This window comes from Trifolium pratense, linkage group LG1 (assembly GCF_020283565.1).
Source record: "Trifolium pratense cultivar HEN17-A07 linkage group LG1, ARS_RC_1.1, whole genome shotgun sequence".
NCBI classification, from domain to species: Eukaryota; Viridiplantae; Streptophyta; class Magnoliopsida; order Fabales; family Fabaceae; genus Trifolium; species Trifolium pratense.
In genome coordinates, this window is record NC_060059.1 from 46371246 (window position 1) to 46432193 (window position 60948).

Here is a 60948-nt window from a genome sequence, read left to right on the forward strand (position 1 = left end):
TTATTCATTTACATTTGTTTGTTCATTTTATTATTTTTTGTATTTTATTGTTTTTTTTCAAAAAGGTTAATGTTTTTGCTAATAATCTTTTGTCCAATCTTTGTAAATATAAGGAGTTGGTCAATTGTCAGGACTACTTTCTAATGTTAGTAAAAAAAATAGATAAAATAAAGTTTACTAATGGTTGTTATGTCCTGTATGATTTTTATCATATTCGATATTTGAGTATGAGTTAAGTTGGTTTATTTTTGCTCCAATAAATTTCAAATTAATATAAATGTCAAATTCGATAATACAGTAGTTTTTTTGTAAGAGATAATAAAGTAGTTTATCCAACTCAGAATCCTCCAATGAGATTTATAATATAAATAAAAACTTATGTTTCAACATCGATTGTTTTCCATGGTCAATTATATGTTGTCATTTCCATAGTTATTTTGAAGAATGAGTTAAAGATATTGCTAATCAATGTTAATGAAGAAGATACCAAAGTAACTTCAAATCTGATGTATAAATAAGTTTTTTAAATGTATAAGCATCGATATATATATAATTCCTAGATAGTTGTGCAACCACTAATCTAACCACAGTGTATGAGTATGACCATAAACCGTTTTCATAGTGACATGACAATTTATGGATTACCAACTTATTTTGGTAGATGCAATAGGATCCATTGTAATCTTTTCGAAATGTATAAACACATCTTTAATATCTATCTTATATTTACATCACTTTATTATATTTTTTTTTAAGGAACATCTCACTTTATTATTATTATTATTATTATTATTATTATTATTATTATTATTATTATTATTATTATTATTATTATTATTATTATTATTTTGTTTTTATTGATGTTATTATTATAATTTTCATAATACTTATTGTTTCAATTTATACGAATGATTTTTCAACATTATAATATAAAATACCGCATAACACCCGTGCATCGCACGGGTGTGGGAAACACCAGTTAGTTCTCTTACCATCAGGAGCTCGGCCAATGCATAATAAAATGAACAAAAAAAATTAAAATGAATAATAACCCAAAACAATAATAATAATAATAATAATAATAATAATAATAATTAGATTTAGTACCCCACATTAAATGGATGTAAGTGGATGATGTGGCTAAATGAAAAGTTTTCATTGGTTTGTGGATTAGGGTTTAGATAGGCATTTCCACAACTATCTAGGATTTATATACATTTCCCAACAAAAGTCATGGGTTGGATGCAATTTAACTGAGTGGTATACATTTTTCAACACCACTTCATTTGGATCGAAGGCAGCATCCTGCTCACCACAAGGAGCAATAGAAGCCAGGTTTTTATCGAAGTTCTGCAAAGTCATGGTGCCTGTCTCTGAAACATATGCACTCTGATCTGCCTCCACATTTTTGACCAAACCATCTTCTCTCCAGATGATTAATCTCTGGTGCATGGTTGAGGGGACAGCCCCAACACCATGAATCCATTCTCTGCCCAATAGCAGATTGTAATTGGGTTTGGCAGCTATGACCATGAACAAGGTCTTTCGAACAGTGCTACCAACACACACTTCTAATTGCACTGCCCCCAGAGAATGGCCAGTTTTTCCTTCATAGTTGGCCAATACAACATTGTGGGAATGACGGTCTGTATCATAAAGACCTAATTTTTTCAACATGAAATGGGGCATGATATTCACCACAGCTCCACCATCAACTAACACTTTATTGATTCCCACGTTATTGACTTTCGCTCTAATAAACAAAGCCTTCAAGTGGTTCTGCATTCCCAAGTCTGGCTTCTCGAAGACAGCTTTTTGTTCTTCGACACAACCATTCTGCATAACATAGTAACACATTGGCTTGTGATCAGCCAAATCAAGGGCCTCGAAGTCCTCTTCCAACTCGTTGACTTCTGTAGGCACATCATACTCCAACGGCAAGATGGACACCACATTAACCATAACGTCGAAATCAGATCCCTCATCTAGGAGATCATCATCCTCCATGTCATATTCACCTTCTGCCACTTCTTGGGCATTTTCAGCTGTTGGCTCCTCCAAGACTATGGAAAGCCTCTCTTTCGCTGACCTTTTGGCCACTTCAACTTTCTCAGCTTTCTGGGTTGCAACAACCTTGCCCCCAGCCTCAGCATCCTTTGCTGTCAACTTTTGTTTCCTCTGAAACCTTCGCCACTAAGTGCGGGTCATAGGGTTTTTTCCCTTATAGTTGTTTCTATAAGAGTATTTGTTGACCTCTGTGGCAGCATTCACTGTTTCTTTTCCAGGTACCACTTTTGAACCTTTGGGTTCAGACACAATGTTCACATTGACATTGCTAGAGCTTCCATTTTCCATCATTCTTCGATTGAAAGTCACATACTGCCCACTTACCCATTGGTTAATGGGTGCTTTCCAAGATGGTTCTATATATATAATTCCTAAATAGTTCTCCTAACCCTAATCCACTTAGACCAATCAAATTATTTCATTTAGCCACATCATCCATTTAAATCCAAATAAATCACTCTACAATGCCACATCATTTCTACTTATATTATTATTATTATTATTATTATTATTATTATTATTATTATTATTATTATTATTATTATTATTATTATTATTATTATTATTATTATTATTATTATTATTATTATTATTTATTATTTTATTATTTCATCTCTATACTTTTCATATTCTACATTTATAAACTTATGACTTTTTAATATACACTCAATCTATATATATAAATCCTAGATAGTTGTGGAATTGTCTATCTAAACCCTAATCCACAAACCAATGAAAACTTTTCATTTAGCCATATCATCCACTTACATTCATTTAATGTGGGGTACTAATTGTAATTATTATTATTATTATTATTATTTTGGGTTATTATTCATTTACATTTGTTTGTTCATTTTATTATTTTTTGTATTTTATTGTTTTTTTTTCAAAAAGGTTAATGTTTTTGCTAATAATCTTTTGTCCAATCTTTGTAAATATAAGGAGTTGGTCAATTGTCAGGACTACTTTCTAATGTTAGTAAAAAAAATAGATAAAATAAAGTTTACTAATGGTTGTTATGTCCTGTATGATTTTTATCATATTCGATATTTGAGTATGAGTTAAGTTGGTTTATTTTTGCTCCAATAAATTTCAAATTAATATAAATGTCAAATTCGATAATACAGTAGTTTTTTTGTAAGAGATAATAAAGTAGTTTATCCAACTCAGAATCCTCCAATGAGATTTATAATATAAATAAAAACTTATGTTTCAACATCGATTGTTTTCCATGGTCAATTATATGTTGTCATTTCCATAGTTATTTTGAAGAATGAGTTAAAGATATTGCTAATCAATGTTAATGAAGAAGATACCAAAGTAACTTCAAATCTGATGTATAAATAAGTTTTTTAAATGTATAAGCATCGATATATATATAATTCCTAGATAGTTGTGCAACCACTAATCTAACCACAGTGTATGAGTATGACCATAAACCGTTTTCATAGTGACATGACAATTTATGGATTACCAACTTATTTTGGTAGATGCAATAGGATCCATTGTAATCTTTTCGAAATGTATAAACACATCTTTAATATCTATCTTATATTTACATCACTTTATTATATTTTTTTTTAAGGAACATCTCACTTTATTATTATTATTATTATTATTATTATTATTATTATTTTGTTTTTATTGATGTTATTATTATAATTTTCATAATACTTATTGTTTCAATTTATACGAATGATTTTTCAACATTATAATATAAAATACCGCATAACACCCGTGCATCGCACGAGTGTGGGAAACACCAGTTAGTTCTCTTACCATCAGGAGCTCGGCCAATGCATAATAAAATGAACAAAAAAAATTAAAATGAATAATAACCCAAAACAATAATAATAATAATAATAATAATAATAATAATAATAATAATAATAATAATAATTAGATTTAGTACCCCACATTAAATGGATGTAAGTGGATGATGTGGCTAAATGAAAAGTTTTCATTGGTTTGTGGATTAGGGTTTAGATAGGCATTTCCACAACTATCTAGGATTTATATACATTTCCCAACAAAAGTCATGGGTTGGATGCAATTTAACTGAGTGGTATACATTTTTCAACACCACTTCATTTGGATCGAAGGCAGCATCCTGCTCACCACAAGGAGCAATAGAAGCCAGGTTTTTATCGAAGTTCTGCAAAGTCATGGTGCCTGTCTCTGAAACATATGCACTCTGATCTGCCTCCACATTTTTGACCAAACCATCTTCTCTCCAGATGATTAATCTCTGGTGCATGGTTGAGGGGACAACCCCAACACCATGAATCCATTCTCTGCCCAATAGCAGATTGTAATTGGGTTTGGCAGCTATGACCATGAACAAGGTCTTTCGAACAGTGCTACCAACACACACTTCTAATTGCACTGCCCCCAGAGAATGGCCAGTTTTTCCTTCATAGTTGGCCAATACAACATTGTGGGAATGAAGGTCTGTATCATAAAGACCTAATTTTTTCAACATGAAATGGGGCATGATATTCACCACAGCTCCACCATCAACTAACACTTTATTGATTCCCACGTTATTGACTTTCGCTCTAATAAACAAAGCCTTCAAGTGGTTCTGCATTCCCAAGTCTGGCTTCTCGAAGACAGCTTTTTGTTCTTCGACACAACCATTCTGCATAACATAGTAACACATTGGCTTGTGATCAGCCAAATCAAGGGCCTCGAAGTCCTCTTCCAACTCGTTGACTTCTGTAGGCACATCATACTCCAACGGCAAGATGGACACCACATTAACCATAACGTCGAAATCAGATCCCTCATCTAGGAGATCATCATCCTCCATGTCATATTCACCTTCTGCCACTTCTTGGGCATTTTCAGCTGTTGGCTCCTCCAAGACTATGGAAAGCCTCTCTTTCGCTGACCTTTTGGCCACTTCAACTTTCTCAGCTTTCTGGGTTGCAACAACCTTGCCCCCAGCCTCAGCATCCTTTGCTGTCAACTTTTGTTTCCTCTGAAACCTTCGCCACTGAGTGCGGGTCATAGGGTTTTTTCCCTTATAGTTGTTTCTATAAGAGTATTTGTTGACCTCTGTGGCAGCATTCACTGTTTCTTTTCCAGGTACCACTTTTGAACCTTTGGGTTCAGACACAATGTTCACATTGACATTGCTAGAGCTTCCATTTTCCATCATTCTTCGATTGAAAGTCACATACTGCCCACTTACCCATTGGTTAATGGGTGCTTTCCAAGATGGTTCTATATATATAATTCCTAAATAGTTCTCCTAACCCTAATCCACTTAGACCAATCAAATTATTTCATTTAGCCACATCATCCATTTAAATCCAAATAAATCACTCTACAATGCCACATCATTTCTACTTATATTATTATTATTATTATTATTATTATTATTATTATTATTATTATTATTATTATTATTATTATTATTTATTATTTTATTATTTCATCTCTATACTTTTCATATTCTACATTTATAAACTTATGACTTTTTAATATACACTCAATCTATATATATAAATCCTAGATAGTTGTGGAATTGTCTATCTAAACCCTAATCCACAAACCAATGAAAACTTTTCATTTAGCCATATCATCCACTTACATTCATTTAATGTGGGGTACTAATTGTAATTATTATTATTATTATTATTATTATTATTTTGGGTTATTATTCATTTACATTTGTTTGTTCATTTTATTATTTTTTGTATTTTATTGTTTTTTTTTCAAAAAGGTTAATGTTTTTGCTAATAATCTTTTGTCCAATCTTTGTAAATATAAGGAGTTGGTCAATTGTCAGGACTACTTTCTAATGTTAGTAAAAAAAATAGATAAAATAAAGTTTACTAATGGTTGTTATGTCCTGTATGATTTTTATCATATTCGATATTTGAGTATGAGTTAAGTTGGTTTATTTTTGCTCCAATAAATTTCAAATTAATATAAATGTCAAATTCAATAATACAATAGTTTTTTTGTAAGAGATAATAAAGTAGTTTATCCAACTCAGAATCCTCCAATGAGATTTATAATATAAATAAAAACTTATGTTTCAACATCGATTGTTTTCCATGGTCAATTATATGTTGTCATTTCCATAGTTATTTTGAAGAATGAGTTAAAGATATTGCTAATCAATGTTAATGAAGAAGATACCAAAGTAACTTCAAATCTGATGTATAAATAAGTTTTTTAAATGTATAAGCATCGATATATATATAATTCCTAGATAGTTGTGCAACCACTAATCTAACCACAGTGTATGAGTATGACCATAAACCGTTTTCATAGTGACATGACAATTTATGGATTACCAACTTATTTTGGTAGATGCAATAGGATCCATTGTAATCTTTTCGAAATGTATAAACACATCTTTAATATCTATCTTATATTTACATCACTTTATTATATTTTTTTTTAAGGAACATCACTTTATTATTATTATTATTATTATTATTATTATTATTATTATTATTATTATTATTATTATTATTATTATTTTGTTTTTATTGATGTTATTATTATAATTTTCATAATACTTATTGTTTCAATTTATACGAATGATTTTTCAACATTATAATATAAAATACCGCATAACACCCGTGCATCGCACGGGTGTGGGAAACACCAGTTAGTTCTCTTACCATCAGGAGCTCGGCCAATGCATAATAAAATGAACAAAAAAAATTAAAATGAATAATAACCCAAAACAATAATAATAATAATAATAATAATAATAATAATAATAATAATAATAATAATAATAATAATAATAATAATAATAATAATAATAATAATTAGATTTAGTACCCCACATTAAATGGATGTAAGTGGATGATGTGGCTAAATGAAAAGTTTTCATTGGTTTGTGGATTAGGGTTTAGATAGGCATTTCCACAACTATCTAGGATTTATATATATATATATATATATATATATAGATAACCTAACCTAGCCTTCCAAAACAACATGATAGGCATTTCCCGCTCAAACACTCGCCGGAATGATGACCACCGCCGATGATCCAGAATACTGGACGCAACTGATGGCCACTTACCTCCTCCGCCCCGAATCCGACCATTCCGATCAACTCCGCTCCATTTCATCTTCTCCCGATTTCAATCTTCATTTTCCTCTCTACATCGAGTAAACTACCTCTTCCATTTTTTCTTTTCTTTTCATATCCTTTATTACTAATTCTATATTATTATTAACCCTAACTCTCTTTTTTTGTATCTACTGTGTATAGCTTCGCAGAATTGTTGGATTATGATCCTCGCATTGCCCATCTCATCTTTTCCCAATCCAATACCTATCTTCAACTATTCGATGAAGCTGCTCTTAGGACTCATGTATCATTCCATTTCCTCTTTTCTTCTTCTTTTATTAGTTTAAAAATAAAAACTTGAAAAATGAACTATCAATTTAGTCTTTTTAAACTTTCATTCTTTCACGGATTTAGTTCTTAAACTATATAAATGTAATAAATAGTCTTTGAAGTATATGAAATCCGTCAATTTAATCACCAAAGGTCCGTTTGATTTAAAAAAGGTAAATACCGGACAAAACACGACAAACTTTTATGGTATCCGACAATTGTTTGTCTTATTTTGGTATTTTAGACGTGTATTTGAGACAAAAATTTGTCTTATGGTTTATTGAGAGACAATAATTTCAATTTTTGTCTGGTTTCTTGCCCCCAAATTTGTCTAGTCTCGAAGCAGTTTTAAAATTAAACACAATACAATTTAAGTTGTTCTGCCGAGTCTCTTATTTTTTAGCGGATAAAAAGTATATGAAAATTTGTGAATTTAGTCCCAAACATCTTAGTAGTAGGGACTAAATTGGCAGATTTTAAATATTTTAGGACTACTTAATATATTTATATAGTGTAAGGACTAAATATTGAAGAGAGTGTGATAGTTTAAGGACTTAATTGATGGTTTATTCAAAATTGAACTAGAACAAAAGAGTAGAAGATTGACTTATGTTGGGGTTTGGTTGATGGTAGAGAATTGTGTTAGGAGAAATGGCTGGTGATGAAAAGAATACTGTGGTTGAGAAAAAGTACATTCACGTTCGGATTAACATCAGTGGTTCTCCCCTTGAATGCCCTGGTTTGTTTCTGCTCACCGCTTGTTTGTCGCAATTCCCCATTAAGGACCCTCATGCCAAATTCTCACTGATAATGATGTTATTCTATTAGAGACTTTTCCGAGCATAGGACGTGTACGGGTGCAGCACCGAGGGATTCTTCTCACTCTCAAAGGGATAGTAATCAGGTCCGGAGCTATCAAGATGCATGAAGGAGAGAGGAAGTACATGTGCCACAAATGCAAAAACAGGTGCATTGTGTTCTCTTCCCCTTTTGCTCACATTATTATTTATACGGAAAGTATATCGTTTGTTAATCACTCTTGGCGAGGGTTTAAGGTAAGGATACTACTGGTCTTTTGCAAATAATGAATATTTAAATCTTTTGTTGTACTATCAGTAACTGTTACACTTAACTCGATATATGTAATGGGACAGACATACTACACACAATTCTGATTCATTTACGCACACTTGTTAATTTTCACAATAACCTGGTTCTTGGTCTTTTTCATTAAAAGTTATCACAAGCAAGATTTTAAATTGTAGCCGTGGTTATGGTTTAGTTGCAATCTTTCGTGTTGTGGAAAGAGATGGTCAATGCGATTGCGGTCATAGAAGTTAAAAAACATTGACATCGCGGCCTCAATTGCAGTCAAATATCTCTATTTAAAACCGTGATGATATGGGCTGGGTGGAAATTCTAGCTACTTGCCCTTTTGGTTGGTCATCACTCCAGTCCTTTTTCTAGACGCTTACCCGTGCGATGCACGGGTCTTATGCTCTATTTTATATATATAATTCCTAGATAGTTCTCCTACTATCCATCTTAACCCTAATCCACATCATCCACTTACATCCAATTAAATCACACAATAATGCCACATCACTTCCTTATATTATATCATTTTCATCTCTATTTTTTTTTTATATTATATCAATCTCATAATAAATAATAAAGAATTATGCTTCTCCAATTATCCAAAAATTGATGTCACAAGATGTTACAATTTTCTACATTATTATTGAATTATACCTCTCCAATTATCCAAAAATTGATGTCCCAAGATGTTACACTTTTCTATATTACTATAACATTCCTTAGTGACAATGAAGATGAACATATTTGGATTCTCTTTCAACATTTATCCCATTTAAATGTCAACCGTTTTCATAGAAACAACAAAGAGTTTATAATTTAGTCACACAAAAAAATACGAAGAGTGTATACATTATTGACTTAATTACATTTCTATTGAGTTTAGTTTTTAGTTAAAACAAATTACTCTTTCAAACTATAGCTCCTATCTACCCTCACGTGTCTGTTATAGTAGCTGGAAAAGCAAATCTAAAGTTGAAAGTTCGAATTGTTAATGTGTAGAATGTAACAGACAAATACAAATCAAACTGAGGTTACGTCTATGAATATGTTGTTTGTTGATGAAAAGGTGATGTACTATCTTGATATACTTCTCACATTTTCACAAAATCTCTATTGATGTTTTTTTTATTGACTTTTTCCCTTTTTTTTTACTTTGATCATTCAATGTGATAAGATTCTTGCTACTTTGGGAAATAGTTTGGTTTCAAAGATAAAAAAATTGGTTGACGAAGGATCAACATATAAGGTTGAAAATATATTGGTTGGAGGAAGTGATAAGTACATCACTTTATTATTATTATTATTATTATTATTATTATTATTATTATTATTATTATTATTATTATTATTATTATTATTATTATTTTCACAACACTTATTGTTACAATTTATATGAATAATTTTTCAACAATATATATATATATAAGTGCTATATACAGCGAAGCGCCTTTCACGAAATCATCACGAAGCGCCTTTTTTTTTTTTTTGGAAATTGAAAAATTGCTTTTAACACTTCATTGTGTTTTGAGAAATGAACTGTGCTCCAAAATCCATCGCTTCGCCCTCAAAATCAACTTTGCAGTTTCAATTTTGCAATTCTGAAAATGAGTTTTTTGAAACTCTGAATCTCTTGGAGCATTGGATGTCGGATTTTCCGGCTTATATATTCAACGAGATAGATTATCTCTTCCATAGCAAACAATTCCTCAATGAGAAATTTGCTGGTCTTGAGAGGTATTAGGAAGAGACCTCAACTGGTTACAAAAGCTTGACAAAGAAATTATGGAAGAGAGAGAAACGATCGGGCAAGAAAATTTTGGAAGAGGAAGTTGCATAGAAAAAACAGGGTGTTGTGTTGTTGGGTGGAAGATGAGATGAGAGACAATAAAAAAAACAGGTTTAATAATTAAATGATGCAAATCGGTGCACCAGTAAGTAATTGCCACGTGTTTCGGGATAAATTCGTGAACCGCGTTTTCACTACAAGTAGCATTTCTCATATATATATATATATATATATATATATATATATATATATAGGGGATACTTCAAGTGAGAGGAGTAGTTATTGTGAGAGATGAGAGGATATAATATTAACCGTCAGATGAAAATCAACGATCGAGATTAAATTAAATCTTTAAACCAAGCAAGCATGTGATCACTGTTCACACAATTACTCTAAAAAAACCAGATCTCTTCTTCTTCTTCTTCTTCTTCAGTTTCTCTTCTCAGTTCTCCTAATTATCTCTGGTCTAAAACTACCATGACTTCAATTTGCTTCAAATCAAAATTGGACTGAAAATAATTCTAAATCAATAGCACATCAAATAATCCCAATTGGTCAAATCTCCATATATATTTTAGTTTTTTCCAAATTAAAAGTAGAAGAATCTATGTTTTTCTATCAAATAATTACGAGAATATGGCAAAAGTACAACACTGTTTGCAGAAGCAGTGTTTGAAACTAAAATAGGAAACTGAATGTTTTTTTTTTCTTCTGTCTATCGCATACAAAAAAAAAGGAATTAGAACAAAAAGGGAACGGGTGACCTAAGAAAATAGAACCAAATTAAAGATCAATATTTCATTATTTGGTTAATTCATGAATAAAGAAAAAGAAATTTAATGTTGATTGAAACACATGGTTGCAGAATTGGGTTTATGCAAATGGAGATGTGTATTGTCGATTTGCGATGTACAATCATCAAAGAAGACAAGGATGAAAGGGAGAAGAATCAACTGCACGCGTTGATCTTAGCAAAGTTGGTTTATTTTAATCCAATGGTTGTCAATGAGTCCTCTCATCTCTCACAATAACTACTCCTCTCACTTGAAGTATCCCCATATATATATATATATATATATATATATATATATATATATATATATATATATATATATATATATATATATATATATATATATAGGGAGGGATCAAATTACACCGGTGTAACATTTGAGTAATGTTACACCGCTCAATAACGCTTTAACGAATACAAATTTTACAAAATCCACCGTTGGATTGAAAACTTATATCGTATAGATCATCCATGTTAAATTTTACTAAAATCTAAAATCGTTTGATATGTTATTGAGACCAATGAAGATTAATGGTTTAAGCGTTTTTATTGAATACCGTTAATCTTGATCTATCTCAAAAACATATCAAACGATTTTAGATTTTTATACAATTCAATATAGATGATATATACGATATAAGCTTTCAATCCAACGGTGAATTTTGTAAAATTTGTATTCGTTAAAGTGTTATTGAGCGGTGTAACATTACTCAAATGTTACACCGGTGTAATTTGATCTCTCCCCATATATATATATATATATATATATATATATATATATATATATATATATATATATATATATATATATATATATATATATATATATATATATATATATATATATATATATATATATATACACACTTCACATCCCGAGAACCTAAGCAATGTAAGACTTCAAACAATCTCTAACAACACAACTTCACATTCAACATGAAGAAATGCTTCATATTTTATTTTAATAGTGTAATCCTATAAGATCTTAGTTTTCTTTATATGAGTTGCATTTGTATATATAATTATATGTCACTTTGTTTTTTATTTTTGATGTATCCTTTATTTTATTTTTTTTCAATAAGAGTTAGAGGTATACCTATACATACATACTTTTTATCACGTGATTTTTTGAAAATTACGTATCAAATAGCGTAACTGCTAATTACTCCTTTCTATACAATTTTAGGTATCAAATTGTGTAAGCACACATAAAATATTTTTAAAAATCATAGTTATGATAAATATATACCGTTTGTTTATGAAGTTGATGAGTTATTTCTTCTTTATGTAGTAGAGTGTCAATAATTTATTTGACTTTGATCTTCTAATTATGTCACAATGCGCGCATGAACCTAAAATATACTCGAACAATATCCGATGACTTACAACATGATCACGATCATTAATGTATCCCTCAATATTCCTGCAAATGTAACCTACACACAATATAAGAAAGAAAAAAAAAATAGTGCTTACTTTTATGAGTATATAATGAGTTTCTTTTGTTTTTGTATGCTTAATTACTCTTTGGCAAATAGGCATGTGAAAATAATGCATTGTGGTGCATTGGTAATAATGATGTTCAAAAGCTTGGAACAAGTGTTTTTCCTAAAAATTTGAAGGCTACTACTATCGGTGAGACAATATATATAGATTTATTGATATATCCTTATGTACCGTTTGACTTAGTTTTTTATGACTTATTTCTAACTAGAACATCGACTCGTGCGGTGCACGGGTCTGATTAGCTGTAAGACATATAATGATTAAATAAGATATGATAATTCCAATAATGTAAGGTATATGAAAAAAGTTGAGTAAGATTAAACGATAGTTCAACAATAATTTTGGAAAAATATTCATACAAAGAAAATTATGTTATATTACGGAAGACTTCCTTATAGCTCACATTCGAAGTCTTAGTCGTATCTTCACCGTCGTCATTGATAATCAATATTTTTAATCTTTTTCTAGAAGTAACTCTTGAAATTGCAACATACAACTAACCATGTGAAAACACTGGCGACGGAAGATATATTCCAACATGCTTTAAAGATTGTCCCTGATTCTTATTAATAGTCATCGCAAAAGAAATCATTATAGGAAATTGTCTCCGTTGAAATTTAAAAGGAATTCTCACGTCAGATGGTGTCAGAGAAAATCTATGTATGAAAACCTGATTACCAATATTACTTCTTGAAATAATTTTTCCTTCAAGAGCACGTTTTCCCAATCTCGTAATAATACAGTAGATAGTTGTGTAAGAGATAATAAAGTAGTTTATCCAACTCAGAATCCTCCAATGAGATTTATAATATAAATAAAAACTTATGTTTCAACATCGATTGTTTTCCATGGTCAATTATATGTTGTCATTTCCATAGTTATTTTGAAGAATGAGTTAAAGATATTGCTAATCAATGTTAATGAAGAAGATACCAAAGTAACTTCAAATCTGATGTATAAATAAGTTTTTTAAATGTATAAGCATCGATATATATATAATTCCTAGATAGTTGTGCAACCACTAATCTAACCACAGTGTATGAGTATGACCATAAACCGTTTTCATAGTGACATGACAATTTATGGATTACCAACTTATTTTGGTAGATGCAATAGGATCCATTGTAATCTTTTCGAAATGTATAAACACATCTTTAATATCTATCTTATATTTACATCACTTTATTATATTTTTTTTTAAGGAACATCACTTTATTATTATTATTATTATTATTATTATTATTATTATTATTATTATTATTATTATTATTATTATTTTGTTTTTATTGATGTTATTATTATAATTTTCATAATACTTATTGTTTCAATTTATACGAATGATTTTTCAACATTATAATATAAAATACCGCATAACACCCGTGCATCGCACGGGTGTGGGAAACACCAGTTAGTTCTCTTACCATCAGGAGCTCGGCCAATGCATAATAAAATGAACAAAAAAAATTAAAATGAATAATAACCCAAAACAATAATAATAATAATAATAATAATAATAATAATAATAATAATAATAATAATAATAATAATAATAATAATAATAATAATAATAATTAGATTTAGTACCCCACATTAAATGGATGTAAGTGGATGATGTGGCTAAATGAAAAGTTTTCATTGGTTTGTGGATTAGGGTTTAGATAGGCATTTCCACAACTATCTAGGATTTATATATATATATATATATATATATATATATATATATATATATCTATATATATAATTCCTAAATAGTTCTCCTAACCCTAATCCACTTAGACCAATCAAATTATTTCATTTAGACACATCATCTATTTAAATCCAATTAAATCACTCTACAATGCCACATCATTTCTACTTATATTATTATTATTATTATTATTATTATTATTATTATTATTGTCATCTATATACTTTTCATATTCTACATTTATATACTTATGGCTTTTTAATATACACTCACTCAAGCCTTTACTTAGTCTTTACTTTTTTTGGGGAATATAATAACTTTTGCTTATTATATTATAATAAGGAGAATACAAAAATATACACTAATTAACTTTGTAACTCCCGGTAATATTTTTTCATCTCTTAATTCACAATTCAATTTTCATCCCTTTGACTCTTCTACCAATATTTTAATATATAGGTTACAATTGTTTTAATTTGAATCTTATTCATATTTTCCTAACTAACCATTACGAATGTTAGAAACAAATATTTTCATCCCCTGATAATTACCATTTGTTTTTTCGGTTAAACGTGAGAATAGATTTTTTCATATCTTATATGTGCAATTTATCTTTCCATTATCTTGCCTCTTCATCTTTTGTGCATCCGATATAAATAATTATGTTATTTTCTAAAACCATGATTTGTTGTAGTTATTTTATTTTTTTGCAAAAATTAACTTTTTGCATAACAAAAAAAATTAAGAGAATTTGACATTTTTTGTTTGTTGCAGATCATACATTCAACTTTTGTGTTGCACATCCATTTATATGTTTAGTTAAGTGTTACTGTATATGTGTATTCATATTCTATTATGATACAAATTAAATAATATATACTTTATTTTTAATTGAATTATGTAATAGTTGTTTTACTTTCCTTTCCTTTACTTTTTTATTTATTAATTTTTTTTATTGATATACTTATTTTTATAATTTTTTATTTTAGGCTTTGGGTCATCATCTCTTACTCAAAAGAATTGAACTGTGAGGTTGATGCTCTTCACATATGTCCCTTTGGAATATTTTTAAAAGGTATGTACCCTTTAATTTTATTTGTTTTATTTGAGTTTTTCTAATTCTGTCACTATTTATATGCCAATTGTGTGACTTAAATTTTGCCACATCTCTTTTCATCCAATCATTTGTGTATTTTGAAATAAATTTATATGTTGTGCGGAGATATAACTTATTACTCCTGTATATATAAATTTTAGATAGTTATTCTGTTACTCAGGTAAAGTAAACCATAATCCTTAAACTAATAATATTTCTTCATTTAACTACTCACTTACAATGTCACATCACTTCTTCTTGGAAAATAAATCTTTTGAATCTCGGATTCTCTATTTTATTATTATTATTTTGATAATATTTAATGTTTCAGTTTTATGCAATTGTAAAATTAAAATAATCGCATCACACCCGTGCATCGCACGGGTAAGGGTCTAGTATATATATATATATATATATATATATATATATATATATATATATAGATAACCTAGCCTTCCAAAACAACATGGCCCAAAATTTTCAAAGCCAACCGATTAGACCCCTCTAATAAAGAAAAATGGTACAAATTTACATATAAAAGGGTTTCAACCTACACAATCAGGTATCATTCATCGTGCACATCTATCATAAGGTTTGTTAAAGCACTTGTTATCCAGCAAATGTAGTAAGCAGTATTTGTATATACTATATAGAAAGATAGAGAATTGCTTAACCTTGCAATTATAAGATTCTTAGCTGCCTTAAGAGCCTCAGAATACGATTTACCAAGCCTTTTCAACTCGGCTAAAACACAGCTGCATTACCTCAATCCAAAATCCAAAACCCATATCAACAACACAAAAACAAATTAACAAACCAAAACAAAAGAATCCAAATCAAAACAAAACAAAGACCTTGTTGTGTAAAGCTTGACAGGAGAACTAAGAATATTGGCAAGAGCCGTGTCAGCCGGAGTTATACGATTGGCAACAAGGTGATGAACAAATGTTCCATCACAAAGAACTCTGTAAGGCTTATGGAAACCAAAACATGCAGTGTAAAACGTTAAACTCTTCCTATGCCTTTTTTGCTTCTTAACCTTCATCTACATAAAAAACAAAAATTTATATTCAAATTAAAACAATGAAAACCTAAATTTTCATCTTTATGTATAAACAAAACGATTTCTTTCATGAAATTGAAATCCAGATTCTAAAGCAAAAAATAAAATCGATAATTTCCTATGCTTTCAATCGCGAAATCGCTTTGCTATGGAGAATATTTCTGGTGTGTTGTCTTTGTATCTGTTGTGCGGCTGTCGGCGACAAACTCCGACTGCGGTTTCCGGCTGGCTTTTGCTTTTTACGGCAGAGTATGGAGAACGGCGGGACACTGGTGCTTGTAACAGTAGTAGTTAGCAACATAGAAAATTTTAGACTGAAAATAAATGAAAGCCACGTGTAATTATTTTATTGGACAATAGTAACTTAGCGCAAATATATATTTTAGAGATGCTATAGTGATTTAGAATTAGGGTTTTATGTGTGGAAGGTTAGAGAACAGTCGACTTGTATTTTCCTCTTGTTAACCTCTTGTCAACATGAAATGGGGCATGATATTCACCACAGCTCCACCATCAACTAACACTTTATTGATTCCCACGTTATTGACTTTCGCTCTAATAAACAAAGCCTTCAAGTGGTTCTGCATTCCCAAGTCTGGCTTCTCGAAGACAGCTTTTTGTTCTTCGACACAACCATTCTGCATAACATAGTAACACATTGGCTTGTGATCAGCCAAATCAAGGGCCTCGAAGTCCTCTTCCAACTCGTTGACTTCTGTAGGCACATCATACTCCAACGGCAAGATGGACACCACATTAACCATAACGTCGAAATCAGATCCCTCATCTAGGAGATCATCATCCTCCATGTCATATTCACCTTCTGCCACTTCTTGGGCATTTTCAGCTGTTGGCTCCTCCAAGACTATGGAAAGCCTCTCTTTCGCTGACCTTTTGGCCACTTCAACTTTCTCAGCTTTCTGGGTTGCAACAACCTTGCCCCCAGCCTCAGCATCCTTTGCTGTCAACTTTTGTTTCCTCTGAAACCTTCGCCACTGAGTGCGGGTCATAGGGTTTTTTCCCTTATAGTTGTTTCTATAAGAGTATTTGTTGACCTCTGTGGCAGCATTCACTATTTCTTTTCCAGGTACCACTTTTGAACCTTTGGGTTCTGTAACGACCCAATTTTCAAATTATTAATTTTAATGAGTTAAAATATTTTATTTAACGTGGCATTTTAATTAAGTTAATAACTTTAGTTAATTATCGAGTACTTAGTTATTAGGCGAGTAGTGAGAGTTAACTCGAATTGGGCCAAGCCAATGGGCTTGAGGCCCAATGGGCCGAGTAAGCTTGAGTGGGGCGGCCATATGGCCAAGTCCAAGAGGGAACATTTCATTATGTTCTTGTTCTTGAGGTTGGAGAGAGAAGAGAGCTCAGTGGAGCTAGGGCAAAGGAAGTGAGGAGAATCAAGATCAAATCTTCGTATTTTCTTCGAATCCAGGTAAGAGAGTAGATTTCATATTCGTGGGTGACTCGAGGAAGGGGAGAATGTCGATTTCTCCTCACCCGAACTTCCTCCACCCCATTTTCGTTTTAGATAGGAATGGATTTCTTGATGAAATTCGTTCCTAAGGTTCTTGTTGTGTTTAACATGCTTGTAACATGATTAATGAACGGAAATATTTGCTAAAAACGAGTTTTCTAATGGATTAAACTCAAGAACTTAGTGTTCTTGAGAGTTTTGATGAAATGGTGTAAATCTTTACTTTTTCGTAGTAAAAATGGTAGATCGGTGAAATGAATCGTCCTTTTGTGTTTAGATATGCTTGTTGCACTTGAATATAAACTTATTTGGGATTTATAACATGAAAAATGGGATTTTTGGGTGATTTTGAGTGAAAAACGTGTTCTTGACAGGAGCTGTTCGCTACAGCTCGCTGAAGCTCGCCACGAGCAGGTAACCCACTGGTGTGGTTCGCTGAAGCTCGCTAAGCCTTCGCTCAGCGAACTGCTCGCTACAGCTCGCTAAGTCTCGCTTAGCCACCGTGTCAGCACAGCACTTTGCTGTTTAGGAATTTGTATGGCTTTGAGGGTTCTAACATGTTATATTATGTATGTTAATTGTTGTAATAGACATATATGATTATAATAGGGATAATGAACATATTGTATGAGATTAGTTGAGTAATCTTAGAGAATAAATATGATTGTGATGATCATGAATATGTGTTAGGAATATGACTTGATCTTATGCTTTTGTGATGATGTATGCAATTGGATTATTGATGTGTGTTTTATGACATAAGTGTAAATGAAACCTTATGTGTATAAAAATGGTTATGCATATAATTATCATATGAATAGCTTCGAGCTAGATAGCGTCATGTATTTGATGTGTTTAAAAGTAATCATGCATTCATGAATAATTGTGTTATGGGAATCATGTGAATTCCAATAATTGATGAAAATGGTTTATGAAAAGTGGTCGAAGATGGGATTATGTTATCCGAGATCTGGAACCCATATCCAAACATGATATAAAACTGTGTGACTCCTCTTTATGGGAGAGATGGTTGATGATAGCCATATCCTACATGATATAAAACTGTTATTGAGCTTATCCAAGGGAGATAAGGTGGTTCGGTAAGTTCCGACGCATCCAACAAGATGTAAAACTGCTGATGTAGAGTCCGTACATGACTATAATCTGAACAGTCCGTGCATGACTATAATCTGAACAGTCCGTGCATGACTATAATCTGAACAGTCCGTCATGACTGAAATCTGAACAATGTAAAATTGGTACCACATGCATTAGTCGTGTCTAGGAATGACATGACATTGGATAATTGGCATTAGATGCATTAGGGTAAATGCACATGTATTTGATAATTGTTATGTGACATTATCTGGTTGGATTGTAATGTGTTTTCCGTATGTGTTAAGCGTTGGTATTTACTAATTGTTTAATACTGTGATTGTTGCCATGACTTGATATGTGAGTAGAGTCCGTCATGACTATAAAATGAACAAGTGTAGAGTCCGTCATGACTATAAAATGAACACTTTGGTAGTGTCCGAGAAGACGTGAAACTATATGATTGGTGTGTTTGTAAATGAATGATTAATTGGTAGTCGTATTTGACGATGTATGTGCGTGAGTTAGAAATGTATGATAGCGTGTGAAGTGTGTAGTATACTACTCACACTTATATTTATGTTTATGTTTTCTAACTCTCTGCTTTGTGTTAATTGCTGGACCTTTGGGGGTCCAGGTTGACAGGTTATGTGTTAGCCTCGTCCGAGTGCAATGGTGAAGCTCTGCTCTGATTGAGACACGGGAAAAAGGGGTTTTTATATGTATATGCATGTAGTCCTCTTAGTATACTCTGTTGGTCTTAAGCTTTCATTTGAAAAGTATCCGTTTTGTATAACTAATAACGCATCGTTCGATGCGAGGTTTTGTTTTTAGTTCATTCGAATATTTTACTAGATAAATGTATTAGTATTATCTTTGAATGAAGTTTGTGATATTCAAACCAGCGCTCTATAATCATATTTTCAATTTTTTCGCTGCGTATTTTCGAAAAAGATTTTATAAAGGCAGAGTTAATTAAATAACGGGTTTGGGTGTTACAGGTTCAGACACAATGTTCACATTGACATTGCTAGAGCTTCCATTTTCCATCATTCTTCGATTGAAAGTCACATACTGCCCACTTACCCATTGGTTAATGGGTGCTTTCCAAGATGGTTTGAAAGTGTTCTGGGGGCCTAGCCTTTGCTGGATCGAAAGGCCTTTGGTGATGGGCTTTCCCCAATTGGCTCCTTTGTAGGGCCAAGCTTTTTGGTTTGGCCTAGCTTTTGGCCATTTTCTCTTGTTTTCAGTGTAAGGTACAACATTTTGAAGGCCTGCAGTGGCCTCTTTGTCGCACACAGCACTGCACCTAGGGCAAAGCATCACCTCAGAATTCTTCAGCTTGCACCTATTCAGGAAGTCCACCAGTTCTTCCTCAGCATGGGGTACACTTCACGCACCCTCTTTTCATACTCCTCTTCAGGCACAGCCTCGACTGGAGCAGCAGCATCTACAACTTCAACCATGTTGCAGTCGTAGACTTCGACATAGGTAGCATCAGCAGTTGGCAAAGGGTCTGCATCTACCTTCATTGGAGGCTTTGCCTTATCAGCATACTTCAGCCTTCCTTCATTCAGCGCTTTTTGCACCAAGTCCCTGAAAACAACACATTGATAAGTTTTATGTCCCAAATAATTATGAAACTTACAATAACCTCTTTTCTTTCTTTGTTCCATTGATGGTATTTTCATATCTTTTGGCACAATAATTTGACCATCAGCCACCAATAAATCAAAAATTTCATCACATTTCGTAATGTCGAAGGTATAGGTTTTTGTGACAAACTTATCATTTTTTGGTTCGACTGGATTTTTTCCATTCGACGGCCTTAACAACTTACAAGTGTAAGGAGGCCCAGGCTTTAATTCAGCCACGTTAACATCACTATCTTCGAATTCTAAGTATTCATCACTAATTTCATAATCGATCTCATTATCACAAGAACCAACAAAACTAATTTCTTTCTTTTTCTGAAACTTAGAATTTCTAGCTTTTTCAGCTTTTAACCTTTCGATTTGTCTCACTCTGTCAGCTAACTGTGACATGTCTCGGAGGTATTGGGTATCCAATTTCTTTCGAATCGAATAGTCTAAGCCACCAGCAGCCATTTCCACTAGCTCATGTTCAGGCACTTGAGTAAAGCACCTAGATTTCAATAAACGAAACCTGTTCAAATAATCATCAATTGACTCTTGGTTTTTTCTTTTTACACTGGCCAGCTCTTTCAGGCTTATCTTGGTTTGGCCCATATAAAATTGTTCATGGAAAGTTCTTTCCAATTGGGCCCAGCTATGAATTGAATTGGGAGGCAAAGTTGTAAACCAAGTAAAAGCATTCTTGGTAAGCGAATTAGGAAAATACTTCATTCGCAAATTTTCATTGTTTGCTAAATTCCCAGATTCAGCTAAGTACCTAGCAATATGCTCTACAGTCGACTCACTAGTGTCCCCAGCGAACTTAGTATACTTTGGGACTTTCCAACCTCTTGGTAACTCTGTCTGCAACACATGTTCATTGAAGGCAGAAACAAAATTTGGCCTTCGACAACCTGTGTTTAGGCCGTTTTGGGCCAAAATCGTTTCGACCATGTTAGCCAAATTATTTTGGCCAAGTAAGTTATTGTTCTGAACCTCTTGTACCACTTCATCAGGGTCTTGGTTCCTCCTAACCATTACCACTGGAGGGTTCTGGTGAACCACTTGAGGGTTTGGGTTAAACACTGGAGGGTTTTGATTTATCACTTGAGGAATTTGGTTAACCTCGTGAGGGTAATAAGTTTCCTCTTGTGCAACTGGTGTAGGTGTTGCATTTGGAACCGTTTCATTGGCCACATAATTTGGCCTCTGTTGCACCGGGGTTGCAGCCATTGCAGGTAATATCACTTGTGGAGTAACAGGATTTACTCTAGGAGGTGGTGGTGGTGTACCAAAAAAATCAGCAATTCGACTCATTTGGAATGCCAACATTTGATAACTTTCGTTGGTATTCTGAATTAATGGGTTAAACACAGTACCAATTTGTCGCGTCAAGAGATTAACCATTTCATGATTACTCTCGTCCATTTGTTGTCTTAGGGACAACACAGACGCAGTAGTCAGGGGTGTGGGAGTCACCCTTGATGAAGTATACCTATTAGGTTCGAAAACTGGCATCCCAAGGCCAAGTGTGGGGGGAGGCCTATACATAAAATTATGCCTGATGTTAGGTTTGCACGTCCAGGACCAGCGGTCACGGACGGAATTGCCATAGTTGTTATTGGCATAGTTGGAATGACATCATGCACATTCGAGATGGCTGGGCTGGAAAAAATTGGAACGTTAATTAATCCAGACGTGTCCAAACTCTGTGGGGGTGGATCGACTCCCCCACTCGAACTTGCTTCACTACTCATTGCGCTAGGATTTTGATTTTTATTAGAGTTAGATCTTTGGGTAGTTTTAACCATAACCTAACCTATCGTCAAGTACAAGCAAGTAACAGACTTCTCATTCCACCACATACAAAATATTTTTTTAAACAAACACAAAACCAGTCCCACTGGGCGTGCCAATTTGTTTACGTGAAAATTTGGTAAACAACCGCTAGTTTAAGTATTTAAACTCGCGAGACCAACTAGTAAATCTCAGGACAATTTTGTGTTTTGTTTATTTAGGAAAAGGTTTGAATGTTCGTTTTAATAAGGAAACAAACACTTAGAAATTGAAACGTTTTCAATTAACACAAGAAAAAAACTAGTTCGAATCGCCTCGAAGTAACAGTTTCTCAAGCAAGCATTCAAATTAAACTAAAGAGAATTGCTGGAAAGTAAATTGCATTGAATGTAAAACAATTACAAATAAATGGTTCACAAAACATACATTTCTTCTAAGATATTCCTTTCTTTCGAACGCTGAGTACTTAGAATTTCAGAGAAAGTTTTATGTAAAATTTTGTGACCCTTGTTCTGAATGAAAAACTGCTATAAATACTACAACGAAGTGGTAACTGCTTCTTGATCATCTGGACGCTCTTCGATCTGCCACGTCGACCCACGTTCTCCACTTTCATCTTTCATTCCTTCAGCGCGCGCGCCAATGCTTATTGGGCCGTTATTGTTTCTTTTTTGGGCCTGGCCCAACTTGCCCTTCGACTCAATTCTGTGCTTTCGACAGACTCCTGACAAAACCAAACCCAAATGTGCCTTCCAAAGCCTTCGAAACACTCCTTTGCTTCGATATAATTAGACCTCGACACAAAATTTGAAAGTTTTATTTTGACAATATAACCTTCAAATAAATGTTGGACCCACCAATTATATTTAATTGATAAATACCAAGTTTATATCCAACACCCACATTAAATGGATGTAAGTGGATGATGTGGCTAAATGAAAGGTTTTCATCGGTTTGTGAATTAGGGTTTAGATAGGCAATTCTACAACTATATAGGATTTATATATATAGATGTGTCATGAATTTTCTTTAAATTGCGAGCCATTAATAATGATAACTTCTGTGGAGCAAAAAAATATGCTAACGAGTGTCTTTAGGATATTTTAGTGTGGTTGAATGGGAAATATTATAAAAGTAAAATTATGTTTTGTGTGAAATTAAATTCTTTTGTCAAATACTTTTTTGTTTGGATGATTAATTTGATTTTTTTTTTCCAAAATGATAGAATTTATAAAATATTTTATCCAATTTATATTCTAGGAATTTTAAATGACACAAAAAAGTTAAGAATTTGAAATTCTTTCCTTCCGTATGTTTCAAAATTTTCAAATTAACCCCTAGTTTTTTTAAAAAATTGCAAATTGGTCCCTAAGTTTTTTCAAATTGTCTTTCAAATTTTAAATTTGTCCCAAAGCTTTTTAAATTTATAAAAGTGGCCCAAAGTGTTTACATTGAAATTTCCTATTACTCTATCAAAACACACATTTAAAAATGAAGGTAATTTAAATACAATCATTTGAATTACTTAGAATTTCAAATTCTCTGAAATTTCTAATTAAGATTTAAATATTTTAATTTTTAATACAATGATTGTATGCATTTTCATAAAAAGTTACTATTTAAGATTACTAAATAGTCTCCCAAAAACACTCATTAGTATTTCGCACTAAAAATGCTAACTTATTACTCTCGACAAACTACTTATCTATTGATTTTTTAATCAATGATCGTAAGATACTCATTAACATTCTCTCTATATAATATAAAGTAATTACTGGTATTTAATTCTTTTTCAAGTAATAATAAAACAATAATGCTATCCGAACATGTAACACCCCGATTTTTATAATTATTATTTTTATTTAAATTTAATTAAATATGGTGTTGCTATGTGTTATTTAAATCGTTAGGTGAAGCTTATCCACCTTTAAGGTGAAATTTCTAGCCATTAGGCTACCTGACAACAAAAATTATTAGGTGGGGTAGAGGCAGTAAATTGAGGAGAAAAAAACATAATTAAAATAAAAATAAAAATGTAATTGATTTTAGTGATTTAATTATGAGAGAAAAAATAAGAGAAAATAGTTTTAGTTAGAAAATCTAGTTTTTGATTAAAATAAGGAGTTTTTGGTTAAGACTTAAGATGGGTTCGTTTGGTTCAGGGGTTTTGGAGGGGAGGGGAGGTGAGGTGATATTTTCAATTTTTTGTTTGGTTCAATTTTTTAGGAGGGGAGGTGAGGGAAGGGGAGGGATTCAAAACACATTTTAGACCACTTTTTGCTTCCCCCCAAATTGGGGGGATTTGGAGGCATTAAATGTTATTACAATTTTAATTATGTTGACATAATTATCCTTATATTTATTTTTAAATACCAAAATCATCCTTACTTGCATTTTTAATGTTGCTAACTTGCTATTTTTTTTGTGTCAAAAAAAAACTTGCTACTTTTTCATTATAAAAAGAGAACTTGCTATTTGTTTAGGTTTTTGCTTACGTTAATTATTATTCACTCACACAGACATATATAATTTGTTTTCAATTTTTTTTTTTTGGATTCGTTGATATTTCTTATTTCCACACAATTTTCAATCTGTTGCATAGAATATACAATTTTGTCATATAATTGTTTTGCCTATGTTTATATTTTGTTACATGTGATTAATTTGTTTTATATAACTTTTTGCTTTTGCCTATTACGTTAAATGTATATATAATTTTTTTTATAAGATTAAATTTTAAATTTTTGTGTGCAGTTTAATTTTTATAAATTATTTATTAGATTCAATCAACCATCAAGATAAAAAAAATTAACATCAACAAATAATTATATTTGTGGAGTTTCGAGTCTATTGAGTTCTTATATTTAAATATTTATAAAGTGAATAATTTTAAAATTATGAGACTCTTATAAATTATAAGGATAAAAAAGTAATTTAATTATATCATCCCTCTCCTCGTGAACCAAACATATTTGCAATTAAAATTTCTCTCCTCCCCCTCCCCTTCCCTCTTTTGAACCAAACACATCTGCAATTAAATTTTTTCCCTCCCCTCCCCTCCTCTCTATAAAAATCCCTCCCCTCCCCTTCTACTCTTTTGAACCAAACAGACCCAAGGAAGTGGGGTGGGGGGTGTTAGTAGTAAGTCTAGTTTATGATTAATTTTATATTAGTTATTAGAAGATTTATTTTAAATTGAGTCTATTTTATACTCCTTTCGTCCCAAAATATAAGAACTCATTGACCATTGCACGTACGTCAGTGTATAAATTTGATTACAAATATCTTTATTTCTCTATTAGTAAAAATTATAAAAATTTGATATTTTGAAAATATTCATCGAAACAAATTAAACAATATCTTATACGATAATATATATAGGGGGCTGCTAACTTAGACCCAGTTGGGTCTAAGTTAGCAAGGTGCACCTTCTCAGTTGGACAAAAATACCCATTTTTTTAATTTTTGAAAGAATAGAGCAACAGGGACATTTCTGTAATTTACCCAACAGTACACGCGCCCCCAATTTCTTTTCCCACCCCCCAGGACACGTGGCAGCTCCTGATTGCACAAAAATCACGCGCGTGCATCACACGCGCCGACAGGCGCGCGTGGCTGAAGCCCACACGTGGAGAGAGAAAGCCTTTTGAAAAGGCAGGCCACGTGTCAGCATATGATTGGCTGCGTTAATTTTTTTCCATTTAATACTTTAAACTCGATTATTTCGTCGTAAATTAATTTTTTATTTTTTATTTTTTATACCAAAATTCATTTTTTTTTTCTCTACAAATAGAGACTTGGTTCGTTTGATTTGGACACAGAAAAAAAAACCCAATTTTTCACTACCTTAATCTCATTTTTCACTACCTTACATCAACTCACTGAAACCATTCTACCAGAAAAATGGTTTCAGAGTACAAATCTCTGAAACCATTCTACAAGCTAAATGGTTTCAGAAGCAAATAACTAATAATCAACTTACTGAAACCATTCTACCAGCAAAATGGTTTCAGATTACAACTCTCTGAAACCATTGTACCAGATAAATGGTTTCAGAAGCAAACACAATTAATAAATTACTCACTGAAACCATTCTACCAGTAAAATGGTTTCAGAATACAACTATGTGAAACCATTCTACAAGCTAAATGGTTTCAGAAGCAAATAACTAATAATCAACTTACTGAAACCATTCTACCAGCAAAATGGTTTCAGATTACAACTCTCTGAAACCATTGTACCGAATAAATGGTTTCAGAAGCAAACACAATTAATAAATTACTCATTGAAACCATTCTACCAGTAAAATGGTTTCAGAATACAACTATGTGCAACCATTCTACCAGTAAAATGGTTTCAGAAGCATACATTAGTTTTTAATTACCGTTTTATCTCATTTAATTAACTAAAAATAGTTTCAGGTCTCCAAAAATTTCATAAAATATACCAAAAGTTCCAGAATATTATCTACTATTTTCCTGGTATAATGGTTTCAGTGAGTTGGTTGAGTGGTGCGTGTTAAATTACAACACACAAGTAACGTATTTAGTAGACAAAAAATGAGATTAAGGTAGTGAAAAATTGCGTTTTTTTTTTCGGTGTCCAAATCAAACGAACCAAGTCTCTATTTGTAGACAAAAAAAAATTATGAATTTTGGTATAAAAATAAAAAAATAAAAAATTAATTTACAACGAAATAATTGAGTTCAAAGTATTAAATGAACAAAAATCACGCCCAGCCAACCATTGTGTGACACGTGTCCTACTTTTAAAAAGCAAATTTTTCTCTCTCCAGGTTGTAATCTAGTGTGGCGCAGGCGCTGGAATCTGATGGATCAGGATGATCTGGGCTGTCTGATTGATCAGACAGTCTTGATGAGATCAGATCTTGGCTGTCTGATGGAAATCAACGGTCTGTAACCATGGTCCTTCGGTACGCGCGCGACACTGGATCCGCGTCTATTAATGGTTTCAGAAGGTGGGGCGCGTGTACTGTTGGTGTAAAATTACAGAAATGCCCCTGTTGCTCTATTGTTTCAAAAATTAAAAGAATGGGTATTTTGGTCCAATTGAAAAGGTGCACCTTGCTAACTTAGACCTAACTAGGGTTTAAGTTAGAAAACCCCATATATATATATAGGGGTTTTCTAACTTAGACCCTAGTTAGGTCTAAGTTAGCAAGGTGCACCTTTTCAATTGGACCAAAATACCCATTCTTTTTAATTAATTAACCAAAATACCCATTAATAGACGCAGATCCAGTGTCGCGCGCGTACCGAAGGACCATGGTTACAGACCGTTGATTTCCATCAGACAGCCAAGATCTGATCTCATCAAGACTGTCTGATCAATCAGACAGCCCAGATCATCCTGATCCATCAGATTCCAGCGCGTGCGCCACACTGGATTACACCCTGGAGAGAGAAAAATTTGCTTTTTAAAAGTAGGACACGTGTCACACAATGGTTGGCTGGACGTGATTTTTGTTCATTTAATACTTTGAACTCAATTATTTCGTTGTAAATTAATTTTTTATTTTTATACCAAAATTCATAATTTTTTTTTTTCAACAAATAGAGACTTGGTTCGTTTGATTTGGACACCGAAAAAAAAATACAATTTTTCACTACCTTAATCTCATTTTTTGTCTACTAAATACGTTACTTGTGTGTTGTAATTTTACACGCACCACTCAACTAACTCACTGAAACCATTATACCAGGAAAATAGTAGATAATATTCTGGAACTTTTGGTATATTTTATGAAATTTTTGGAGCTTTGAAACTATTTTTAGTTAATTAAATGAGATAAAACGGTAATTAAAAACAAATGTTTGCTTCTGAAACCATTTTACTGGTAGAATGGTTGCACATAGTTGTATTCTGAAACCATTTTACTGGTAGAATGGTTTCAATGAGTAATTTATTAATTGTGTTTGCTTCTGAAACCATTTATCTGGTACAATGGTTTCAGAGTTGTAATCTGAAACCATTTTGCTGGTAGAATTGTTTCAGTAAGTTGATTATTAGTTATTTGCTTCTGAAACCATTTAGCTTGTAGAATGGTTGCACATAGTTGTACTCTGAAACTATTTTACTGGTAGAATGGTTTCAGTGAGTAATTTATTAATTGTGTTTGCTTCTGAAACCATTTTGCTGGTAGAATGGTTTCAGTAAGTTGATTCTTAGTTATTTGCTTCTGAAACCATTTAGCTGGTAGAATGGTTTCAGAGATTTGTACTCTGAAACCATTTTCCTGGTAGAATGGTTTCAGTGAGTTGATGTAAGGTAGTGAAAAATGAGATTAAGGTAGTGAAAAATTTGGTTTTTTTTTTCTGTGTCCAAATCAAACGAACCAAGTCTCTATTTGTAGAGAAAAAAAAATTATGAATTTTGGTATAAAAATAAAAAAATAAAAAATTAATTTACAACGAAATAATTGAGTTCAAAGTATTAAATGGAAAAAAATCACGTCCAGCCAATCAGACAGACACACGTGTCCTGCTTTTAAAAAGTAGATTCTTCTCTCTCCAGGGTGTAATCCAGTGTGGTGCACGCGCTGGAATCTGATGGATTCGGATGATCTGGGCTGTCTGATTGATCAGACAGTCTTGATGAGATCAGTGCTTGGCTGTCTGATGGAAATCAACGGCCTGTAAGTGTAACCATGGTCCTGCGGTACGCGCGCGACACTGGATCTGCGTCCATTGATGGTAATTTGGTTAATTAATTAAAAAGAATGGGTATTTTGGTCCAACTGAAAAGGTGCACCTTGCTAACTTAGACCCAACTGGGTCTAAGTTAGCAGCCCCCATATATATATATATATATATATATATATATATATATATATATATATATATATATATATTTAGAAAAATACAGTCAAAACAAGATAATATAAATAGTGCATTTAGTCAAAATATGTCTTATAAAATGAGACGGATGGAGTAATAATTAACTCACACAATTTGAGGAAGCAATAATAGGAAAGTTGCAATGGAAATTTGAATTTAAACTGAACCAATCCATATTTTATACATTTTGTAACAAAATTTTAGATTTTCATTTTGAGTTTTAAATTTGTCACAAACTTATCTAAATGACTTAGATCATTATTTTACTCAACAAACTCAATTTAACAAACTTTGGAGCTTTTATTTAAACTTATCTTAGCAAAAATCCGTGTACCATTTACACCAAAAAAGTGAGATTTGATAGCAAAACTAAAATACTCATAACTTTTTCATCCGAATTCGACTACGTTTGTTGTTGATTCGAGGTAAGGGGGTGAATTTGTTCACTACAAGGGTGTGTTTAATCACAAGGGTAGTTGAGGAGTCCTCCCTTTTGCCTTTGTTTTTGGTTCTCGGTTCTCCAATTAATTGTATTGTTTTAGCGTCGGTAGAAATTCCTAAATGAATTAATTACTTTTAGTCACAACCTAAGTGTCAATCATGGTTATTTGACTTGTTTTGTCGTAGATGAGTTGTTGTTGATAAGTTGTTGCTACCATACTGTTGTTGTTCATTTTCGTTGATTGACGTTGTTCTTAATTGTCATTAATGTCGTTGTTATTAATAACTAATATGCCATTGTTAATTGATGAGAATGTCGTTGTTAAATTGTCGTTGTTAATTAATGAGAATGTTGTCGTTAAATATGATGAGACGTCGTTGTTAGATGTCTTTGATGTATTGGTTATAGTTATTGCATTCATGCCAGTCCTTATGTCGTTGTTTATGTTGTTGATTGATGAGTTGTTGGATTGTTCAATAATACACCTCTACATTCAATTATTGTTGAGTAGGTTGGTACCACATTCATTTAAAGTCTAGGATTGCATCTCATGCATTGTATATATTGTTTTGATTGTGTATGTTTGTTGTCTTTGGGTTGTTGTTTTGATATGTTCCTTTGACGGTGTTTGATGATGTGCTATTTGTATATTTGTTGACGATTATTTGCCTACTCTTGTTGTTTTATACACTGTTATCTTGTGTGGATGTATTTCCACCTCTCTTGGTTGTCTATGAAAGAGTATTTTATAAAAAGTATTTGAAAATTAGATTATTATTATTTTTGGGTGTCATAGAACACACTTTCCTACACCTAATACATACACCAACACTGTTCACCGTATTTATAATCAATCACTTTCTTCGAATTCATTTAAGTTGCAAATCATGAAGGAGCCAAAAGTTTCCTCTACCTCAACATTACACAAAGGTGATATGAGATCCACATAATTTTGGCAAAAATAAAACTACCATCATCTCCAGTATGCACATGTCATGTCAAGTCCCATACAATTTCGCGATAATGAAAAGGACACATCCACATTATATTTGAACCTTCCTCTAGTTGGTCGAAATTCATAATAAAATCAATGACAATGTATTTGCAAACACTCGCTCTCAAATTAGGTGGATGAGAGTTTTAAAGTGAGAGTAAAAATGAATCAATAAATTAACTAAGACTTACTAATCATTTAGCAATAGTTATTTCATTGACTAGGACCACCACCTGATCACCTCAAACAATGATCTAATACAATTAAGTATTGAATCGAACATTCGAATCAAACATTAAAAAAAACACTCGCCTGATTACATGGACATGAAAATACCATATGGAATAATAGAAGACGATAAAAAGATACTACTACCACTAGTATCATTAACCACTTTAATTTAGTAATTTAAAAGGAATCTAGTCCTAAAATCCTAATAATGATTGATGTTAACATTAAGTATCAAGTACTACTCCAAATTCCCTCTATCCTAATTTATAAGCAAAATTTTACTTTTGAGATTCATTCAATAATGAATGTATTTGATTTATAATATAGGCCAAATACATTAATTTTTTAATAAATATGAAAAGTTAACTTTTACTTATAATTAAGGATGGAGGGAGTATTTAGTAAAAAATTAGTACTAATACTACAACTAAAAAAACTATAATTGACCGTTACTTTTAGCAAGAGAAGAGCATTGACTATCTTTTTACGGAAACATTAAGGAAGAAGTAGAATAAAAAAATTAAATTTTTTTTTGTCAAAAACCCCCTTTTTTGTCATGTACAGTAGCAATTAGCACTAGCTTCCCATTCATTCATTCATTCAATATTCGGTGACACACCTTATCTCTCTTTACTCTATTCTCTTTAACTTTTCATTTCATACTCTCAAAATCAACACAACCAACATCAAATCAAATCAACCATATATTTTTCTAGTATTATTAAACCTTGATTCATATAATACATATACATACATACATAAGATTGAGTCAATTCATTCAAATAGTAAATCTCTCCACAAATAATCTAGCTCCACACAAATTATTAACTTTTTGATTACTATGTTCTGGATCAGCTAACAACTAGCTTCAATAGTAAATTGTCGGTTGATAATTTGATTCTTCAGCTACAATTATTGCTATGTTTTCAGAATTTAATTTTAATTTTCTATTTCATTTCAATTCAGTTCAACACAAGAGAAGCAAAATGAATCACTGTGTACCAGATTTCGATATTCATCATATCGACAAAGAAGATGAAGATTATCATGTACATCTCTCAAAGAAACCTTCAACGTAATTATTCATTGATCTCTCTGTTTCATTTTTTTAAAAAAAAAAAAAATCATTAATTAAATCTAAGAATAGAAAATTGTACTAATTAACAGGCAACAAGACGATGAGATTATGGAACTGTTATGGCAAAACGGTCAAGTTGTGATGCAAAGCCAAAACCACCGCCAATTCAGAAAACCGCCATCACCGGCGGCAAGGAATCATAAAGAGATTCGATCTTCCGATGCAGAGAATTACGAACACTTGTTCATGCAAGAAGATGAAATGGCATCGTGGCTTTTCGATTCCATGAATGAAGATCCTCCTTTCAACCGTCAAGATTTCAGCACAGAATCACTTTTTCATCCAAACGGCGGTGCTGTTATACAAGCAACGGCTTCTCGGCCTCCGATTCATCCGATGAGGAAGCCGGAACAGACGGTGAATAGGAACCACGGTAATGTGAGGAACGAACCAGGCACTTCTTCGAGTTCGATGATTATTGCGGCGGGGAGGGAATCAACAGTGGTCGATTCATGTGATACGCCGATCGTGACGGCGAAGACATATAGATTATCGGAAACGATCAGGAGCACGGCGGAAACTGGATTTGTTAGTGTGAGTACAGGAGGAAAAGCGGCGACAACGAATGGCGGAACGACGATGATGGATATGACAGTGACGTCATCGCCCGATTGTTCAAGCGGGAGTGGTGAACCGGGTCAGAGAAAATCGGAGTTGGACCGGAAAAGGAAACGTCGTGAAACGGAGGAATCTGAGTTTCAGAGCGAGGTCAGTGGAATTACTTTTACCGTTAGTAGTTATTACGCCGCTTTTTTCTTTTTGGCTTTTTTTTTTTTTTTTTTTTTTGTGTGGCTATCGTGCACATGAGTGACGTTAGTTTTTTTTTTTTTTATAAGCATGAGTGACGTTAGTTAGTGTGAACCTTACGCCGTAATCTCTCCGATCTTATTTATTGATAAAAGTATGTTGTTTCACACATATTTTTATAATACATTAAATTTGCATTGAGATTTGTAGAAATGTCAAAATGTGGAACAATTAATTAGGAGTACTTTTGGAGTGATAACATTTAATAAAGTTACTTTTGATAATTTTTGCTTATATTTGAGGCCATAATTTTTGATTGACTTTTGCTTATAAATAAGGTCGGAGGGAGTAATTTGCATTTAATTCAAAGTTGATCTATGAAATTTTACCTTTTCAGGTCTTTGTTTAACATGCACCACCACATTAAGTGGTGCATGGTGCACAAGTTCGTGATACCGTTATAAAGAATTTGAATTTTATAAAATTTACTGTTGGATTGAAAGTTTGTATCGTATAGATCATCCATGTCAATTTTTAAAAGGATAGAAAATCATTTGACGCTAGTTAGTGTGAACCTTACGCCGTAATCTCTCCGGTCTTATTTATTGACAAAAGTATGTTGTTTTACACATATTAAGAAATATGTTATTTTTACTAAATTATCCTTATAATACATTAAATTTGCATTGAGATTTGTAGAAATGTCAAAAAGTGGAACAATTAATTAGGAGTACTTTTGGAATGACAACATTTAATAAAGTTACTTTTGATAATTTTTGCTTATATTTGAAGCCATATTTTTTGATTGACTTTTACTTATAAATAAGGTCGGAGGGAGTAATTTGCATTTAATTCAAAGTCGATCTATGAAATTTTATCTTTTCAGGTCTTTGTTTAACATGCACCACCACATTAAGTGGTGCATGGTGCACAAGTTCGTGATACCGTTATAAAGAATTCGAATTTTATAAAATTTACTGTTGAATTGAAAGTTTGTATCGTATGGATCATCATGTCAATTTTTAAAAGGATTGAAAATCATTTGACGTTAGTTAGTGTGAACCTTACGCCGTAATCTCTCCGGTCTTATTTATTGACAAAAGTATGTTGTTTTACACATATTAAGAAATATGTTATTTTTACTAAATTATCCTTATAATACATTAAATTTGCATTGAGATTTGTAGAAATGTCAAAAAGTGGAACAATTAATTAGGAGTACTTTTGGAATGACAACATTTAATAAAGTTACTTTTGATAATTTTTGCTTATATTTGAAGTCATATTTTTTGATTGACTTTTGCTTATAAATAAGGTCGGAGGGAGTAATTTGCATTTAATTCAAAGTCGATCTATGAAATTTTACCTTTTCAGGTCTTTGTCTAACATGCACCACCACGTTAAGTGGTGCATGGTGCACAAGTTCGTGATACCGTTATAAAGAATTCAAATTTTATAAAATATATTATTAGATTGAAAGTTTGTATCGTATAGATCATTCATGTCAATTTTTAAAAGGATTGAAAATCATTTGATGTGTAATTTAATAATAAAAACTCATAAACCGTTAATCTTGACGAGTCTCAATGACATATCAAATAATTTTCAATTTTTTTAAAATTTGATATAGATGATCTATATGATACAAACTTTCAATCCAACGATAGATTTTGTAAAATTCGTATTCGTTATAACGATAACACTAACTTGTGCATCATACACTACTTAATGTGGTTGTGCATGTTAGATTTGGCCCCATAATATAATTAATGTATCTCAAATATATACTACTCTCTCCGGCTCTTTTTATAAGGAATAATTTAGAAAAAACACATGGACCAAAGAACCTTATCTTTCTTATTAAAATTTTATAATTTATTCAAAAACTAACCTTTAGTGTATATGGAATGAGTTCAGGTCCACTCCATTTCCTTAGGCATTTCCCTCCAGTTCATTGTTAGATTTGTGACATGTGGCAAAAACAAATCTAAAGGCTGGAATTAAATAAGGCGTTTCTTCTTTCTCTCTAATACGCATTCTTTTCTTCTTCGTGCATCAATTCATCTCTCCGTCGCCGCCCCTTCGCTCACCGTCTCTGTTCTCCGGCAAAGCTCTTCCCTAACATATTCTCCCTTCATAAAGCAGAAGAACCACAGCTCCACAACATCACTTACACAATGCAAGGTACAAAACATAAAATGCTAGATATCAGTTTGATCTGCAATTTCTTCCCAATTTTCTTGGATTTGCAATTTTTTTCCCAAATCTTTTTACAAGAAGAAGTTACAACGAGACAGTTAGATCCGTAAGATTATTTCTGTAGAAATGGAGACGACGAGAAAGATTAGGAACCTTGAAGATTATTGTTGTAGAAATGGAGACGACGAGAAAGATTAGATCTGCCACATGTATTGGTTAAAAGCTTGAGACAAGGAGTCTTTAAGGAGTGCATCTTGAAAAGCTTCAGCAACAATTTTTGGAATTGTTTTTGCATAACAAGAGCAACAACGTTGGCGTTGTTCGTGACGATGACGGTGCTTCGACGACGACAAGAAGGCAAAGAGAGAAGGCGAAGCAAGATGGAACCAAGTTGTTGTTGTTGGTCCACGACTGTTTTCGTGTGGCTTGCATAAGTTGAGTTTTTAATCTCACCTGTTGAAATTTGTGATTGCCACATGTCATTCATCCATAAAGGAACCGGAGGGAATGGAGGATAAGGAAATGGAGTGGATCTGAACTCATAGGCAATATGTTACTCTAATTAATGCATAACATTAAAATGAATTACATTAGGCACAATTTAATAAGGGTAGAAATGAAATTGTTTAATTAATAAAGAATAAATTTAAGGCTAAATTGCAGTTTTGGTCCCCACGTTTCATAATTGTGCGATTTTAGTCCCCCTAATTTCAAACGAGCGATTTTAGTTCCCCACGTTTGCCCCTTTTTGCATTTCTTGGTCCCTTTGACTATTTTGACCAAAAAAACTGATGACATGAATTTTGGTGACACATGTCTTAATTTCAATAATATGTATCCGTATCCAAATTTATAACCAGTTATATAACCGGTTTATAAAAAAATATGGTTATGATTATATATCCAAATCCATATAAGTGATTTTGGTTTGGATATGGTTTGGTTTGTCAAAATAACCGACCATGCACACCCCTACTTCTTAAAAATTGGTTTAAGAGTGATATAGCCACTGCTGGAATGCCCTGCAGCAACTGTGGCAGAGCCAGACCTTAATTTAGGGGTGCAAACTTTCTAATTATAGTTAATAATTGTTGTAAAAATTGGACCTAATCACAATAATAAACAACATATAAATTTAAATAACTCAACAAATATCATAGAGAATAAATAAAAATAGAGTTAGCAGAACTTATCTTATGATCGTTGTAATTGATGTCGACACTAAGCAACCACCAAGTCACAAATGAGATGATCTGAGAATAGTTAACCATGAAACAATACCTGAGGCGTGCTGATCGCACTGTCCTTAAGAATTTTTCCGCCTCATAAGCGCAAATCCCCCAGAATTCAACAAGTACTTCCTGGATATGAATCATATCCGAGGTGACAGACTAGCAAGACATAATAGATGCCGGTATTGTAATCCAGCAAGATAACACCTCAATTTTATATGGAAAGATAATATTGATTTTTTGTTGAAAATTATATGTACCCAAAAACTCAATATGTATATGCTCTCATTTTCTTTGTTCTCCCACATCCGTGTGTGTGTATATATATATATATATATATATATATATATATATATATATATATATATATATATATATATATATATATATATATATATATATATATATATATATATATGGGGTTTTCTAACATAGACCCTAGTTAGGTCTAAGTTAGCAAGGTGCACCTTTTCAATTGGACCAAAATACTCATTCTTTTAATTTTTGAAAGAATAGAGCAACAGGGGCATTTCTGTAATTTTACACCAACAGTACACGCGCCCCACCTTCTTAAACCATTAATAGACGCGGATCCAGTGTCGCGCGCGTACCGAAGGACCATGGTTACAGACCGTTGATTTCCATCAGACAGCCAAGATCTGATCTCATCAAGACTGTCTGATCAATCAGACAGCCCAGATCATCCTGATCCATCAGATTCCAGCGTCTGCGCCACACTGGATTACAACCTGGAGAGAGAAAAATTTGCTTTTTAAAAGTAGGACACGTGTCACACAATGGTTGGCTGGGCGTGATTTTTGTTCATTTAATACTTTGAACTCAATTATTTCATTGTAAATTAATTTTTTATTTTTATACCAAAATTCATAATTTTTGTTTGTCTACAAATAGAGACTTGGTTCGTTTGATTTGGACACCGAAAAAAAAACGCAATTTTTCACTACCTTAATCTCATTTTTTGTCTACTAAATACGTTACTTGTGTGTTGTAATTTAACACGCACCACTCAACCAACTCACTGAAACCATTATACCAGGAAAATAGTAGATAATATTCTGGAAGTTTTGGTATATTTTATGAAATTTTTGGAGACCTGAAACTATTTTTAGTTAATTAAATGAGATAAAACGGTAATTAAAAACTAATGTTTGCTTCTGAAACCATTTTACTGGTAGAATGGTTGTACATAGTTATATTCTGAAACCATTTTACTGGTAGAATGGTTTCAATGAGTAATTTATTAATTGTGTTTGCTTCTGAAACCATTTATCTGGTACAATGGTTTCAGAGAGTTGTAATCTGAAACCATTTTGCTGGTAGAATGGTTTCAGTAAGTTGATTATTAGTTATTTGCTTCTGAAACCATTTAGCTTGTAGAATGGTTGCACATAGTTGTATTCTGAAACCATTTTACTGGTAGAATGGTTTCAGTGAGTAATTTATTAATTGTGTTTGCTTCTGAAACCATTTATCTGGTACAATGGTTTCAGAGAGTTGTAATCTGAAACCATTTTGCTGGTAGAATGGTTTCAGTGAGTTGATGTAAGGTAGTGAAAAATGAGATTAAGGTAGTGAAAAATTGGGTTTTTTTTTCTGTGTCCAAATCAAACGAACCAAGTCTCTATTTGTAGAGAGAAAAAAATTATGAATTTTGGTATAAAAAAATAAATAAAAAATTAATTTACAACGAAATAATTGAGTTCAAAATATTAAATGGAAAAAAATCACGCCCAGCCAATCAGACAGCGACACGTGTCCTGCTTTTAAAAAGTAGATTCTTCTCTCCAGGGTGTAATCCAGTGTGGTGCACGCGCTGGAATCGGATGGATTCGGATGATCTGGGCTGTCTGATTGATCAGACAGTCTTGATGAGATCAAATCTTAGCTGTCTGATGGAAATCAACAGCCTGTAACCATGGTACTGCGGTACGCGCGCGACACTGGATCCGCGTCCATTGATGGTAATTTGGTTAATTAATTAAAAAGAATGGGTATTTTGGTCCAACTGAAAAGGTGCACCTTGCTAACTTAGACCCAACTGGGTCTAAGTTAGCAGCCCCCTATATATATATATTCATTGTTATAAAGATAAAACTTTTTCTTCATTATAACCATCATCATGGCTATTAACTCGGAGTAAGTGGGTATTAACATATTATTAATAACAGAAAAACAAAAGTTTATTGAGTAAGCAAAACGTTACTTAACAACTTATTATTAATAATTATTTGAATTCTTTTAAAATTATTAAAATAACTTTAAAATAAATTATTTATATCAAAATATCCAACAATCCCCCACAATTTCTTTTAAAGTTTAGAGAAATATTCAAAAAACATTTCCTGGATTAACATCATTGATGTAATGCATCAAACTGGTGTAGCAAGCTATATGAACCAGTCGTAGACTGATAGTACTTAACACACAGTAACATTGGTGTAGCAAGCTATATGAACCAATGATACTTAGCGTGTGTTAGCGGTCTACCAATCGCATTACACCCCACAGTTCTTGTTGTTGCCGCTATGTTGCGCGAATAGGCCGTGCGTGTGTCTGGATTCATTCATGAGTGCTCTAGAGATTTCGCTAAGATCTCATACAAGCGGCCCCACTTGACACTCACATAGGTGATTTCATCATGTGTATGCTGCAAATCATACATCACCCATAAGGGATATGAAATTCATTAAAAGTTTATATAATAAGCTTAACCTCTCAAAAATGCAGTGTCTAGCACTTTCTCACTCACACCATAAGAAAAGGACTAAGTCAAAAATTAATTAACTAATTTTTGGTGCTAGCAGATCTAACAAGTAACTTGTTCTTACCCATATGAACCTTATTCGTGGGATCTCCAATCACAAAGGTTGGGTTCCTATCACTTGTTGATTTCAAATGGCTTAAGTCCGATTTCCCTCGATGTGTCACAAAATTATTTATTCCAGGGGCTTTATTTGGTACGTACTTTACACAAATGATGAAGACATAATTTTCTTTCATAAAGTATAATATTGACTAAGATGTCTCTAAGTCAATTAATCTTATATTTATCAAGTTTATAACAACAAGCTTGTTCTTCACAATAAATTTATACACGTCTGCTTAGTTAACTAAGCGACAACATTCTCACTTAGAATAATAAAATTCACTTATTGATTTTATTTTCATCTTCTCTTATCCAATTAACATCATTGTATTATTTTAATACAATGGCTCATCGCATTAAGCGATATCTCATGTATTGTCAAACTAACTTTCATAATATAATTCATCAGGTGACAAATTCTAAGTGACAACATCTCTACAAATGAGAAAATGAAACTCAATATTTGATTTATTATATAGGTTTACTTGAAAGACTATCAAGCGATAACACCCCCACATTTGATAACATAGGTGGATTTTTATTCAGGTCTACTTGAATTTATTTCAAGTGGCAGTGCCCCTCAATAAGGACAATATATAATTTCGCACATTATGATATATTTTCTCATAAACAAATTTCACTAAACATCATTGTATTATATACAATGGACAATCCACAATTTCTCTAAACATCATTGTATTATTTTAATACAATGGATAATCCACAATATACCATATTATATTATAGTTTATGGTATCTCAAAAATATTTCATGAATCACAGTCATATACAGGTCTACTTAGAATATTTCTAAGCGACAAATTTTCTTTCACGTAGCATATAGGTATCTCTATGAATACCTCAATGTCATGAAATTTCTCAATAAAACATCTCAATTTACTTTAAACTCTACAAGTTTAATTTACATGCTTCAGTAACAACAAATATCATTGCATCACTTGAATAACAATTAGTGGACAATATATACACCGAACTACCAAGTGCCATAAAATAATTGGTCTAATACAGCTATACCATAAAAATTAACTTCACAGCAGAGAAACCAATATGCAAAGTGTATGCCACTGTATTTTCGTTTTTATATGTCCAGGTTATTCAAATAAGCCAATATCTCAAACCTCATGAAAAATTATATGTTTAAATCACTTAGAGCAATATGACAAACACTTACACAAGAAACTAAGAATCTCACAATTAAGATTGTTGTAAAAATTAGACCTAATCACAATAATAAATAATATATAAATTTAAATAACTCAACAAATATCATAGAGAATAAATTAAAATAGAGTTAGCAGAACTTATCTTATGATCGTTGTAATTGATGTCGACACTAAGCAACCACTGAGTCACAAATGAGATGATCTGAGAATAGTTAACCATGAAACAATACATGAGGCGTGCTGATCGCACTGTCCTTAAGGATTTATCCGTCTCATAAGCGCAAATCCCCCAAGATTCAACAGGTACTTCCCGGATATGAATCATATCCGAGGTGACAGAACTAGCAAGAAATAATAGATGCCGATAAGTAATCCAGGAAGATAACACCTCAATTTTATATGGAAAGATAATATTGATTTTTTGTTGAAAATTATATGTACCCAAAAACTCGATATGTATATGCTCTCATTTTCTTTGTTCTCCCACATCCATATATATATATTCATTGTTATAAAGATAAAACTTTTTCTACATTATAACCATCATCATGGCTATTAACTAGGAGTAAGTGGGTATTAACAAATTATTATTAATAACAGAAAAACAAAAGTTTATTGAGTAAGCAAAATGTTACTTAACAACTTATTATTAATAATTATTTGAATTCTTTTAAAACTATTAAAATAACTTTAAAATAAATTATTTATATCAAAATATCCAACAATAATCACCCTATGTATTTATTTGTATGCGTCGGTTTTGTAGAGAATAGTGTTTTCTTTTTAATTGTCATTATTAAATTTCAAAGGGCCGGGGTTTCAAATCGTGATTCTCACTTATTAATCTTAATGAGAGAATTTCTAACCATTAGATTATTTAATAAAAAAAACTAATGAATGGTTAAGGTTATCATAAGAAAATGACAAAAAATTATTTCAAAAGTAAAATTTATGAATTTTTTTGTATATATGTAAATAATTTTAAAATGACAATTAAAAGTGAACAAAAATAGTGTAAATTTAAATAAAATCGTAAATATGTGCTCCATCTTATATATAAACAAATTTTACTTTTTATATTCATTCAATAATTACAGGTCCATAATATGAACTAAATAAATTAATAATTGAGTAAATTAATAAATTTTAATTATATATTATAATTACGCTCAAGCTAAAAAATAAATAAATTAGTTTGTAATATATATATATATATATATATATATATATATATATATATGCAAACTATATGCATGATATTCACTTTATCTTAGTGCTAAACCTTATGTATGTGTTTTGCCTAGGATGTGGTTTCAAACCTACTGGTTGCATGGTGGGCAATGTTGAAAAGTAAGGGATGCAAGTGCACTTTTTAGAGTGAAATGTCAAATACTTCTTAAAATAGATAAATACCCTCTTGAAATTATAAAACGTCAATCAAATTGCCCGATTCTCCATTTACTCCGTATGTTTTGATGATGTGATTGTTAACTGCATATGTGTCACGTTACATGAGAGGGGTAATTGATCAGGATACGTCTCAAAAGGGTTAAAATTTGTAAAATCAAAGGGCTAATTGACTGACATTAGAGCTAATAGCCCCCTGGTTTTGTAAATTTTTACCAATGTTACAGCATTTTGGTTTCTATTTGTTTTATGTTTCAAGTTCTTGTGCTTTTGTGTGCGGTTAGTCCTATTTATGAGTTTGAAAGTATATGTGAATGTCGACGACGGCGTTTTAAACATTCAAGGCGGCAGAGGCGAACAGGTTTGTGGCGGTGGAAAGAGCACCACAACGGTGGGTCAGGTAAGGAAAGAAGGAAGTGATCTGAGTGTTCTGTTACAACAATACTTTATGATTTATTTTTATTAATTTAAAAAATAAGTGACATGTGGCACAACCTAAGACATGAGATTGATCTAATGGGTGCAGTTAGGCTGCAGTTTCCGCGTAAAAGTCAGCTCAATCCTTGTCCTTCTCAGTTCTCACAATCACACCAAATTTATTTTTTTCTTCAAATAAGTGGGATGACCGAGATTCGACTTAGTGTTCTCAACGGAACTAAAATATGGTGCTTCAAGACCAATTCAAGTAACCGATCATTTTCTTGAGACATGAAATGATATTTGTTCTCATCAAGTGATATATAAGTTTCTCGATGCACAAAACCTTATTAAAATACAAATTTGCGATTTCAAACAAACTTTTATCATCAAACATATTTCATTTCAAACTTTTCTTTAATTTAGATTTCGAGAATTCTTCAGGAATTTTATTAATTTCCAAATATTTTCTCTAAAAATGGACAAATGTTGTCATTCTCATGTTCCTCATTTGGGAATACTCACTAAAATTGTTATACAACATTCATTTTGGTACATTAGAATTTTTTTTTTGTCAAATAGTTTAATGGCTAAAAACTTTTTTTTGGTACATAAGAATCTTTTTCTAATACAGTAATAAGGATTAAGGACTCCTATATACTCCCTTCGTCCCTAATCATAAGCACTCTTTCAAATATAAAATTTGTTCATAAATATAAGTTTATTTTCAATTCCCTAGACACATTTATTACTTTTCCAAACATACCCCTACTTTGCATTGAAATACGAAAAGTCAACTACAAATACATTTTTTTACAAAGGACAATTTAGTAATTATAATACCAAAAAAATACACATTTATTACACTATCAACTTTTCTTAATATGCGTGAAAAACTTCAATGAGAGCTTATATTAAGGGACGGAGGGAGTACTATATAGCGAAACAATGCCTCGCGAATGACTCAATTTCGGTTCGGTAACCAATTAAAAAAAATTCTGGCCGGAAAACAGATGTTGGGGAGGGATGCTAATTTACCTTCAATATTTTGCCATGTTCTTATTGTGTGCCTTCACAATGTGTGTTACTCATCACATTTCTCGCTATAAAGATCATTTTCCTTACTAGTATTTCTTTTGGTCTTTAATATACAAAAAAAAATATATATTATTTTTTTCCTTAATTTTCCTTAATATTATTTTTTTTCTTAATATTGAGTAACTAATATACCTTACCTACAATATAGACTAAGTATATTAATTAGTTATTTAATGTATCTAAAAAGAAAATTTTCATTTATAAGTTGGTGGTTTCCCATTAAAACAGATTAATTACTGCCGTACACCAAAAGTGTGTTGTCTCTTTTGCATTTTTACTTTTTTTCAATTTGTATAAAGTTATGCTATTATGTTGCTTCCATATAATATACTTATCTCTATCTGTTTTACTGCAAAAGGATGTTGATTTTGAATGTCAAGAAGGAAAAAAACAAGTCCGTGGATCTACATCATCTACAAAGAGATCCCGAGCTGCAGAGGTTCATAATCTCTCAGAGAGGGTATGTACATACATTACTTTAATTAATTGAGTCTATAATTTGATGTTGTCTTTCTCTTATATGAATGTTTTCATATTGAACTATATGTGCAGAAGCGTCGAGATAGGATTAATGAAAAGATGAAAGCTTTGCAAGAACTTATACCGCAGTGCAACAAGGCGAACACTAAATAACTTTTTCACTATTTTTTCTTTGCATAAAATTTTCACTACTATTTTTGTTTTCATTAGGAGTATACTACTGGATTTTACTTCTGACTTCATAATTGTTTCTAATTTTGATTCATTTTATGAATTTGATAGTCTGACAAAGCTTCAATGTTGGATGAAGCAATCGAATACTTGAAGTCATTGCAGCTACAAGTGCAGGTAAAGTCTTCAATTCTGCTTGCCTAGTTTGCAAATGTGTTCTTAGAAAGTCTACTTATCCTCACTTCAATTATTACGGCCCTTTCTTATGTAAACAATATGTTTTTTAAACAAAGCATGAAGTACCAGTTGTAAAACATGAACATGCAATCTACTACTTGATTTTGGACAATTAATCTGCACCCACCATTTATAAAATGATTTTGACCTTCAAAAAAGTCTTCGGAGGAAATGATATCAGACATTGTGAACATAAAGAGGGAAAGACAATGTATGTTTTCTATTCAGGAAACAGCACATGCTTTAAGGGTGATAGTCAGAGCCAAAGATTTTGTATTATTTAAGGATTTTAGTATTATTTATTCATGTGTTTGCATGTTCTACAATTATCACTCTGTAACTCACGCCTATATATACACTACTTAGTGTATGTTTCGTATTATGGTGGATACATTAGAATCACGGTAGTTACACTTAATAGCTTCTGTAAAATCACGATGGATCACCGTGATTCTGGTATACCCACCGCCGTAATACCAAACATAGACTTAATATACCATTTGTATCTACATATTACTTGATCATGTACTACATTTGTGACAAAAACAAAGTGAAATTTCTTTATGCAGATGATGTCCATGGGATGTGGCATGGTACCTATGATGTTTCCTGGAATCCAACAGTTTATGCCGACGATGGGGATGGGAGTGGGAATGGGTTTGGGGATGGAAATGGGAATGAACAGACCAGTGATGCCATTTCCTAACATGTTAGCTAGTTATCCTTTACCAGCAGCAACAGTAGCTGCTCAATTTGGACCAAGGTTCGGTATGCCTCCTTTCCATATGCCCCATGTTCCTGCAGCACCTGATTTAACCAGAATGCAAGCAGAAAATCAATCAGATAACCCCCTTAACTCCATTGGAACTCTGCCTCCAGATCAATCACGCATCCCAAACCCAAACTCCACCGATCCTTACCAGCAATACCTAGGTCCCCACCAGGTGCAGCAATTAATGCAGGTAAATGCTGTCCTTAATACTGTGTCCTTAATGTTTTTAGACAGCTTTTAAGGTATTTTGTTGCACCTGATTCCTGCCATCTGCATTTCATCTTGGGTGTATCCATCACAATAATAAAATAATTTAGTACCAATTTCGAGATGATATGCGGCAACGTACACATTGTGAAAAAAATTAACTTTACTGGTCCATTCCTCAGACATTAAATTCAAATTTTATGTTGAACGCCCCTTCTTCCATAGGGAAGAGAGGGAAGAATCTCTTTAGGCTTTGAGAGTTAGGAGGGAAATGAAGGGAAGGGCAAGGAGGTAAATTTTTCACCTTGTTTGGGAAAATGGTTTTAGAAATGAAGAAAAAAAAAACTTATTTATTGAGGTAAATCTTAATGCATGTTTTTAGCTCATCTAAAAGGAGTAGTATTTACCCGAGAACGCTTATATGAGATGATACATGTCTCTTCTAGCTTAATCAAAGTCTTCGGTTCAATCTCTGACTTGGGTATGCAACCGCGTTAAAATTCTTAGGGAGAGTTTACCGCCCATTTGGGTCCCACAAGACTCGAGGGATTAGTCTCTGTAATTGTGCGCAAAGGATACTCAGTTTACACAATAATAAATAAATAAAAGGAGTAGTATTTTAGTCAAAAAAACAAAAATAATCTCTATGTAAGGTGGGTGACTACTCTCATTTCTGGTGATAGTACTTGTTTTCTTTTTTGACAGTGGTGATAGTACTTGTTATATCCTTTTAGTAATGTCTTCTTTTTAAATATATGGCACAAAGATGTTAAAATTTATGAGGTCCATTTGCAAATTTGGAATCAGGCAATGAACCAGCAAAATGTCAACAGACCAGGTACCAGTGGGAACCAAGATAATCCTCAAAAGCATCATCAGTCAGGTAAATTGCCAGTAGGGTTTTCTGGTATTTAATTTTGTTTTATTGTTTTCTTATGATACAATATAACTTACAAACATCCTAAGTAACAAGATCAAGTTTACTATATAAAAGAAAATGCTATTTTCAAATCCAGTTGGCCTAATCTTGCCTTTGTTAATTATACTTACAAGAGTACTAATCATATTTAGTGATATTCTTCAAAAAGGACAACTAATCATTAATAATGAATTTATGTACACTGCAGGTTAGGTTACCCGGCATCTAGATATCATATCAGCTGCCATGGTGGTGTAATGTGCGAGAACTAACATTTTAGCAGATCTCAGTAGCATCCATCAGAAAAAAAAAAGAAGAAAAAAAACAGATCTCAGTATTGTTTGTTGCCCTATTATTATTATTATTAGGCCAAGTATATTAAGCACCCCTAAAAATGGGGGTTTATGGTGCACCAAACCATTTTTACTGCGGTCTCACCTCAATTTAAAATCTGATTATTTTAAGTAACAATGCAAGATGACGTTTCTACCCCTGAAGCATGGAATTGGATACTCTCCTTCTCCAAATATTGTCCATTAGATCAATCAAATGGTTCAAAATTTATAAGAGAATAAAATTAAAAAAAGAAATGAATATGAATATTTAAATCCCGAACAGCAAAAACGCACAACTTAAAGATGGACGCGGGTTGCCAGTCGCCGGCGATTGTTGTTGGTGGTTGCCAGTATCAATCTTTTCTCTACAGCACCACCTCCCAAATCAACTCATCATAATCACAATCACCCAATTCCTCAACGATGATTACGACTATTTTTCAAGGGCATATAACAATTGTTTAAACAAATAAAACAAAAGGGTTATGCCTAATCGCATTCTAAAATAATTAAGGGTAAATAATGTCATACCCCCCTGCAAAATAGGCGAGTTTTGCGTTACCATATTTTTGAGATTATCCCCCTGCAATGTCAAGATTCCTTGCGTTACCCCCCTGGCTCAACAAGTGGGCATATGACATGGGCGAATCTTGACGTGGCATGACACGTGGAAATTAATTTATTTTTTATTTATTTTAAATTGCCAACTTAGTAATTATTTATTTTTTAATTAAAAAAAAATGAAAAAAACTTTTTTTTTTAAAGAAACTTTTTTTTTACGGTAACTTTTTTTTTAAAGAAATCTTTTTTTTTTTTAAAGAAACTTTTTTATTTAAAGAAATTTTTTTATTTAAAGAAACTTTTTTTTTTCGTTCCGTTCATATGCAGCGATTGTTATTCGTTTTCAATTTCAATTTGGGGGTAGGGCAAAGCGATTGTTCTTGCGTTACTATGTGATTGCAGTTTTTTTTTTTTGGTTACTCTATTATTATTAGTTATTATTATTATTATTATTATTAGTTTTTTGGTTACTATTATTATTATTAGTTTTTTTTTCATCTTCATTTTTTTTTTTTGGTTACTCTATTATTAGTTATTATATATATATAAGAATTTTTTTTTATATATATAATAACAACTTTTAGTCAAAAAAAAAAAATTCTTTTAAGTAAGTTCATAAAAATATAACAACTTTTAAGTTTTTTTTCATTTTTTTAATTAAAAACTCACATTAATTAATGAGTTGGTAATTAAAAATAAATAAAAAATAAATTAATTTCCACGTGTCATGCCACGTCAAGATTCTTCCATGTCATATGCCCACTTGTTGAGCCAGGGGGGTAACGCAAAGAATCTTGACATTGCAGGGGGTAATCTCAAAAAAATATTTTGCAGGGGGGTAACGCAAAACTCGCCTATTTTGCAGGGGGGTATAATACTATTTACCCAATAATTAATTTATACCTTATAATTCAAATTAGACGATGACTACCATTAATTCCATTATAAATACTTACTTTAAAACTTGAAATTCAAATTAGACAATGGTTATGACTATTCTTCAAGGGCATGTAACAATTGTTTAAAAAAATAAAAAAATGGTTATGACTAATCCCATTCTAAAATGCTTAATTTATATCTAGGAATTCAAATTAGACGATGACTACCACTAATTCCATTATAAATACATACTTTAGAAGTTGAAATTCAAACTAGACGATGATTACGACTATTCTTCAAGGGCATATAACAATTGTTTAAACAAATAAAAAAAAGAGTTATGACTAATCGCATTCTAAAATGCTTAATTTATATCTAGGAATTTAAATTAGACGATAATTACCACTAATTCCATTATAAATACATACTTTAGAAGTTGAAATTCAAATTAGACGATGGTTATGACTATTCTTCAAGGGCATGTAACAATTGTTTAACTCTTCTATTTGAAAAATCGAATTCTAAAATGCTTAATTTCGACCTTCGAATTCAACTTAGGCGATGTTCATGCTTAATCGCACTATAAAATACTTAATTTAGATCATCGAATTCAAATTAGACATTGCTTATGCCTAATCACACAATAAAATACTTACTTTAGACCTAGGAATTCAAATTAGACGATGACTACGACTAATCCATTATAAAATACTTACTTTAGACCTAGGAATTCAAATTAGATGATGATTACGACTAATCCATTATAAAATACTTACTTTACACTTAGGAATTCAAATTAGACGATGACTACCACCAATCCATTATAAAATACTTACTTTAGACCTAGGAATTCAAATTAGACGATGATTACCACTAATCCATTATAAAATACTTACTTTAGACCTTAAAATTCAAATTAGACGATGTTTACGACTAATCGCATTATAAAATACTTACTTTAGACATTAGAATTCAAATTAGACGATAGTTACTACTAATCGCATTATAAAATACTTACTTTAGACCTATAAATTCAAATTAGATGATGATTACGACTAATCCATTATAAAAAACTTACTTTAGACTTATAAATTCAAATTAGACGCTGACTACCACCAATCCATTATAAAATGCTTACTTTAGACCTTAAAATTCAAATTAGACGATGGTTACGACTAATCGCATTATAAAATAATTAATTTAGACATTGGAATTCAAATTAGACGATGGTTCGCTGCAGTCTAGCAGTGGACCAGTCTGTCGTCGAGTAATAATTCACACTCTAGTGTTTAGAATGAGTTTATATCCACAGGGATTTTTAGAATTGAGTATTGGGTCTAACTCAACCTTACAAAACCGGCTTGTAAGGTGAGGATTGCCTCTAGTATATAAACACTTAGTCAGACCATCTCTCAACCGATGTGGGACTCTTAACACCCCCCCTCACGCCCAGCACTATTGGGCTTGGTGCGTGGATATAAACGGTAGGTGGCCCGATAACGGAAACCTGATAACAGGTGGCCCAACGGATCGTGGAGAGGCTCTGATACCATCTTAGAATTGAGTATTGGGCCTAACTCAACCTTACAAAACCGGCTTGTAAGGTGAGGATTGCCTCTAGTATATAAACACTTAGTCAGACCATCTCTCAACCGATGTGGGACTCTTAACAGGGATCGTGCCAAGGCAAGTTTCGTTTAGAAATTAAGATAGTTTTGTTTTCGCTTTGTTTGAAAAAGGTTTTGAGACAGGAGTTAGATAATATAAGACTAAAGATAAACGAAAGAGTTCAAGATGATAAAAGTAGGTTAAGTGCTTTCGAATCGCTCCCCTATTCCTGCTCGGTAACTGGCGTATTTCTTCCTTTTCCCTCTTTTTTATGCATTTTCCACTTTTCTTACTTCTTGGTCAAGTAACTTCGTAACCTCAGGTATTTGCTTGGATTTTGTCTTCAATCACTACTAAAACTACTAAAAAACTAATATAAAATACTACTAAAAACATCATATAATGACTGTCATCAATGGTTATGCCTAATCGCAATATAAAATTTGTAATTTAGACATTGGAATTCAAATTAGACGATGATTACGACTAATAGCATTATAAAATACTTACTTTAGACCTAGAAATTCAAATTAGACGATGACTACCACTAATCCATTAAGGAGAAAACATCTCTAGGAAAAAAATTGAAGCTTGAAGGTGATCAGCGGAGGACGAAATTGAAGAACAAGTTAGAGGTAATTAGGTAAGTATACCTTGACAGAAAATTAAAAGCATTGATTCGATTTTGCTTTGACGTGGAAGCTCCAATTTGTGGCTTCCAAGTTACTCACGTTTGGGACCAGATCTGCGTTTTTGGGACTCGAGTTTGTAGCTACCCAAACACCGAGGAATTTGTTCAAATCGCGTTTCAGTCTCAAGACTCACGTTTGAGGAAATAAAATACAGAACCAAACATGTACTTAATGGAATTTTTTTAATTAAAGACAATTATCGGAAACTATTTGGAAATAAGTGGGAAAGACAAATTGGAGTAGTAACCGTACATGAATGACAGGTGACATTTAGTATTTGATGAAGTTACACAAAACAGAGATAAAAAAAAAGTACAATATTAAGGAATATTTGGTTCTGTTGATACATGTTATATTTTTACTATTTTTTAGTGTGCTTATTATTATCCGAATGGTATATATATTATCATTAGTTGGTACCATTTTGCTTTGTGGAATAATCTATGTTTATTTTGATTGTTTGGTATGCGGTATGCCGGTTGTTTGTTTTCGATTCTGCCATGTAAAATATCCAATTATGTATTGAGTACCTTGTTTTGTTTTTACCACAGTGTAAGGAATACAAAATTCTGATCACCTTATATACATAAATAAGTAAAGGAAAATGCTAACTAGTGCCCCCGGGGCACTAGTTAAGGATACTAATTATAGTAAAATTACATTGAAACTTATGTAGTCAATGTTTGTAAAGTATAAAAAGTGTCATTTTCAATGCAAAAATTACTTTTTTTGTATCCTTAACTAGTGCTCCGGAGGCACTAGTTAGCATGACCCTAACTAAATATAGCCTATGACCTTTGTTGATTAAATCAAAGAAAGAATGAATAAGAGTGTAGGGCCTGGTTATGTCTCGGATTGGTCTTAAGAAAATAGATTCCCTTTTATAGAGACATGCATCATATAGAGTGTGTTTAGAAGAGTCTATTTAGTGCCTTTATGGCAAGTTTTAAGGCCTGTGTGACAGAACTTACTTTTAGCCTGTGTGGCAGAACTTATTTTTAGCCTGTGTGGCAAATTTTTCTTATCCGGATCATTGTCTCATATAGGATTGTCTTAGTTGCATTCACTAGTAGAAAAATGACTTTTGGTTTGGAGATACCACTACCGGTATGTGAATACCAGTAGTGAAATACATTTGACCAAAGGATTCCACTACTGATATTTTTAAAACGGTAGTGGAAAGTTCAGAGACAAGGGATTTCACTACCGGCTTTGCTAAATCCGTAGTGGAAAGTAGACACGGTGGCAATGTCGTAATTACGTACAAATTTGTTTTAATTATCTTCCACTACCGATCTAGGATTCACCGGTAGTGGAATCCTAATAGTGTTATTATTTTTTTCATATTCCCACTTTTCACTACCGATCTAGGATTCACCGGTAGTGGAATCCTAATAGTGTTATTATATTTTTCATATTGTCATTTTCATTCCCAATTTTCATACGCGTTCAATCTCCCTCCCACTGCAAACTCTCCATTCTCAATCGTCCCAAGTTCTTCCAAATCGTCCCAAGTTCTTCAAATCAAACACTCCAATTTCCCAATCATTCTCCAATCTCTCCATTCTCCATTCTCCAATCTCTCCAATTTCATTCGGTTTCATTCTCCAAACCCTAGAATGCTTGAATCGCCTCCAAATTTCTTCGTTTTTATTCGGTAAAGGTATGAATAAATCAAACTTCCTCCAAATTTCATTCGTTTTCGTTTTCATTCATTTTCATTCTTGTTCATTCGTTTTCATTCGCTTGGGTTTTCATTCGTTTTCATTCACGTCGTTTTCGTGGGTCTGTGATGTTCATTTCTGTGTGGGTCTGTGTTTTTTTGTGTGGGTTTTCATTCTTCTTCTGCTTGATGGCTTGATGATGAGAATGTCAATATAAAAATACAAATTTGCATGAGATTTGGAAGTCTGTGTAGGTCTGTGTAGGTCACTTTAGCATGAGATTTAATGAAAAGTAAAAAGATATATGGTCATTTCTGTTTATGATATTTATTTTGCTGCTATTTTGATTATTTTTTACTTCATAGATGATATGTAATGCTTGTGCTGTGCAGGGGTTGCTGTGTTAGGCGGTGATTGCTGCTCCTGCGTTAGGCGGTGATTGCTGCTCCTGCGTGTTGCTTGTGCTGTGCAGGGGCTGGTGTTGCTCTTTTTTGGTGTTGTCATCTTTGTTTGAAGTTAGAAGGTTCAATCACGGTCTCATCTACAGGTACCGATTCTATTTCAAAACATAGAAGCTATAGGCTATGAATTTTTATTAAAATAGAATGCATAATCTAGTCATTCTGTTATAGGCTATGAATTTTTATTAAAATAGGGCGAGAGAATGTTTCGCAATAGTAACAACCTAGTCATTCCTTTAACTTAGAATGCATAAATTTCGAAACGTAGGTATGGACCGTAGTTGGATGAGAGCTAATCGATTAAGTACTGAGTACAGACATGGAGTGATGGAATTTCTACAGTTTGCGGAAAGTAATGCTGAACTAGAACGTCCTCCTCCTGAATTTCCTCCACTTTTTCTATGTCCGTGTATAAATTGTGCAAATAAAGAACCAAAACGTACTAAGAAAGAAATCATGAATCATCTAATTTGTGACGGGATTTGTCAAAATTATACACAATGGATATGGCACGGTGAAGTAGTTGCAACGCCAAGTGTGTCCCATAGAGAAAGTGGTAGTGTGGATATCGATGATCGACTGGAAGACATGATGCGTGATATTGGAGAAGATTCGTTTAAGAGGGCGCATGTGTATGAAACTTTATGCAGTGACAAGGATGAACCATTGTATCCGGGATGCACAAATTTTACCCGTTTGTCTGCGGTGTTAAAATTGTTTAATTTGAAAGCAAAAAATGGGTGGACCGACAAAAGTTTCACTGAATTGCTTGAATTGTTGATACAAATGCTTCCAGAAGGTAATGTAATGCCAAATCGTTATTACGAGGCGAAAAAAGTATTGTGTCCAATGGGTTTGGAGTATGAAAAGATACATGCATGCCCTAATGATTGTATATTATACCGAAAAGAGTTTGTAAACTATAATCATTGTCCGACATGTAAGGCGTCTCGCTACAAAAAGAAAGATGGTGATTCTAGTGATGATGAGGTGACCAAAACGGGTCCTCCCGCGAAAGTCGTATGGTACCTACCAATAATTTCAAGGTTCAAGAGATTGTTTGCTAATGCAAATGACGCAAAGAATCTTAGATGGCATGCAGAAGAGAGAAAATGTGATGGCCAAATTCGCCATGTAGCTGATTCTTTGCAATGGAAGAAAATTGACTCTTTGTTTCCAAATTTTGGCAAAGAGTCGAGAAACCTTAGACTTGGACTTGCTACTGATGGAATGAATCCGTTTGGTAATCAAAGTACTAACCATAGTTCATGGCCTGTTCTCCTGATGATTTACAACCTATCTCCTTGGTTGTGCATGAAGCGTAAATATATTATGTTATCGATGATGATTTCAGGCCCAAGACAACCAGGAAATGACATAGATGTTTATCTAAGTCCACTAATTGATGATTTGAAAGTGTTGTGGGAGGAAGGAGTGGATGTTTTTGATTCGTATTCTGGTGAACAGTTCAACATGCGTGCCATGTTGTTTTGCACCATCAACGACTTTCCGGCATACGGCAATTTGTCTGGGTATTCCGTTAAAGGGCATAATGCGTGTCCCATATGTGAAAAAAAAAACATGTTATAAGCAACTGAAAAATGGAAAGAAGACTGTTTATCTTGGCCACCGAAAATTTCTAAATCGTTATCATCCATATCGTAGATTGCGAAAAGCTTTTGACGGAGACCAAGAGAATGGTGTTGCTCCAACGCCCTTAACTGGAGAGGAAGTTTATGAACGACAACGAGACATTAATGTTGTCTTCGGAAAGTGCCAAAAGCCAAAAGGGAGAGTGCCAAAAGCGAAAGTGCCAAAAGCCGAAAGTGAAAGTGTCAAAAGGAAAAAGCAGCCTGTTGTGAAAAGTATATGGAAAAAGAGGTCAGTGTTCTTTGATCTTCCATATTGGTCTAGTCTTGATGTAAGACATTGTATTGATGTGATGCACGTGGAGAAAAATGTATGTGATAGTGTAATTGGAACACTTCTCGACATTAAAGGCAAGACAAAAGATGGTGCACATGCTCGTCTTGATATGGATTTGATGGGTATACGACAAGAGTTATTACCACAAAAAATCAATGACAAGACATATTTGCCTCCCGCGTGTCACACTTTGTCTAAAGACGAGAAAACAAGTTTTTGCAAGTGTTTACAAAGTATCAAAGTGCCACATGGTTACTCGTCAAATGTCAAGAGCCTTGTATCAATGAAAGATCTCAAATTAATCGGCTTAAAATCTCATGATTGTCATGTCTTGATGCAACAACTACTACCTGTGGCTATTCGTGGGATATTGCCCGATAATGTTAGGAAAGCTATATGCAGGTTGTGCTTATTCTTCAATGCAATATGTTGTAAAGCAATTGATCCATTGAAGTTAGACGAGTTGGAAAACGAAGCTGCAGTTATCTTGTGTCAATTGGAGATGTATTTTCCTCCTTCATTTTTTGACATTATGGTTCATTTGATTGTTCATCTAGTAAGGGAGATTAGATTGTGTGGCCCAATTTATTTACGGTGGATGTATCCAATAGAGCGATACATGAAGATCCTAAAAGGGTATACAAAAAACCCACACCGTCCGGAAGCTTCGATTGTTGAGAGGTACATTGCAGAAGAAGCTATTGAGTTTTGTTCAAACTATTTGTCAGAAGTGGATGCTATAGGGGTTCCCAAGTCTCGTCATGATGGAAGATGTGACGGTGTGGGCACGCAAGGTTTAAATGTCAAGAGCATGCATATTGATATAATTCTTCAAGCGCATTTGTATATATTGAATAACACTGATGAAGTTCAACCTTACTTGTCTGCTCACAAAAGCATCATAAAGAAAATGCACGATAAGATGAATGAAAAATGGGTGTTAAGAGAGCATAATAAGAAATTCTCAGAGTGGTTTAAAGAAAAGGTCTGCCAAGATGATAGTGTTTCCGATACAATAAAGTGGTTGTCCTATGAGCCTAAATGTAACATATTGACTTGGAGTGCATATGATATTAACAAAACTTCCTTTTATACAAAATCAAAGGATGACCGCAGTACCATGCAAAATAGTGGGGTTATGATTGTGGCAGAGTCCATGCACTTCTCTAGTTCCAAAGATAAAAATCCGGTTATGGCATCTACACCCTACTTTGGGGTGATTGAAGAGATCTGGGAGGTTGATTACGTAGTGTTTAACGTGCCTTTATTTAAATGTAAATGGATTGATATCAACAATGGTGTGAGAATTGATGAATTAGGATTTACAATAGTTGATCTTTGCAAGTTAGCTTATAAAGACGAACCTTTCATCATGGCATCCCAAGCAAAACAAGTGTTTTATGTCAAAGATCCTTCTAATGAACGGTGGTCGGTGGTTCTACAAGGAAAAAATGTGCATGGTAGTTATGAAAATCAAGAGCTTGATATTTCCGAAATTCCTCCTTTCTCATCAGATGTGCCTACCTTCATTGAAGAAAACGAAGAGGATGATGTGCATGCAGCTATTCGTTTAGATCATGACGAAGGAATATGGGATTAGAGAAGAAAAAGCTGCAGATGCTAGCATATCATTGCTTTTCTCCTTTTATTTTGATTATGTTTTGATGTGCTGTTTATGTAATGCATCTGTAATGTTTTGAATATGTACTGTTAGTTTTTAGCTTTTATGTTTTGAAAAAAAAACTTCTGCTACTGCTGTATTGTTTAAATACTTGAACCTTAAGAAATCTATTTTGAGATTCTGGGCAATATAACTTATGTTTAATTATGAGCTTGTGCTTATTTTTTTTTCTGCATAATTTGATATTTAAAATGGTTAGAACCATTTTCTGCATAATAATTTTTTCTGCATAATTTTTTCTGCATAATCTGATTCAACCGACAATATAACTTTTTTGTGTTTTGTGTAAACAGATACGATATGGCTGATTCAACCGACAACTCTGCTGAAACTAGTCAACGTAATAAAAAAAGTGTTAGAGGTCCCACTATGTTGAAAGCAATTGAAAACGTTCGTAAAACGGGTATAAAGATCCCTCTCCAGTTTGATCTAGAAACTGGAGAGTGTTATGGTAACAATGCCTCCCATTTTAACAGTTACGTAGCACTTCTTACTCGAGAAAGATGCAGTATTGCGAAAGAGTTGTGGAAACATATACCTGAAGGAGTAAAAAATGCTATGTGGACAGATATTAAGGTATTTGAAATTCAACATTTTGTTATATTTTATTATCATATCAAATACATCTTATGCTAACACCAAATTTTTTAATGTAAATATTTTAGGCTATTTTTGTTATACCCGAGTTTGATGATGCAAAAAGGAATGATCATTTTAAGAAAATATGGTTTCACTATGCGGCGGAGCGGTGGAAAGATTTTAAATCACGGTTGACTAGAACTTATATCACAGACCCCAAACCAGATGACGTTCCTCCATACGTCAAGTATCCTTACATCAAAAAAGATATATGGGAAGAGTTTGTGAAGTATCGACAGACCTCTGATTTTAAGGTTAGTGTAATTTCAAAATCATTAAACTGTGTTGACTGCTGCTACTGCTGCTACTGTGTTAAATATTGTGTTTTGTGATTTGTGATTTTGTGATTTTTATGTCTTGACTGCTGCTACTGCGCTAAAACCGCGCTAAAACTGCGCTAAAACCGCGCGGAAACTGCTGTTTCTGTCTTTAACATTGCCTAAAACTGTGATTCTGCTGAAACTGCGTTAAAACATTGCCTAAACTGCTGAAACTGTGACTGAAACTGTCTTTAACATTGTTGGTAGTCTGCTGAAACTTGACTGAAACTGAAACTTGACTGAAACTGTCTTTAACATTGCCTAAGTCTGCTGAAACTGCTGAAACTGCTGAATGTGATTTTTACATTACTAATTATTTGAGTTTATAATAGGAAAAAAGTCAAAAGGGTAGGGAGAATCATGCAAAGAATGTTTACCCACATGTATTATCCCGTGGAGGGTATAAGAGGCTCGAGGAGCAGATGATCAATGAAAAGAGATTGTCCTTATCGAAAGATAGTTCTGGCTTAACTGATGATGATCGTCATCCATCTCCACCGGAACGCTATGAGACATGGACGAGAGCACGACAAAAGAAAGGGGGAGAATTCACATCCGAGCCTGTAAAAAAAGTTGCTGAGAAAATTGTAAGTAACATTATAATCATGCTTTTGCTTCAAGTAACACAATTATTTACTATATTGTGACTTTGTTTGTGCATGTTGTAGGAGAAAATTGTTGAAGACTCAAAAAAGGGTGACTTTGTTCCAACGAGACGTCACGATGTCCTAACAGAAGCCATTGGAACACCTGAGCATGGTGGTAGTGTTCGTGGTGTTGGAAAAAAACATAACATTACCACTTACTGGGGAAGATCAAAGGTTTCACGTCAAAGTCAAGGTATAGATGTCAAAGAGCAACTAGCAGCATTTAAAGCAGATTTGGAAGCTAAGTTTGAGGAAAAGTTGGCGCAAGAGCGTAAGATGATGCAAGATTCTCTTATGGAGACACTAAAGTCCATGGGTTTATCCCAAACCTCTGATACAAATAATAGAGTCATGGTACCTGAAGCGCAAACTGAACAACTTGTTGTCACCGGAAGCGCAAAAGGGAGTTGTTCTCCTGCACCGGTCAAGATGCAAAATGAACTCAAGGAGGTTGTTGTCACTGAAAGCGCAAAAGGAAGTCGTTCTCCTGCACCGGTAGCAGAGGCTCAAGATAACATGGACGATGTTCAGAAATTGTTAATGATGGTTCTGAAAAGGGGTGATGATCATTTGGATGTAGAATTAATTCATTGTTCAATGTGTACTAATTTTCTCATGTCTTGCAAGTGTATAAGAGAGTTGTTGGTGGGTTTTATTTGGCTCGACATGAGTACTCTAAGTGTTTGGTGCTCGTAAGTGTACTTTCTTATTTACTACTATCTCAATATCTGTTAATATGTTATATATCTCTCCTAACTTTAAAATTATATTCAGGTACATTCATCGTTTATGCATTGAAAACAACACCACAAATGTATATGGAATTTTGGAACCAACTTTTCTGAACATTGTTGGTGATGCTGGGAAAAAAAGTGATCAGAGAATATCTCAAAGTAAATGCAAGAAATACATCCAGCATAAGTTACAAAATGAAAAGAAAGAGTGTCAATTATTACCATTTAACCATGGGTAAGTTTGTATGAATTTGTGTATTTTTTTAATACTTATTTATTTTTTATAACTCATAGTTATTAACAATATAATACTGCTTCCACGCACGCGTACAGAGGACATTGGCAGTTGATAGTACTTTGTCCAAAGATAAATACCGTGGTTGTTATTTGTTCACTACATTGGAAACTTAATCCAATAATGGAGAAAATTGTTTCAAGGTAATTAAGTTTATACTTTAGGGGTTTTGGTTATATACTATAAACATAAATTATTACAAATTTTATATGATTTTATGCGGCTTTTTTTTCTTATGAATTAGTGTTTTTACGGTTGATCAAATGGCGAATGGCAATAGAAAGAACAATACCGTATGGCTTTATCCACAAGTAAGTGTGGTATTCTAACTTTATATATATTTACTTTTTTGATAAGTAAGTGTGGTATTTTTTGATCAAATGTTACTATATATAATTTGTAGGCGAGGAAACAATATAATTCAAATGACTGTGGATACTATGTAATGAAAAATATGTTGGACATTGTCACTGCTAAGATAACTGATTCTTGGATGGAGGTAATAATTTTTATTTTTTATACATCAATAATTTTTTATAACCGAGTCAAGAATAGTTTTATATTATTATTTACTTATTGTAGGTATTTAATGACCCAAAAGAGTTAACAGCTGAGGAGATGTATGAATTGCGATTACGTTGGTCAACATATTTTTTGGAGTTATTGGAGGGTTAAGATTTATCTGGTGAGTTATAGAATAGTTAATTATTTGAACTTTGTTTTTGCAAATTGGTCTATTCAATACATTGCAGCAATTTTAGTTTACACTTGTTTATTTGAACTTTGTTTCTGTCAAATTTGAGATTCTGCAGGGTGATGAATTGGTTATTAGCTTTAGTTTGAGTCTTGGAAGCAGATCAGGTGATGGAATTGGTATTTTGGCTCGGATGTGCATTCTCACTGTTTTGGACTGTTTATTTTGGACTATTTTAGGATGGTTTTATGAAGGAATTGGTATTAGAATTGGTATTTTTGTGATGGAATTGGTATTTTATGAAGGATTGGTATTTTAGAATTGGTATTTTAGGAATTGGTATTTTAGGATTGGTATTTTAGGAATTGGTATTTTAGGACTGTTTATCAGGTGATGGAATTTTATGATGCTGTTGCTGAGAAGCATAGTTTAACTGCACATGAATTGTTTGATGGAAATGATCTTGCTACTTTCTTATCTAATTTGCATCAAGATGTTGGAAATTTAAAGGCAATTGTTGTGTGGTTATTGGTTGCTAGTGCAACTGATTTTTAACATATAGCTTTAGCACTAGCAGCAATGGCTCATTCTTTGGGGTCTGTGATGAAATTTGGTCATGCTGCACTACTAATATGCAGGCACAGGATGCTACAAAAAAACGAAAAAAAAAAATAAAACTAACATACCACTACTGATATTTATAACAATCAGTAGTGAAAACTAACATACCACTACCGGTATTTACAAATACCGGTAGTGGAATCCCAGATTCTAAAAAAAAAAAATGAAAACCATACATACCACTACCGGTATTTGTAAATACCGGTAGTGGAATCCCAGACTCTAAAAAAAAAAAAATGAAAACCATACATACCACTACCGGTATTTACAAATAACGGTAGTGGAATCCCAGACTATAAAAAAAAAAAAAATGAAAACCATACATACCACTACCGGTATTTACAAATACCGGTAGTGGAATCCCAGACTATAAAAAAAAAAAAATGAAAACCATACATACCACTACGGATATTGAAAATACCCGTAGTGGAATCTCATACATACCACTACCGGTATTTGTAAAAACCGTCGTGGAATCCTCATAAATTTAATTAATAATACAGTAGAAACCTGACATACCACGACGGGTATAAAAAGACCCGTCGTGGAAAGTATTGACTTACAACGACGAGTGTGTTTACTACCGGCCGCGGCCAGTAGTGGAATCCCTATTTGGCCGGTAGTGGAATCCCCTTTCTGCACTAGTGATTGCATTGCATATAGAGATATAGAGAGGAAAAAAAAATTAACAATGCTAAGTAAATGTTAGAACATTTTGTGTTGGGGGACTGCTGCAAATACTCAAACAAGAAGATGATGATGAAGAACATGATGAACATATTGCACAAATTCCAAAGCGTGTTTATCACATACACATCAAAAGGGTTAACCGTCGAATCCCCTTCAGGATACTTTGGAAACCTTGACATGCATTGCACATACACATCAAGCATATCGATCAACGACATTTTACGGAATAAAGTTTCTTCAATGACCCTTGTGCACTAGAGAAATGAAGAAATGATTTAGAAATAATTTTGACAGAATTGACTCATGAAATTCATGATTTCTGTTATGTATTTTCTGTCTCCTAAGTGTCTCTATTTATAGAGAAACTTATGCCAAATGATGAAGGGGCACAACCTTTG

The 60948-nt window shown here is 32.8% G+C and overlaps 4 protein-coding genes across 9 annotated transcripts; 3 read left to right on the plus strand and 1 right to left on the minus strand.

Moving 5' to 3' along the window:
• The first annotated feature begins 7051 nt into the window (after positions 1-7051).
• Positions 7052-8544, plus strand: LOC123904909 (probable DNA helicase MCM9). Its single transcript, XM_045954514.1, has 4 exons — positions 7052-7212; positions 7316-7418; positions 8078-8183; positions 8273-8544. The coding sequence occupies exons 1-4, from the start codon at positions 7070-7072 to the stop codon at positions 8527-8529; spliced, it is 609 nt and encodes a 202-aa protein (XP_045810470.1). The 5' UTR covers positions 7052-7069; the 3' UTR covers positions 8530-8544.
• A 7416-nt stretch (positions 8545-15960) lies between these two features.
• LOC123904915 (rRNA-processing protein UTP23 homolog) lies at positions 15961-16755 on the minus strand. Its single transcript, XM_045954518.1, has 3 exons — positions 16592-16755; positions 16265-16455; positions 15961-16165 (listed from the first exon to the last, which is right to left on the minus strand). The coding sequence occupies exons 2-3, from the start codon at positions 16453-16455 to the stop codon at positions 15976-15978; spliced, it is 381 nt and encodes a 126-aa protein (XP_045810474.1). The 5' UTR covers positions 16592-16755; the 3' UTR covers positions 15961-15975.
• A 14814-nt stretch (positions 16756-31569) lies between these two features.
• On the plus strand, positions 31570-46574 carry LOC123904923 (transcription factor PIF1-like). 6 transcript variants are annotated; one of them, XM_045954530.1, is made up of 11 exons: positions 31599-31883; positions 31976-32084; positions 32177-32855; positions 41700-41745; positions 42147-42202; positions 43676-43777; positions 43870-43935; positions 44080-44145; positions 44775-45167; positions 45992-46067; positions 46312-46574. In XM_045954530.1, exons 2-11 carry the CDS (start codon positions 31996-31998, stop codon positions 46314-46316), a joined length of 1578 nt encoding a protein of 525 aa, XP_045810486.1. In that variant the 5' UTR covers positions 31599-31883; positions 31976-31995; the 3' UTR covers positions 46317-46574. The 6 variants fall into 6 exon arrangements, with proteins under 6 accessions (XP_045810503.1, XP_045810486.1, XP_045810484.1 ...); XM_045954528.1 differs by having other exon boundaries at positions 31600-31890; XM_045954525.1 differs by lacking the exon at positions 31599-31883 and having other exon boundaries at positions 31897-32084.
• Positions 46575-52268: 5694 nt separating this feature from the next.
• Positions 52269-59804, plus strand: LOC123904945. Its single transcript, XM_045954552.1, has 11 exons — positions 52269-52389; positions 56204-56486; positions 56576-56803; positions 57202-57456; positions 57538-58208; positions 58291-58485; positions 58584-58688; positions 58790-58856; positions 58949-59044; positions 59128-59230; positions 59358-59804. Exons 2-10 carry the CDS (start codon positions 56211-56213, stop codon positions 59218-59220), a joined length of 1986 nt encoding a protein of 661 aa, XP_045810508.1. The 5' UTR covers positions 52269-52389; positions 56204-56210; the 3' UTR covers positions 59221-59230; positions 59358-59804.
• Positions 59805-60948: the final 1144 nt, after the last annotated feature.

Excerpts from the sequence above, each read along its gene's own strand:
- LOC123904909 (XM_045954514.1), top strand. The coding sequence starts at position 7,070 with ATGATGACCACCGCCGATGATCCAGAATACTGGACGCAACTGATGGCC. Across the intron at positions 7,419-8,077 it reads AAGCTGCTCTTAGGACTCAT|AGAATTGTGTTAGGAGAAAT; the intron begins GTATCATTCCAT and ends GGTTGATGGTAG. Across the intron at positions 8,184-8,272 it reads TTCTCCCCTTGAATGCCCTG|AGACTTTTCCGAGCATAGGA; the intron begins GTTTGTTTCTGC and ends TTATTCTATTAG.
- LOC123904915 (XM_045954518.1), bottom strand. The coding sequence starts at position 16,455 with ATGAAGGTTAAGAAGCAAAAAAGGCATAGGAAGAGTTTAACGTTTTAC. Across the intron at positions 16,166-16,264 it reads GTCAAGCTTTACACAACAAG|CTGTGTTTTAGCCGAGTTGA; the intron begins GTCTTTGTTTTG and ends GAGGTAATGCAG.
- LOC123904923 (XM_045954525.1), top strand. The coding sequence starts at position 31,930 with ATGTTTTCAGAATTTAATTTTAATTTTCTATTTCATTTCAATTCAGTT. Across the intron at positions 32,085-32,176 it reads CTCTCAAAGAAACCTTCAAC|GCAACAAGACGATGAGATTA; the intron begins GTAATTATTCAT and ends ACTAATTAACAG. Across the intron at positions 44,146-44,774 it reads CATTGCAGCTACAAGTGCAG|ATGATGTCCATGGGATGTGG; the intron begins GTAAAGTCTTCA and ends TTCTTTATGCAG.
- LOC123904945 (XM_045954552.1), top strand. The coding sequence starts at position 56,211 with ATGGCTGATTCAACCGACAACTCTGCTGAAACTAGTCAACGTAATAAA. Across the intron at positions 56,487-56,575 it reads CTATGTGGACAGATATTAAG|GCTATTTTTGTTATACCCGA; the intron begins GTATTTGAAATT and ends TAAATATTTTAG. Across the intron at positions 59,045-59,127 it reads TAACTGATTCTTGGATGGAG|GTATTTAATGACCCAAAAGA; the intron begins GTAATAATTTTT and ends TACTTATTGTAG.